General features: G+C 42.8%; 2 protein-coding genes across 4 annotated transcripts; one reads left to right on the top strand and one right to left on the bottom strand.

Annotated features, from left to right (window-relative positions):
• Positions 1-12,141: 12,141 nt before the first annotated feature.
• LOC129697608 (zinc finger CCCH domain-containing protein 6) lies at positions 12,142-53,366 on the bottom strand. Of its 2 annotated transcripts, none has more exons than XM_055636308.1 (13): positions 53,110-53,366; positions 52,835-52,990; positions 37,752-37,938; positions 33,429-33,545; positions 31,938-32,196; positions 28,352-28,479; positions 25,970-26,098; positions 25,155-25,266; positions 24,586-24,695; positions 23,520-23,860; positions 21,600-22,210; positions 20,687-20,929; positions 12,142-14,648 (listed from the first exon to the last, which is right to left on the bottom strand). In XM_055636308.1, exons 2-13 carry the CDS (start codon positions 52,927-52,929, stop codon positions 13,153-13,155), a joined length of 3,828 nt encoding a protein of 1,275 aa, XP_055492283.1. In that variant the 5' UTR covers positions 52,930-52,990; positions 53,110-53,366; the 3' UTR covers positions 12,142-13,152. The 2 variants fall into 2 exon arrangements, with proteins under 2 accessions (XP_055492283.1, XP_055492284.1); XM_055636309.1 differs by having other exon boundaries at positions 53,115-53,366.
• A 100-nt stretch (positions 53,367-53,466) lies between these two features.
• LOC129697621 (ADP-ribose glycohydrolase OARD1-like) lies at positions 53,467-71,720 on the top strand. Of its 2 annotated transcripts, none has more exons than XM_055636330.1 (6): positions 53,467-53,595; positions 60,452-60,517; positions 62,058-62,211; positions 66,429-66,487; positions 67,341-67,453; positions 71,180-71,720. In XM_055636330.1, exons 2-6 carry the CDS (start codon positions 60,482-60,484, stop codon positions 71,280-71,282), a joined length of 465 nt encoding a protein of 154 aa, XP_055492305.1. In that variant the 5' UTR covers positions 53,467-53,595; positions 60,452-60,481; the 3' UTR covers positions 71,283-71,720. The 2 variants fall into 2 exon arrangements, with proteins under 2 accessions (XP_055492305.1, XP_055492304.1); XM_055636329.1 differs by lacking the exon at positions 53,467-53,595 and adding an exon at positions 57,814-57,912.
• Positions 71,721-72,089: the final 369 nt, after the last annotated feature.

The following is a 72,089-nucleotide window of genomic DNA, read 5'->3' as shown; positions in this document are numbered from 1 at the left end:
TCTCTGTCCTGGGTCTCCTCCATGGCCACAGCGAGCAGCACCGGAAATTGGAGGAACAGCACCTCATATTCCGTTTGGGGAGTCTGCACCCCGGGGGCATGAACATCGAATTCTCCCAATTCTGTTAGTCCTTGCTGTCTCCACCCCTTCCTCAGCTCCCCTGCTGTCTCCTCCCACCCTCCAGCCTTCTGGCTACTCCTCCTTTCCCTTTCTTGTCCCCACCCACCCCCACCCCCCATCAGTCTGAAGAAGGGTTTTGGCCCGAAACGTTGCCTAATTCCTTCGCTCCATAGATGCTGCTGCACCCGCTGAGTTTCTCCAGCTTTTCTGTGTAACCTTCGATTCTCCAGCATCTGCAGTTCCCTCTTAAAAACCGGGTGTGTGTGTGTGTCCACAGGGCGGAGCTGGGACCGGGGAGCAGCAGGACCAGTGCTCTTTGTCCGCCTGCCGCTCCCTCCTCGGGCCTAATGACGTCAACACCCACCCACAAACCCCCACACTCACACACACACACACACACTAGGCCGCGGCTTCACCACATTGACCCCACAACCGGGGGAGGAGGCATTCTGGTCATTGTAGTTTCATCTCATCGATACGGCCCACTAGGGGGGGCGCAGTGCGCATGCGTGTAGTCCCACACCCAAAACCTTCTGGTCATTGTAGTTTGAACTCGGGTTGACTGCGCGCAGTGCGCATGCGTGCGCCTGATGAGGTTGGAGGAGGTTTGAGGCAAAGATCTTATAGCGGAGCAAGATGGGTCACTCTCACGCAAACGTGTTGTCCACGCATGGGCGGCTATAGCGGCCATTTTAGCAACCAGTCCCCGGGGTCTGGGGCCCGGGGAGAGGGGGTGTGGGGCCCGGGGAGAGGGAGTGTGGGGCCCGGGGAGTGGGAGTGTGGGGCCCGGGGAGAGGGGGGTGTGTGTGGGGCCCGGGGAGAGGGAGTGTGGGGCAGGGGGTGTGTGTGGGGCCCGGGGAGTGTGGGGCAGTGGGGAGAGGCTCTAAGATATTTGGTTTGAGGTACAAGGAGACTCTGCCTCACCTGAAAGGAATGTCTGTCGGGGTCAAGGACACAGTGTGCACCCGTGGGCTGGGCTTCCACACAAAGGCTACTGGTTTTGTAGTGCAAACAAGGGTCTGGATTCCCAAGTAGGAATGTGGAAGGTTTTAAAGTGTAGGAAGGAACTGCAGATGCTGGTTTAAACCAAACATGGGCACAATACAATACAAGTTCAAGTGAGTTTATTGTCATGTGTCCCTGTATAGGACAATGAAATTCTTGCTTTGCTTAAGCACACAGTAAATAGTAGGCATTTACTACAAAATAGATAAATGTGTCCATATACCATGATATAAATATATACACACATGAATAAATAAACTGGTAAAGTGCAAATAGCAGAAAGTGGTTATTAATAATCAGAGTTTTGTCCGAGCCAGGTTTGATAGCCTGATGACTGTGGGGAAGTAGCTATTCCTGAACCTGGTTGTTGCAGTCTTCAGGCTCCTGTACCTTCTACCTGAAGGCAGCAGGGAGATGAGTGTGTGGCCAGGATGGTGTGGGTCTTTGATGATACTGCCAGCCTTTTTGAGGCAGCGACTGCAATAAATCCCCTCGATGGAAGGAAGGTCAGAGCCGATGATGGACTGGGCAGTGTTTACTACTTTTTGTAGTCTTTTCTTCTCCAGGGCTCTCAAATTGCCGAACCAAGCCACAATGCCACCGGTCAGTATGCTCTCGACTGTGCACCTGTAGAAGTTAGAGAGAGTCCTCCTTGACAAACCGACTCTCCGTAATCTCAGGAAGTAGAGGCGCTGATGAGCTTTTTTGATAATTGCGTTAGTGTTCTCGGACCAGGAAAGATCAATACAATACAATACCAAGATGAGCAGGGAGAGACAAGACTTTGCCTTTCATCACAGCGAGGAGGAGACTCACTGTGATGGATGTCTGTGTGAATTGAGTTGGTTGTGTGTCTTGTATAATTGTTTCTTTTTGCTGCCAAAGGGACTAAAGATGGAAATTAGCTACTGGCTATAATCTTGCATATTTACATGTAAATGTTTATCAATATGCATTGTCTCTGTTTAAATGTTTAAAAATGCAAAAACAAATTTTTCAAAAAGTTGGAGCAACTCAGCGGGTCATCTCTGGAGAGAAGGAATGGGTGACGTTTCAGGTGGAGACCCTTCTTCAGAGTAGTCAGGGATAAGAGAGGGGTCAAGGAAAGAGCGATCAATTCGCTACCCTGGTTTCACCAATGTTTCCACCACCACGCACATGAAGCGCAAGACAGACACCATTGTATACTGATGCCGAGAAGTGTGTTCAGCTCTGGCTGAACAACTTCTAATCTTGTATGTGGACACGATAAGAATATGGGATAAGGGAAACGACAGAGATAGACAGTGATGTGGAGAGATAAAGACCAATGATTGAAAGAGATGCAAAAAAGTAACGATGACAAAGGGAACAGGCCATTGTTAGCTGTTTGGTGAAAACGAGAATCTGCTGCAACTTGGGTGGGGGAGGAATGGAGGGAGAGGGAATGCCAGGGTTACTTGAAATGAGAGAAATCAATATTCATACCACTGAGCTGTGAGCTGCCCAAGCGAAATACGAGAGATGTTCCTCCAATTTGCGTTTACCCTCAGTCAGACAATGGAGGAGACCTAGGACAGAAAGGTCAGTGTGGGAATGGGAAGGGGAATTAAAGGGTTTCGCAACCGGGAGATCAGGTAGGTTCAGGCAGACTGGGGGTTTTATGTTCGGACAGGCAGCTCCACTTGTAGAGATGTTGCGTTGTGGCATTTGCAGATTTCATGCAGTTGCATGAGAAACTGTGCGGGCTTGTGCATAAGGATTTCCATCTGACACAATGCAAATGCACATTGTTCTTGATGAACATATTGCACAAATTGGTTCTGGCACCTCTGCCCAAAGTTGTCAACTCTGCAATGGTGACCTCTCATCATTCGTCAGCAAAGTACTGAGAACCTTTCTATTTGTTGATGTTCTATGTTCTAACGTACATGTTTCTGATCTGGGCTGCAACTGAGGAACACAAAAAAGACCGCATCTCTGGACAAAAGATAGACACAAAAAGCTGGTGGGTCAGACAGTGTAGAGTTATATTTTGATACAGTGTGGAAATAGGCCCTTCGGCCCAACTCCTCCACACCAGCCAACAATGTCTCAGCTACACTAGTCCCACTTGCCTGCGCTTGGTACATTTCCCTCCAAACCTGTCCTATCCATGTACCTGTCCAACTGTTTCTTAAACGATAGGATAGTTCCAGCCTCAACTACCTCCTCTGGCAGCTTGTTCCTGCTTCTTGTGTATGGCGTACACAGCCTACAGTTGTGGTACGTTGTTCTATTTGATTGTGCATGCCAGGTTGATTGCATTTGTCGAAACAGGGCGGACCACGTGAAGGTTGCAATCTCCCACCGCGCAGCTTGTTCCATGCACCCATCACCCTTTGTGTGAAAAAGTCACCCCTCAGATTCCTATTCAATCTTTCCACCTTCACCTTAAACCCATGTCCTCTGGTACTCGATTTCCCCTACTCTGGGCAAAAGACTGCATCTACCCGATCTATTCCTCTATTGCAGTTGTATTGGGCTCTGGTGAGACTACATCTGGAGTATTGTGTACAGTTTTGGTCTCCTAATTTGAGGAAGGACATCCTTGTGATTGAGGCAGCGCAGCTTAGGTTCACGTGATTGATCCCTGGGATGGCGGGACTGTCATATGAGGAAAGATTGAAAAGACTAGGCTTGTATTCACTGGAGTTTAGAAGGATGAGGGGATATCTTATAGAAACATAAAATTATAAAAGGACTGGACAAGCTCGATGAAGGAAAAATGTTCCCAATGTCGGGCAAGTCCAAAACAAGGGGCCAGTCTTAGAATAAAGGGGAGGCCATTTTAAGACTGAGATGAGAAAAAAATGTTCACCCAGAGAGTTGTGAATTTGTGGAATTCCCTGCCACAGAGGGCAGTGGAGGCCAAATCACTGGATGGATTTAAGAGAGAGTTAGATAGAGCTCTAGGGGCTAGTGGCCCGCCAAATATTCCAGCGTTTTGTGCGATCTTCTGATTAAACCAGCATCTGCAGTTCCTTCCAACAGAATCGCTGGACTATATGGATAGGTGAGATGTGCTAACAATAGGGATACAAGGACTGGACAAGCTAGATGCAGGATGCGAACAGTGCAACTAGTAGGATGACTAAGGTGGGAGAGGGCGGAGAAGGGGAGGAAGTTTTTATTATTAGGTCATGCGTTACTCTCTACCCTGAACGACTGTCTATACTCATCTACTTCTTGCATATGGCGTGCACAGCCTAAAGTTGTAGGTCAAGGGTAGACATCCAGGCCAGGACAGCATCAGTTAGTGTGGATGGCTTTGATGCCCCCAGGGAAAAGTCTCAGTGGGCAATCATTCACGATGTGTTGGATGGTGTGGTCTGGATGTCCGCAGTTGCAAGCAGGGCTGTTTGTCATCCCCCACTTATGCAGGTGATGGCTGTTCTTGCATGAAGGGTGCGGATTCTGTTCAGGGTTAGTCATTGCTTGCGATGGAGGTCAAAACCCGGTGGTTTCACTGTGGGGTGTGTGATCACCTCTCCGTTGTTGACATTGGCATCTTTCCAGGCTCTGCGCCACTCAGTCTTGGAGTCAAGGTCTTCCAGGGATTTAACGGAAGACCAGAAGGGTTTGCGGGACTTCAGACGCATGTTGGGCAGATTATTCAAGTTAGAATGGATGGGAAGGTCAGGGTTAGCCTCGATGGTGCACCAATCTTTCAACATCCTCTCCCTTCTGCGTATGCTGGGAGGGGCGATATGAGAGAGGACAGGGAGCCACTGCAAAGGTGTTGACATGCCCCTGTCCCACTTAGGAAACCTGAACGGAAACCTCTGGAGACTTTGCACCCTACCCAAGGTTTCCGTGCGGTTCCCGGAGGTTGCAGGTGGCTGCCGGAGGTTGCAGGTAGTGGAAGCAGGTAGGGAGACTGACAAAAACCTCCGGGAACCGCACGGAAACCTTGGGTGGGGCGCAAAGTCTCCAGAGGTTTCCGTTCAGGACCCTAAAGGGGACAGGGGCATTAAGCGTCCCTGTGATGACCCGCATCGCAGAGTTAAGGACAGTGTCACGTCGATACTCATAACCATGTACAACTCCAACGCCATCTTTACATTCGCCGATAGCACCACCGTTGGACGAATAATAGGTAGTGACGAGTCGGAGTACAGGATGGAGATCGACACAAAGAATTCCAGATGCTGGGATTTTGAGCGAAACACTAAGTGCAGGAGTAACTCAGCGGGTCAGGAAACATCTATGGAGGAATTGGACAGACGACGTTTCAGTTTGAAGAAGGGGTCTGACCAGAAATATCACCTAAGATAGGCACAAAAAGCTGGAGTAACTCACCGTGTCAGATAATATCTCTGGAGAAAAGGTTTAGAACCTTCTTCAGACTGAGAGTCAGGGGAAAGGGAAATGAGAAATATAGACGGTGATGTAGAGAGAGATATAGAACAAATGATAGAAAGATGTGCAAAAAAGCCATGATGATAAAGGAAACAGGTCATTGTTCGCCTAGGTGAAAACGAGTTACAATGAGACTCAACAAGACGACTGAAGCTGGTACGATTTGGGTGAGGGTCGGATGGATGGGGGGGGGGGGGGGGGGGGGGGGGGAAGATGTAGGGATTATTTGAATTTAAATAAATCAATATTCATACCACTGGGTTGTAAGCTGCCCAAGTGAAATATGAGATGCTCTTGCATTTGGCCTCACTCTGACAATGGAGGAGGTCCAGGACAGAAAGGTCAGTGTGGGTATGAGACGGGGAATTAAAGTGTTTGGGAACCAGGAGATCTTCTTCTTGCGTATGGCGTGCACACCCTAAAGTTGTAGGACAACTTGTTTTATTTGATTGTGCACGCCGGGTTGATTGCATTCGTCGAAACAGGGCAGACCACGTGAAGGTTGCAATCTTCCACCCAGGTAGGTCCAGGCAGACTGAGCAAGGAAGGGTTTCGGCCCGAAACGTTGCCTATTTCCTTCGCTCCATAGATGCTGCTGCACCCGCTGAGTTTCTGCAGCATTTTTGTCTACCTACTATTGCACTTTGTGTTTTGCTCAAGCATCAGCATCTGGAATTCCTTGTGTCGATCTGCATTGTCAGAACAACAATCTTACTCTCAATGTTGGCAAGTTGAAGGAGATGATTATTGACTTTAGGAAGAGAAAACCGAGGCTCTAAGCACCTACCGTCATTGGCAAGACCAACCTATTAAAGAAACAGAATTGCAGATGCTGGTTTATACCACAGGTAGACACAAAGTGCTGGACTAACTCAGCGGGGCAGGCAGCATCTCTGGAGAAAAAGAATAGGAGTCTGAAGAAGGGCACCAACCTGAAACATTAGCTGTGCTTGTTTTCCAGAGATGCTGCCTGACCCGCTGAATTACTCCAGCACTTTGTGTTTATCTTAAGTATTGTAGAAACCGAGAAACATAGAAAATAGGTGCAGGAGTAGGGCATTCGGCCCTTCAAGCCTGCACCGCCATTCAATATGATCATGGCTGATCATCCAACTCAGTATCCTGTACCTGCCTTCTCTCCATACCCCTTGATCTCTTTAGCCACAAGGGGCATATCTAACTCCCTCTTAAATATAGCCAATTAATTGGCCTCAACTACCTTCTGTGGCAGAGAATTCCACAGATTCAACACTCTCTGTGTGAAAACATGTTCTCATCTCGGTCCTAAAAGACTTCCCCCTTATCCTTAAACTGTGACCCCTTGTTCTGGACTTCCCCAACATCGGGAACAATCTTCCTGCATCTAGCCTGTCCAACCCCTTAAGAGTTTTGTAAGTTTCTATAAGATACCCCCTCAATCTTCTAAATGCTAGCGAGTACAAGCCGAGTCTACCAGTCTTCATATGAAAGTCCTGACATCCCAGGAATCAGTCTGCTGAACCTTCTTTGTACTCCCTCTATGGCAAGAATGTCTTTCCTCAGATTAGGAGACCAAAACTGTACACAATACTCCAGGTGTGGTCTCACCAAGGCCCTGTACAACTGCAGTAGAACCTCCCTGCTCCTGCACTCAAATCCTTTTGCTACAAATGCTAACATAACATTCACTTTCATCACTGCCTGCTGCACCTGGATGCCTACTTTTAATGACTGGTGTACCATGATACTCAGGTCTCATTGCATCTCCCCTTTTCCTAATCGGCCACCATTCAGATAATTAAGCCCTTTGTCCTCCTCTGCTGGACTCCGAATTTCTCCCAGTCCTCTGGTTGGCTGCTTTTTCTGGCTAATTTGTATGCTTCATCTTTTGTTTTGATACTATCCCTGATATCCCTTGTTATCCACGGATGCACTACCTTACCCGATTTATTCTTTTGCCAAACTGGGATGAACAATTGTTGTAGTTCATCCATGCAGTCTTTAAATGCCTTCCATTGCATACCCACCGTCAACCCTTTAAGAATCAATTGCCAGTCTATCTTGGCCAATTCACGTCTCATACCCTCAAAGTTACCTTGCCTGGGTAAGGCCAACTTTGAGGGTATGAGAGAAAATCTTGCTCAAGTTGATTGGTGCAGGTTGTTTGAGGAGAAAGGAACATCAACCAAGTGGGATGTTTTTAAAAAGTGTGCTGACAAAAGTTCAGAATATGAACGTCCCTGTTAGAGTGAAGGGCAAGGCAGGCAAACGTAAGTAAGCTTGGCTGAGAAATCAATGCAGAGGCTCTTACCCAGAGTAGGAGAATCGAGGACCAGAGGACATAGGTTTAAGGTGAAAATATTGAATAGGAATCTGAGGGGTAACTTTTTCACACAAAGGGTGGTGGGTGTATGGAACAAGCTGCCAGAGGAGGTAGTTGAGGCAGGGACCATCCCAACATTTAAGAAACAGTTAGACAGGTACATGGCTATGGCAAACCAAAATTCCTCGTATGTTGCAAAACATACTTGGCTAATAAATTACAATTATGATTATTATGTAACTATAATGGAATGAAACACCAAGCCACCGCACATGATCAGATCCCAGATTCAGATTCAGATTCAGATCAACGATGAGCTGGCCTACAGGGAGGAGGTCCAGCACTTAGCAGCATGGTGCGCTGACAACAACCTGGCCCTTAACTCCAAGAAGACCAAGGAGCTCATTGTAGACTTCAGGAAGTCCAGAGGCGGCACGCACACCCCCATCCACATTAACGGGACGGAGGTGGAACGTGTTTCTAGCTTCAGGTTCCTGGGAGTCAACATCTCCGATGACCTCTCTTGGACCCACAATACCTCTACTCTGATCAAGAAGGCTCATCAGCGTCTCTTCTTCCTGAGGAGACTGAAGAAGGTCCATCTGTCTCCTCAGATCCTGGTGAACTTCTACCGCTGCACCATCGAGAGCATCCTTACCAACTGCATCACAGTATGGTATGGCAACTGCTCTGTCTCCGACCGGAAGGCATTGCAGAGGGTGGTGAAAATTGCCCAACGCATCACCGGTTCCACGCTCCCCTCCATTGAGTCTGCCCAAAGCAAGCGCTGTCTGCGGAGGGCGCTCAGCATCGCCAAGGACTGCTCTCACCCCAACCATGGACTGTTTACCCTCCTACCATCCGGGAGGCGCTACAGGTCTCTCCGTTGCTGAACCAGCAGGTCGAGGAACAGCTTCTTTCCGGCGGCTGTCACTCTACTCAACAACGTAACTCGGTGACTGCCAATCACCACCCCCCCCCCCGGACACTTATTATTATTTATTCAAATCGTTTGCTATGTCGCTCTTCAAGGGAGATGCTAAATGCATTTCGTTGTCTCTGTACTGTACACTGACAATGACAATTAAATTGAATCTGAATCTGAATCGGATAGGACAGGTTTCGTGGAGTTTGGTCCAATTGCAGGCAGGTGGGACTAGTGTAGTTGAGACATTTTGGGCCGAAGTGATGGTGTTTCCACACTATGATTCTAAGTGCCAAATATTTAAAAGTCTAAAATGTGTAGAGGTTCTAATGGTTAGACTATTCGGTTTCAGTTTAGTTTATTGTCACATGTATTGAGGTACAGTGAAAAGCTTTTGTTGCGTGCTAACCAGTCAGCCAAAAGACAACACAATTCCTCTAATTTTCAATGTCATGCGTTTTTGGTATAACTATGGCAAACCAAAATTCCTCGTATGTTGCAAAACATACTTGGCTAATAAATTACAATTATGATTATTATGTAACTATAATGGAATGAAACACCAAGCCACCGCACATGATCAGATCAATAGGTTCCTCGAGATTGATTGAAATCCAATTAACATAGCCCTATGTCTCAGCTATAGGCACATAGCCCGTATTCCAACCATTCCAGAATGTCCCATGGTAATGCCAGTTGCTGCTGCAGTATTGATTACCTATATGCATGCATATAAATCCAGGAACCATTCATTTCTGAATAAGGTAACTTTTCCAGATCACTAATGTCAAGCAAGTACCTGCCATGTAATTTCACAGCTGCTGTTCTCAAAGACAGAGTTGTTGCTTATGCAGAAGTTAGACACAAAAAGCTGGAGTAACTCGGCAGGTTCGACAGCTCTGGAGAAAAGGAATAAGTGACATTTCAGGTCGAGACTGAGTCTCGACCCGAAATGTCACCTGTTCCTTTTCCCCCAGAGGTGCTGCCTGTCCAGCTGTTATTCCAGCTTTTTGTGTCAATCTTCAGTTTAAATCAGCATCTGCAGTTCCTTCCTACACATCTCTTTGTTTATGCAGTTACATAGAGATTTCAAAGTCACACTGCTTGGATCAGTAAATCAATTAGTTTGAACACTGGTTCTGAAGCGACATACCTTAGTTTAGTTGATACAGAGCGGAAATAGGCCCTTCAGCCCACCGGGTCCGCGCTGACCAGCGATCTCCGCACATTAACACTATCCTACACCCACTAGAGACAATTTACACATTTACCAAGCCAATTAACCTACAAACCTATATGTCTTTGGAGTGTGGGAGGAAACCGAAGATCTCGGAGAAAACCCACGCAGGTCACGTGGAGAACGTACAGACTCCATACAGACAGCACCGTAGTCAGGATCGAACCCCGGTCTCCAGCGATGTATTCGATGTAAGGCCGCAACTCTACTGCTGTGCCACCATGACTGCCCATGACCTAAACAAACTACCGGTATATATCCTTTTGACTATTTCCCAGTTACTAAGTATTAAACATCAGATTCAAAGAATCAGTGCAACACTGAATAGCACATTTTTTGACAAAAATGTTGGTTGCCAAAGAGTTTGCTCTTACAAGTAGAAACTTAATGTGCAGATCAATTGCCCACAGCAACATTAAACAATAACTTTTGTTGACAAAGCTTAAATCCCAAAAGAACTGATTCAATAGGGAATACTGCTACACATTTAAGGATTTCTGGATTAATTTGAAATTATGTAAAATAAAAACTGGAATTACCTGATTTTAAACAGAGTAGGACTATATTTAATATTTTGTTTTCAAGCACAAGTAAATTGAATAGTCAAATATACATTCACTCGATAAGAATTATATTGGAAAAGCACAATAGCTAATTGGGAGTTAAAACTTATTATAAATTAAAAAGTCTTACATCAACGGTGAAAATAGTGATCCCAAGGATTTGGACCTCCTGACCCATAGACCACACTATGTATGGTGACGATATCATCGTCCACAATAATTCTCAATACAAGAATGCATTCTTGGCACCTTCCTGTGCTCTCTATACACTCATGACTGTGCACTCAAATTCTGCTCTGAATTTGCACCACCATGGAGAGCCGAATTCCAAATAATGATGAGATAGTGTACATGTAGGAGACATGGTGTCAAGCAACAACCTCGCCGTCAAAGCCAGCAAAGTTAAGGAGCTAGTCATCGACTTCAGGAAGTGGGATGGTATACATACGCCAGTCAGAATCAATGTCTTACAAACATAGAAAATAGGTGGAGCAGGCCATCCGGCCCTTCGAGCCATTCAATATGATCATGATTGTTCATCCAAAATCAGTACCCCATTCCTGCTTTTTCCCCATACCCATTAATTCCATTAGCCATGAGAGCCAAATCAAACGCTCTCTTGAAAAAATCCAGTGAATTGGCCTCCACTGCCTTATGTAGCAGAGAATTCCACATATTCACAAGTCCCTGGGTGAAAAAGGTTTTCCTCATCCCAGTCCTAAATGGTCTACCCCTTATTCTTAAACTATGACCCCTGGTTCTGGACTCCCCCAACATGGGGAACATGTTTCCTGCATCTAGCCTGTCCAATCCCTTAAGAATTTTACATGTTTCTATAAGATCCCCCTCTCATCATCCTAAATTCCAGTGAGCTTCAGGTTCCTAGGCATAAATATCACTGTGCCTATCATTTCCCAGTGGACAAAGGAAATTCAGCATGTCTCTCGTGATTCTTACCCATTTCTACATTGCACTGTAGAAAGTATCACATTGGGATGTATCCCAACTTAGTTGGCAACTTCTTTAACCAAGACTAAGAAAAATCAGAGAATTGCGAATGCAACCCAGATATCATAAAAACCAGCCTCCCCTCCCCATTAACTTCACAGTGCCTCAGGAAAGCAGCCAACATAATCAAGGACCATTTTCACTTCTCTGCTGGCCCATCGGGCAGAAGATACAAAGGCTGGAAAGCACGTATCACCAGATTCAGAAAGTTCCTTCACCAAAGACATCAGACTGTTGAATAGGTCTCACATAAGTTAAAGGCTAGACTTGCCTTCTCAACTACCTCTTAGCTTATCCACACTTTCTGTATCAGTAACACATTCGATATTACCTTTTTTTCTCTTGTGCTACATGGTTTGGTTGTACTCACATGGTATGAGATTTCACGGGGCACCACACAAATCTAAGCTATTTCACCATCTCAGCGCATGTAACCAGAATAAACTTATCGACTAGCCTCCCCATTTGAGGCTACTACTATAATTTTCAGCACATTGTGCATTTTTCTTACACCTTAGTATTTGGATACAGACAAGTTAAAATGACCAGGGCAATTTAAAATGTGTGACATTGCCTAATTAAATCTGATGCAAACAACCGATACGTTAAAAGGTTTTAATACATTTGTACAAAAATCTTTTACATTAGGCTTTGTTTATAAAGCTCTCAGTAGCTCAATATGAAAATACGGTGTCATACATAACAAACAACAAGTTCAGAAACTTATTAATACACAATAATCCACCACTAGCTCCTTGCACGGATGAGTAGTTGTTCACCAAATTTCAGACTTATTCTAGGCCAAATAAAAGAGTTCTCACAATAAATGCCTTATAGATTGTTTACATTGATCTTTAGGAAATCATGACATGATCCAGGTTGATTTTCCAATTTAAAAACAGATGATCAGCTCTTACATTTGCTAAACAAAAATAAATTGAAATACTTAAGATGTACAGTGCAATATCTGAACAGTGTAACTGTTAATGGTTCCACACTTGATTGTGACAAAACTTCAAAGCAATTTAAACAAAACTGCAGTACGCGCATTACAGCGTCAATAAACAATGAAACACAAATCGGTTAGGATCTTGACTAAATATACCATCACCAGAGTGGTACTATTGAAACTGTACAATATAAAAGTGGCAGTCATTTTTCTCTTTTAAGATTAACAAAAAAGTAATTACTTAAGGTACTAAAAACAATACACGTTCTTTTTCAGTGTACTACTTCTATAATACATAATCACACAATACCCAAGCAGGAAATAACTTAGAACGCCAGAACTGTACAATAGGTTTTAAGCAATTTCAGTACACGGAAAAACAGTTACTTCACCGGGAAGAAGTTTAAATGTGGTCACAGGTATATTCTCTCTATACATATATATATCATAAAAAATAATTCATTCAAAATGTAGTTCTTACGTACTCAGACCAAAAGAAAATTAGCACAGTCTGGCATGTGCCATTGCATGCATTTCTTTGAACAGTTAAACAGACTGTACATGGTAAAAAAATAAATAAAACACTATCAACAAGCCAAATAAGTTAAAGAACCAGGACAAGCTACAATATACACACTGAACATCAGTCTTTCAAAATGGGTGCTAACAGAAAGGTGATGCTGTTGGATCAAAAGTCTTGAACATTTCTTTCAGTGGTTTTTTACCCTTTTTACTGTTTAAGTCGTCTTCCTCCACCTGGTTGGAAGGTGCAGAATGTTTAGTTTGTCTTGGGTCATTGTACTGTGGTCTGATTAGGCTGGCTAAAGCCTGGATTGGTAGGTTATGCACAGCAGGAGCAGACGTTGTAGCTGCTTGGACAACAGTCTTTGACTGTGCTTTGTACACGTCTGATTTCTCTGGACCAAGATCACTCACCTCTTCCGCACTTGTACTTTCCTGCGCCACTGAAGACTTGTACATTGTTGATGAATCACACTGTGTGTTTTCTGATTTGATGGGATCTTTTGGTACGCTAAGCTTTTTTAGTTGCTCCCCTTCCTTGGAGGAATCGGCTTGTGTCGTTAAAACCGAAGTCACTAAACTTTGAGAAGTCTGGGTCCGTGGATCATAGAGACTAATGCCACTGAGCAGCGTGCTCGGGGATCCAATTCCCATGCCACTTGCAGATAGTTTGGGAGCGTATGGAGGAAGTGCGGTCGGATCTGCCTTAACGGTAACTTGCGTCGAACCACCACTTGCTTTTGATAAGCGAGGATCCACTCGTGTGACATGGGACTCCCTTGTAGAAGTATCAGTGCTGTTTTTCTGCAACCTGGGATCCGACGACTTCTGCAATCGTGGGTCTAAAGGTCTTTCAGAAGGAGCCCTTGGGTCTACGTTCTTTTCTGCACTTTTTATTGCGCTGCTCTCCTTCAAGCGCACAGACAGCCGTGGGTCAGCGATCTGACGGATGTCATTTGTAACACTCAGAGCTCTATTCAGGCGCTGGTTGGCTATCAGTGGAGGGAGAGGCAAATTTATTGAAGACACCGGATCTGGTTTTGGCAGAGGCAAGGGAAGGAGGTCTTCCGGTGTCCAAACAATAAGTTTTGCAAAGTTGGGTTTAGAAAGAGTTATGTCCATCTTGATGTGGCTAAACTGCTTTAACTGACTGCGTGGATCCCGCAAAGCTGCACCAGGTACAGTCTCCAAAGGTATTATGGCTGCTTTCTCCCTCAGTTCTCGTTCAGTATCTTCATCGTCATCCAGTCCTTGCTGCTTATTTGATATAGGATGAGTATCAAGTTTAGGGCTCTCGCTGACAGAGGGAGCTGCAGGGGGATTCTCATGTGCTTTCATCTTTCTGGGATCTCGTGCTAATCTTGGATCAGCAGAGACGACTTCTGAAGATTTCTTGACTTCTCTGGCTGTACCCTGACGCAGGTCAGATCTCGTTCGAAGATCAGAATGCTTATTTTCAGTGGACTTCTCTTTCACAAGTCTGGGGTCGGTGTACGTGTTGTAGGTCGACGCTTGTTCTGTTGTAGGAAGTTTCTGGTTCTTCATGGTCTCACTTTGTTTCTTGAGTGTTTTCAGTATCGATTTTACACTGCTACCATCTTCCTCCTCGTCACTTGAATACCAATTAACAGTCTCATCTGAAATGATTTAGGAAAAGAAACATACGTATTTTCATTAACACGCCAAGTAAAATACAAGCATGTAGCAACTGGAATAATCCTGCCACTTCTAGACTTACCGTACGTTAGAGAATGCTGCTCTAGATATAGCCACGGGGATCATGAAATGGGCAACAGTTGAACGTTCAGTTGTTGAACAGACAGAAATGCTCGCCATGTCAATGGATTCAAAATGAATGAAAGGTTCCAGTACAGCAAGTTCAGATGGCCTTAAACCAATTGCAGCTGAACAAGACTTCAGAACATAAATACAACTTATTGCTGAAGCTATTTTATTAGACACCACAAAGCTGATTGTGACTGAGAGTTTAACCCAAATGTTTGAACTTTTGTTTCTGCCTGTAGAGGCAAAAGATACACACCAGATATGATGTGCTGATATAAGACAGTGTTACCGATCACTGAAGTTACCATTAGGATTGCCCCTGGTTTTCAAAAAGATGATAAACTGAGTACACACACAATTATCCAAATGATTCTGCACAAGGTCAAATTCATCCTTAAAAAAAGGTCCAAAATAATTAAAATATAAAGAGTTTGTTAACATTCTATTCATATCGTATTCATTAAATGCACAAGATCCGTCCATAAAATGCATGAATATTAATTACATTCTTTGGAGCACTGTATATAGTTATGATACAAAATCATACTTCCAGTTGATAATTTTTATTTATGTCTTTAAATTTTGGATTCAATTTTGCAACTTAATTGGTGGTTGTGAGCAGTGGCCACTGGGGGGCATTATAAAACAGGTTTTGAAGTTGCGTGCAAACCTACGCACCATCTTGCTTAAAATCTAAATGACACCAAATCACATCGTCAACTAGGTTTTGCATTCGATTCAACCGCCAAAGTTTTCTATTCTTCTCTCCTTTGTATACATGAAGCATGCGAGTTGCCTCAACTACTTTCTATGATAGCGGCTTCCACATTTCAACTGTTTCATGTAAAATCAAAGTCACTTTTTGAAGTTGTTTTGCCTCTTGGTCTGTTAGAAAACGAACATAGATGGAAATGTATTCACCTTCCATCATGCCTCTACACATTTCTGTCATACTGGATCATAACCATACACAGTGCACCAAATAATGTAGTGAAGGTTCTTTGCATTTTTTGGCCTTTATGTTAAAATATGTAGCATTTTCCTTCACAATGCAATGTTTCAGTTTTCTAATGGCATGTTGTAATTAGCAGAGCAGATGAAGAGATAACTGGCAGTATTAATAATGTGCCCTATGGAATATTGTTTCACAAATCAAGACTCCATGGGGTGGGATAAGATATTAGAAGGTACAAACGATTTACTGAAAGACTGAACTTCATGGAATACATAATTATTTTTTTAGGTTGGCAAACTTTTAGTCCTGGGTAGGTATAGAGCATAACAATATTGTTAAGAACCAAGTATCTTCATGACACAAAGATGGAAAGTAGGAGGCCGGTATATTAAGCAAGTTGTAAAAAGGCAGATTAAGTATAGGGGGGGTAAACATTAAATGGCGGGATATTATTAATCCATGTGCAGAGTGATTTAGGTGCGTTGGTACAGGAAACAGTTGAAATTCAAGTGGAGAAGGAATCAAATCAACTAATACACCGACACTCTTTGCAAGATCCTGTTTTTACATCTATATATATATATATATATATATGTTCTGACATGCCCTAGTCAACAATGTACATGGAATTGTGATATGGTTGCAATGCAGGAAACTGTTAAGCCTGCAAGTAGTTAGTTGATTATCGCCGGGACAAATGAAAGAGCTGTCTTTGTCTTGTGCAATAGCACGTTGGGATCTTGGTATCACGGTGCATCCCTAAATCAACACTTTTGACAGTGCAAAGCATTTACAATACTGCACTCAAATGTCCACCCAGATTATTGCACAAAGGGTTCCAGCCTCAAAATGACGACTATCCATTCAGGAGCAAGAATACTACCCATAATATGACAGCTAATAACAGAGGGAACTCTTGTTTAATTGTACAGTTCTTTATGATCTCCTTAACCAAGGTAGGCAACACTGATACAGATACACCGAAACATTGGATTGATTCACAAGAAGAGACTAAGGACGTACCTATATTCTCTACTACTCAGCAAAATATGACGCTCAATGAATCAAATGACAGTCGACTAAATGCTAAGAGGTAATTTCCCCTGGTTTGAGATTCCAGAACAAGGGCTATAAAACTTGCAAGAAAAGGTGGCTATTAGAAATTACACTATATCAGACAAATGAGACATTTCATCAGAGCTGTGAATCTTGGAAACTGTGATAGAGTTGGAGAGTTCCACTTTGTTCAAGGCGGAGATACAAGTTAATGAAACAAATTTCTTGGATAAAATGGTTATTTAACCATATAACAATTACAGCACAGAAACATGCCATCTCGGCCCTACAAGTCCGTGCCGAACAACTTTTTTCCCTTAGTCCCACCTGCCTGCACTCATACCATAACCCTCCATTCCCTTCTCATCCATATGCTTATCCGGAAGTATTGTACTTCCGGAGGCGTTGGTGCCAGCAGCCTCCACCTACAGCCCGGTATCTTTTTGTTTTTTTGTTTTTTTAGTTATGTAAAAGTGTGTTTTTTTGTGTTTTTTTGGTGTTTTTATGTGGGGGAAGAGGGCACGGTGCGGGGGATACCGTCCTTCAGCCGCTTCCTGGTGAGGACGCAACTATTATTCAAGTCGCGCCCTCGCAACCCCCCCCCCCCACAGCGGCCTACCTACCTGGATTGGCGCGGCCTTTCCTGCTGGGATCGACCAGAGCTCCAGCAGCGGCGGGACAGCGCTGGAACATCGCGGGGCTGGCGATGCCTTACCGGTGGTCGCCGTCTGGAGCCTGGAGTGCTGGACCTGCTGCACCGACATCCTGGAGCTGCGGTTTGCGGAGCTCCCAACGCGGGCGGCGCTGATGGACAGCGCGGGGTCCTGCGACTCTGCCCGGCTCGGCCTGTGGACTCAGGAGCTGCAGACTCCAGCAGCGGGAGACGGCTAATCAGGAGGTCCGGGCCGCTGAGGAGGATGCTCACCGTCGGGGTTCGGCGTTGGCGTTCCACCAGCCCGGCGTGAGGGCCTGAACATCGGGCCACCCGGGGCGGCGACTGCGGGTGCTCTGAAGACCCCGACCACGGATGAACACGGAGGGGAGGCTGGCTGGACTATGGTGCCATCCTCACCTTGGTGCCATTTATGTTATGTTTGTCGTGGACTTTCTGTGTTTGTGCTTTTTTATAAATTCAATTTCAATTTTATTTTTAATATGTTTTATTTATTTATTATCTATTTATTTATTTTTTATGATACTGCCTGTAAGGGAAATTCATTTTGTTGTCTCAAATTGAGACAATGACAATAAATTTGAATACAATACAATAAATGATACCAACGAACCTGCCTCTACCACTTCCACTGTAAGCTCATTCCACACCGCTACCACTCTCTGAGTAAAGAAGTTCCCCCTCATGTTACCCCTAAACTTCTGTCCCTTAATTCTCAAGTCATGTCCTCTTGTTTGAATCTTCCCTATTCTCAAAGGGAAAAGCTGATCCACATCAACTCTGTCTATCCCTCTCATCATTTTAAAGACCTCTATCAAGTCCTCCCTTAACCTTCTGCGCTCCAGAGAATAAAGACCTAACTTATTCAACCTTTCTCTGTAACTTAGTTGTTGAAACCCAGGCAACATTCTAGTAAATCTCCTCTGTACTCTCTCTATTTTGTTGACATCCTTCCTATAATTGGGCGACCAAAATTGTACACCATACTCCAGATTTGGTCTCACCAATGCCTTGTACAATTTTATCATTACATCCCAGCTTCTATACTCAATGCTCTGATTTATAAAGGCTAGCATACCAAAAGCTTTCTTTACCACCCTATCTATATGAGATTCCACCTTCAAGGAACTATGCACGGTTATTCCCAGATCCCTCTGTTCAACTATATTCTTCAATTCCCTACCATTTACCATGTACGTCCTATTTTGATTTGTCTTGCCAAGGTGTAGCACCTCACATTTATCAGCATTAAACTCCATCTGCTATCTTTCAGCCCATTCTTCCAAATGGCCTAAATCACTCTGTAGACTTTGGAAATCCTCTTCATTATCCACAACTTGGTATCCCCCTATCTTGGTATCATCTGCATACTTACTAATCCAATTTACCACACCTTCATCCAGATCATTGATGTACATGACAAACAACAAAGGACCCAACACCGATCCCTGAGGCACCCCATTAGTCACCTGCCTCCAACCCGACAAACAGCCATCCCACCATTACCCTCTGGCTTCTCCCATTCAGCCACTGTTGAATCCATCTTGCTACTCCTGCATTTATACCCAACAGTTGAACCTTCTTAACCAACCTTCCATGAGGAACCTTGTCAAGGGCCTTACTAAAGTCCATATAGACAACATCCACTGCTTTACCCTCGTCAATTTCCCTAGTAACCTCATTCAAGATTAGTCAAACATGACCTTCCAGGCACAAATCCATGCTGACTGTTCCTAATCAGATCCTGTTTATCCAGATGCTTATATATATTATCTCTAAGTATCTTTTCCATTAATTTGCCCACCACTGAAGTCAAACTAACAGGCCTATAATTGCTAGTTTTACTCTTAGAACCCTTCTTAAACAATGGAACAACATGCGCAGTACGCCAATCCTCGGGGACTATTCCCGTTTCTAATGACATTTGAAATATTTCTGTCATAGCCCTGGCTATTTCTACACTTCTCTCAATGTCCTAGGGAATATCCTGTCAGGACCTGGAGACTTATCCACTTTTATATTTTTCAAAAGTGTCAGTACTTCTTTTACTTTGAAACTCATAGTATCCATAGCTACTCTACTAGTTTCCCTTACCTCACATAATTCAATATCCTTCTCCTTGGTGAATACCGAAGAAAATAAATTGTTCAATATCTCCCCCATCTCTTTTGGCTCAGCAGATAGCTGTCCACTCTGTCTCTCCAATGGACCAATTTTATCCCTCGTTATCCTTTTGCTATTAATATAGCTGTAGAAACCCTTTGGATTTACTTTCACCTTACTTGCCAAAGCAACCTCATGTCTTCTTTTAGCTTTTCTAATTTCTTTAAGATTCTTTTTACATTCCTTATACTCCTCAAGCAACTCATTTACTTCATGCTGCCTATAATTATTGTAGATCTCCCTCTTTTTCCGAACAAGATGTCTAATTTCCCTTGAAAACCATGGCTCTTTCCAATTTTTACTGTTTCCTTTGAACCGAACAGGGACATAAAGATTCTGTACTCTTAAAATTTCCCCTTTAAATGTCCTCCATTTCTCTTCTACATCCTTCCCATAAAACAAAATGTCCCAGTTCACTCCTTTTAAATCATTTCTCATCTCATCAAAGTTAGCCTTTCTCCAATCAAAAATTTCAACCCTAGGTCCAGTTCTGACCCTCTCCATAATTATATTGAAACTAATGGTATTGTGATCACTGGACCCGAAGTGCTCCCCAAGGCATACCCCCACCACCTGTCCCGTCTCATTTCCTAACAGGAGGTCCAACACTGCCCCTCCTCTAGTAGTTACCTCTATGTATTGCTGCAAAAAACTATCCTGCACACATTTTAAAAACTCCAAACCATCCAGCCCATTTACCGAATGTGTTTCCCAGTCTATGTGTGGAAAGTTGAAATCTCCCACAATCACTACTTTGTGCTTACTACTAATATCTGCTATCTCCTTACATATTTGCTCTTCCAATTCTCGGATGTAAATGTTGCTTGCAAGGCCAACATTTATTGTCCACCCATAAATGGGTTTGGAACGGAGTCTCTTGCTGGGTCATTTCAAGGGGTAAGAGTCAATAGCTCTTCGATCGGTCTGGACGCACATAGGCCAGATAGGGTAGCAGTGGATTTCTTCCCTTATGTACATTAGTAAATCAGAATGAAGACATGTGACCATAAAGCCTTAAATTAACAGCATATTTTAAGACTAACCTTCATCTCTGCTCTGTTGCAAATGTGACTGTTTACTGTCAGACCCTCCCTCTTCCTGCTGCTTCTGCTTAATTCTGAGAAACAGGGCTTTTTGTTTGGCTGGGAGGAAGTCTGGAACATTAACAGTAGGCTTACGACCTGTTGAACTGCTGGCATCTGATTCAGTGTCACTTTCTCTTGAATCATCTGTGCCCAAGAAAGACTGATGATCTCTCTGCTCAGATGCTGAATTTGATACTCCATCTGCATATTTAAAAAACAAAACAAAGCTTTCTTCATAAGTCAGTAAAACATTGCCCGTAGATCACTGACTAGCTGCATTTATATTTTTCATCTTTTCCAGTTAAATTGTGTTGCACCTTTAAGTAGTTCAGATTTATCTCTACTCTACATCTTCCTGTCCCAGTTAACCAGCGAGGAATCATTAACCATGCCTTCATATGATGCAACATTAAAACGTTAAATTGCTTGCAAGGCAGTGAAGGTACCGAGACAATTACAAACAGGGTTTTTCTATTATGGTGGTGCAGCACACCACCACAATGCCAAATTAGAAAGCAATTAAATCTGTATTATCTTCCCACTAAAACAGCTGTATCAAACTGCAGGTTACAAAGTACAAAATCTAAGCTACTTAACACATCTAAGTTGTTCATGCTCCACCGGAACTTGCTCTTACTGTTAGACCTCTAAGCACAACCTTTCATTCCTTTTTCTCCTTCATGACAGCATTTTCAAACAAAAAATAATTTGATTCTCATTTGAAACTCTTGCTTGAGCAGCTATTCCAGTGGTAAATTCTGTTCCAACTGTAGTAGAGTCGAAGGTGAATTTTGCTCTCCCAATTCCATCTGGAAAAAAAAACATTTCATACAATTTTCCAATCTTCAATTAAGAAACGATCATGCCGTACCTCCCAGATGATTTTCTGGCTCCAAATTATGCACGGCTTGCTGCGAATAGTAAGAGCTGTAGAAGTCCACCGGGTTTTGGATCTGCTGGTATGGGATGTCTTGTTGGTATGCCATATCTTGTTGGTATGCCATGTCTTGCTGGTATGCAACGTCTTGTTGCATTGTTTGAGGTCCATCAGGTGGAAACTGTGGGCGAGTTTGATTTTGTGATGGCGGTGGTACCTGATGCTCCATGGTCATGTTCATCATAGGTCCTTGAAATCCCATCTGACCTGGAGCTCCATTTGGTCTTTGATTTATCATTGGACCTGGAAATCCGGGTGGGGGAGGTGGACCTAGATGTCCTGGGGGAACTGGTGCTTCAGCTTGGTCCTGTCCCGGTAAGCTTGGTGGCATGATGGGCCCAGACATGCCTTGTGGAACTGACATATTATGTGGAGCCCCAGGGCCTGGAGGACCAAAACCACCTGGTGAACCTGGAGGCCCGTTGGATCCTGGAGGCATCATGTTTTGATCAGGACCAGGACCTGATCCAAACATCTGAGGGGGAGGTGGTTGGTCTTCATCAAATGGAGGATGTTGGGGTGATGTGCTGTTATAAAACTGGGGCCTAGAAGAAAATAATTGAACAATTGGAACAATTTTTTCTCAGAAGCAAATAATAAAAATTCAAATTACTGCTGAATATCATTATTGCCAACCATTTTTAGCAACACAGGCTAATTTTATTTTACTATTTTTTATTCTTGAATATGGAAACCAATTAAATCATCCTCAATATACACCTAAGTAACAGAGTGATGCACATTATCACAGGGTTCCCTGCCACTTTGCTCCAAAGTTTGGCTAGAACTCAATTCCAGTTCCAACATGAATGCATCAAATCTTGGCAATAAACTGGATAACATGCTTATGTTAAATAGGAATAGCTTTGACAGGTCAACTTGGTTGGCATGGATAAGTTGTGCCAAAGGACTTGTTTTCTTGTGTATGGTGAACTACTAGAATTAGGATACTTTTAAGTAAATAAACATCTGTAAATGAAAAATATGCAGTTTTATACACATCATTATCTATCCAATGATGTATATAGGATGTATATTTAATGTTCATGTTATAGGAGCAGAATTAGGCCATTCACCCCATCAAGTGATGGAGTGAACAAAATAGAGAGTACAGAGGAGATTTACTAGAATGTTGCCTGGGTTTCAGCAACTAAGTTACAGAGAAAGGTTGAAAAAGTTAGGGCTTTATTCTTTGGAGCGCAGAAGGTTAAGGGGGGGACTTGATAGAAGTCTTTAAAATGATGAGAGGGATAGACATAGTTGACGTGGATAAGCTTTTCCCACTGAGCGTAGGGAAGATTCAAACAAGGGGACATGACTTGAGAATTAAGGGGCAGAAGTTTAGGGGTAACATGAGGGGGAACTTCTTTACTCAGGGTGTGGAGTCTGTGTGGGATGAGCTTCCAGTGAAGGTGGTGGAGGCAGGTTCGTTTTTATCATTTAAAAATAAATTGGAGTTATATGGACGGGAAAGGAATGGAGGGCCTGTTTCCGTGCTGTAATTGTTATATGGTTATAAGTCTACTCCACCATGCAATCATGGCTGATCTATATTTCCCTCTCAACCCCATTCTCCTGCCTTCTCCTCATAACCCGAAACATTTACTAATCAAAAATCTCTGCCTGAAAATCTCCATCAACTTGGACTCCACAAGCAATGAATTCCAGGTTCACCACCCGCTGTCTAAAGAAAGTTCTTTAAATTGAATACAGCATCGTTCCAACAATGGAACATTTGAGTACCATTTGCTGAGCACATTTTAGTCTATTTTAAACTCAGCTTGCATTGAATGATGCAACTCGTGTATCCAGTCACTGACTTTTAAGTCAACCGTAGACATAAAATCTACGTACCGTAGTCCCATCTTGTGAGCAAAGACATCTGTCGGTTGTACAACAATATCAAAGATGGAAGGAATCTTCCTCCCTGGGGAAGAGGGGCACTGTGGCTGGTCGTTCGGTGGACCCATTGGTGGACCAGAAAAGTTTGGGGGTTGCGGAGGAGTTGGTAATAACCCAATCCCAGGTGGCGGTTTTGGGAGAGGACTTATGCCTTGTCTCCTCAGATCTTCTATTTCGAGTTTATCATCATCTTCATGATACACATAGTCATAATCATATTCATAATTATCAAAGTCATTGAAATTGCCGTAGTCTTTGTTGTCATCATAATTTACATTTTCATTATTCAGCACCTGACAAAATGAAATTAATATTAGCCATGCAAACATAGGTTTAATAAACAATTTTGCAAGATTTACAAAAGCAGGCATTCAGTTAACCTAGCTAAAGCTTGTAACTACATTTAACAAAAATGTCCTTCTAACGGAATGTATTATTCTACCAACAATGGAAAATTCAAGCACTATAATAATTCCTTGCTGGGTACATACATAATCAACAATCATGAAAACATTAAAATGGCCACTTGTCTAGTAAGAATCATTGAATTTGTTTTCAGCTTTGCAAGATCCAGCTAAAGGTGACGCATATGTACCAGTAATTCAAATTTAATCTTAAATCTATTTGAAACATTTTGTTCCATTGGAAAATTGTTGATTTGTTGCCAATGGAACAAAATGTTTCAATTAGATTAAATTTGAATTTACTGGTACATATGTGTTTTGTTTAATAACTTAAACACAGAAGCAATATGGTGATTTTAAATACTTGATCATTCCAGATAATCACTCATATTCAAGAAAATGTCCAGCCGGAGAAATAAAAAGGGTGCTGAAACTAGCAATGCTGTTATTACCATTTTGATTAAGATCACATAACTGTAATTTGTGATCTATACCACAATGGCATATCAGATGGTGCATTTACACACTATAGCCATTGAAAGAGCAACTTCTGAAATAATCTTTTTTTTGTTTAAAAAAATAAAAAAAAATCAGACATTAATTGACATACAAACCTTGTCTAACAATTCCCTCGTTTCGTCAGTGAGTGGAGCATGCGAGAACTTGCAATTATCACCTTGATAGCACATTGCTCCTGTATGATAGAATTTACACGGGTATTCACGTACATTAAAATCGTTAAGGAACATTAAAAAAAAACAAGATCAAGGACATCTTAGAAGTTTTTGACCTTGAAGACTAAATTTGCTTATTATTTAAAACCTAATTAAGAAATTCATGTTATGGAACAAGTTCATACAAATTATTTTTTTATATTTAATGTATTCAAAAAGTCTGTAAACCACTTTAGATGTGGAGATCATTCTGAATGTAATTACATTTGCTGAGAAGCAGGATTTCAGAGCCAAAGAACTTTAGATTCCAAAAATGGATTGGAGAATGGCAAAAAGTGCACAAATAAAATGTGAGTACATGTTGTACGATGAATGATAATCTGCTTTATTCAGTATCAGCTATATTTATTTTATTTATAGGGTTATTTAAAGCAGCTATTAGAGTAGGAACTTAAGAACAAATCCAAATGTTTACATGTTATTCAAACAGTAAAGAGATAAAAGGATATCATGCATGAAAATGCAGTTGTCTCCTTTGGTACAATATCCGTTAAGGTAGAATTTGCAGATATCCTTCTTCTTTTGTATGACTACGTCATGACTGTATCTGCATTGGTCCCCCTGTTTAACAAAATCAAATAAAAACATACATCATGGTTGGAAATCATTGCGTCAAGTTTTCAGTCTTTTTGCTGTCAGAAAAATGACAGGCTTGAAGTGTGCACAAAGTGCAAATTTGAGACAAATCCGTTCCAGCAGGATAAAATCATTATTATGTATCTTGTGCATCATCTATGGCAGGCCTTCCCAATTGTGTGTAAGAGTCAACATCTACAGCCCATGGTGCCATTAGTGAAAGATGCTCTGAATGACTTGCGACTGCTGCTAAGATATAAACTAATGAACTTATCCAACATGAAGTTATCATTCAAAAAAAAATGCTAAGGACATTATTGCCCAGGCTATATGGTATAAAACTCCTCATTTTAGTTTGAATTATAAAGTTGAGTTTTGAATTTTCAGCAACATTTAATGGAGATTGCAATTTATACTATTAACTAAACTAACTAACCAATTCAGCATATTGTTAATTGTACAGCAAGCCATGTGTTTCCAATGAATATTTTAAATCATGCTCTCCATTAATAACGATGTGGGAATTCTGTCACGAGCAAAGAGTTGGGGAAAAAACAAAATGTAATGACACAAGGCTAACCACAGTAACATTTACATTGTCAAGAGAAATAAGCTCCTCAATACTTTTAATTTTTTTTTAACCATAGCCATCTCCAATTAAAAATATCATAAACTATGAGAAACATACCCTTGTACAGCGACCCTCCAGAAAATACTTGCATATGCCTCCTTTCCTATTCTTTTCAATTGGGCCATGGTATGGATAATCTTGATTTTTCTTCTTTTTTCGGGCAAAATTTGGACCTCCATAACCATCCTGGAATATCAACAAAACTGCTTAAAACAATTTCTCCCCCACACTGTTTTATTACTTGCAAATCAAAGGAATCAAATTCATAGGCAATTAGAATTATTATTTACAAATATCAAAGAATCAAAGTTGTTACTATTGAAAATATGCACCACAGTAAAAAAAAATATCGATATTAATGCCTTGCCTTAAAACCAATGAAATGTCTATGCAATCTAGGATAATTTTATTAACACTTGAAGAATAGGCAGAAAAACCAACAGCAACAAAAAGTACATTGAACGCCTCAAACATTTAGAAGGGTAGCATAATTGATTTCCAAAAGGTGTTTGATCACACAACGCATTTGCTAGTAAAATTAAAGCATATATTAAAGGGACAGTGTTACGTGGATAAAGAAAAAAATGAAGAAATAAAAGGATGAGAACAGTGGTTTAATCAGACCAAAGGATGATATACAATTTGGATTCTGAGACTTTGTTCCAAGGACTACTGCTTAGTCCTTCGTAGTGACGATTTACAAATTGAATCAGTTTGTGTCATTTGGTTGGTAATGAAAATAACAAGATTTCAAAATATCAGAAAGAGCAGATGGAATTTAATTTAATTTTAAGATTGTTTTTTAAAAGTAGCAAAGTGGGGTGTCGCAAGGCTCGGTGCTGGGACCGCAGCTATTTACCATATACATTAATGATCTAGATGAAGGGATTAAGAGCAACATTAGCAAATTAACAGATGATACAAAGCTGGGTGGCAGCGTGAACTGTGAGGAGGATGCTATGAGGATACAGGGTGACTTAGACAGGTTGGATGAGTGGGCAGATGTATGGCAGATGCAGTTTAATGTGGATAAATGTGAGGTTATCCACTTTGGTGGCAAAAACAGGAAGGCAGATTATGATCTGAATGGCGTCAAATTAGGAAAAGGACAAGTACAACGAGATCGAGGTGTCCTTGTTCATCAGTCAATGAAAGTAAGCAAGCAGGTACAGCAGGCAGTGAAGAAAGCTAATGGCATGTTGGCCTTCATAACAAAAGTGGAGTATAGGAGCAAAGAGGTCAGTTGTACAGAGCCCTAGTGAGGCCACACCTGGGGTATTGTGTGCAATCATGGTCTCCAGATTTGAGAAAGGACATTCTTGCTATTGAGGGAGTGCAGCAAAGGTTTACAAGGTTAATTCCCAGGATGGCTGGACGGGCATATGTTGAAAGAATGGAGCAACTGGGTTTGTACACACTGGAGTTTAGAAGGATGAGAGGGTAGCGTATTGAATCGTATAAGATTATTGGATTGGACATGCTAGAGGCAGGAAACGTGTTCCCGATGTTGGGGGAGTCCAGAACCAGGGGCCACTGTTTAAGAATAAGGGGTAGGCCATATAGAACAGAGATGAGAAAAAACCTTTTCACCCAGAGAGTTGTAAACGTGGAATTCTCTGCATCAGAAGGCAGTGGAGGCCAATTCTCTGGATGCTTCCATGAGAGTTAGGTAGCGCTCTTAAAGATAGCCGAGTCAAGGGATATGGGGAGAAGGCAGGAAAGGGGTACTGATTGTGGATAATCAGCCATGATCACAGTGAATGGCGGTGCTGGCTCGAAGGGCCTGCTCCTGCACCTTCTGTCTATTGATCATCAAACACCAAGCATTTTAAGGCATTGGTTGGTTGCAGTGTATTTGTGAACCAGTTTTAGATTAAGCAATAGAGCCAATACAACCAAACTTGAATACGAAGAATTTAAGAAGGAACTGCAGATGCTGGAAATTGGAAGGTAGACAAAAGTGCTGGAGAAACTCAGCCGGTGCAGCAACATCTAAGGAGCGAAGGAAATAGGCAACGTTTCGGGCCAAAACCCTTCTTCATCAGTCCGAAGAAGGCATCGTTTCGGCCCAAAACGTTGCCTATTCCCTTCGCTCCATAGATGCTGCTGCACCCGCTGACCTTCTCCAGCACTTTTGTCTACCTTTGAATACAAAGAAGTTTAATGTTCGAGTTGCAGTGGCTGCAGAAGATTTATGCAAATATATGTCAATGTTCTCCAGAGATGCTGCCTGATCTGCTAGTTTTCTCCAGCACTTTGTGTCCTTTTGTATATTAACAAGCATCTGCAGTTCTTTGTTTCTACTGCTTATACAATCATACTATTACTTGGCAAACCCGTGCTCGGTTATAGAGGACAATCGGCAATAAAATAAACCATTCTCTCCCCATTGTTTGTTGTAACAAGGGTTTAACTGTATTAAATCACTTAAAATTTTACCTCATCACAGCCATCCATCATACCATCAGATCCTCTTCCAGGTCCCCAGGTTTTGCGTTTCTGTTTTGGTTGACCTCGTATAGCACGGCCACGGCCAATTCCTCGACCTCTACCCCTTTGCACGACACCTAGAAAAATCCACAACTTATTACATTACTCAGTTAAAAAAACTCTGCCAGACAAAGTCCCACATTAGATTCAGATTCAATTTTAATTGTCATTGTCAGTGTACAGTACAGAGACAACGAAATGCATTTAGCATCTCCCTTGAAGAGCGACATAGCAAACGATTTGAATAAAAAAAAATAATAAGTGTCCGGGGGGGGGGGGGGGGGGGGGGGGATTGGCAGTCACCGAGGTACGTTGTTGAGTAGAGTGACAGCCGCCGGAAAGAAGCTGTTCCTCGACCTGCTGGTTCGGCAACTGAGAGACCTGTAGCGCCTCCCGGATGGTAGGAGGGTAAACAGTCCATGGTTGGGGTGAGAGCAGTCCTTGGCGATGCTGAGCGCCCTCCGCAGACAGCGCTTGCTTTGGACAGACTCAATGGAGGGGAGCGTGGAACCGGTGATGCGTTGGGCAATTTTCACCACCCTCTGCAATGCCTTCCGGTCGGAGACAGAGCAGTTGCCATACCATACTGTGATGCAGTTGGTAAGGATGCTCTCGATGGTGCAGCGGTAGAAGTTCACCAGGATCTGAGGAGACAGATGGACCTTCTTCAGTCTCCTCAGGAAGAAGAGACGCTGATGAGCCTTCTTGATCAGAGTAGAGGTATTGTGGGTCCAAGAGAGGTCATCGGAGATGTTGACTCCCAGGAACCTGAAGCTAGAAACACGTTCCACCTCCGTCCCGTTAATGTGGATGGGGGTGTGCGTGCCGCCTCTGGACTTCCTGAAGTCTACAATGAGCTCCTTGGTCTTCTTGGAGTTAAGGGCCAGGTTGTTGTCAGCGCACCATGCTGCTAAGTGCTGGACCTCCTCCCTGTAGGCCAGCTCATCGTTGTTGCTGATGAGGCCAATCACCGTTGTATCATCTGCATACTTGATGATGGTGTTAGTACCATGTACAGGTGTGCAGTCATAGGTGAAGAGGGAGTAGAGGAGGGGGCTCAGCACACAGCCCTGAGGAACGCCGGTGTTCAGGGTGAGGGTTGAAGAGGTGTGCTTGTCTAACCTCACAGACTGGGGTCTGTTGGTTAGAAAGTCCAGTATCCAGTTGCAGAGGGAGGGGTCGATGCCCAGGTTACCGAGTTTGGTGATCAGTTTTGATGGAATAATGGTGTTGAATGCTGAGCTGTAATCGATGAACAGCATTCTTACATAAGTGTCTCTGTTGTCGAGGTGGGAGAGGGCGGAGTGAAGTGCCGTTGAGATGGCATCCTCCGTACTCCTGTTGTAATCTATGTAACTATGTAATCTTTACATAGTAAATCTTTTCATTTAGTCAAACTAATTAAGTTTTCTTCTAAATAACTAAATAAGACTCGAGTGTCCCTTTTTATGGGGACGTCTGGGTAGATTCTTATTTACGTAACGGAAGAAATGAGAAATAACAAGCCTGACAGTTTTTCAGTTCAGTAATCAAATAAAAAGTCTTAATTTATGGAGTTACTTAGTTCAGTATTTATATTTGGGTTAAAATTCATCCAAGAAAAAGTCTCTTCTGTCTCCTGCGTCATTAAAAAGTTAAAAAAAAATTAGCCTAATCAGCATGCTAATGGACTTCAGATGTTGCTGCCTGTCCCGCTGAGTTACTCCAACATTTTGTGTCTACCTTCAGATGATACAATCGGGATTATGAAGAAGAAAAAACAAATTCAATGGACGTAACTACAGAGAAGTCTGTAGAAAACTAGGAATTGCAGATGCAGGTTTTAAAAAAACGAGTTTGAGTAACTCAGCGGACCAGGAAATATCTCTGGAGAATATGGATAGGGGACGTTTCGTGTCAGGACCCTTCCTCAGACTGTCTTGTTCCATGCCTGATTGAATCATTTGCAAATTCAATTAAGAATTATTTCTACTCTATGCTTCTAGACTATTAAAAATATCCAGATTTAGTGAGGTTTCAAATAAGTCATGAAGAATTGAGGAGCTTGCGTATCAACAGTTGACTTGGAGCAAATTATATAATCACTAGAGATTTAGGGCGCAGCGGTAGAGGTGCTGCCTTACACCGCTGGTTACCCGGGTCACATCCCGACTACGGGTGCTGTCTGTCCGGAGTTTGTACGTTCTCTCCGTGACTTGCGTGGGATCTTCGGTTTCCTCCCACAGTCCAAAGATGTACAGGTTTGTAGGTTAATTGGCTTGGTATAAATGTAAATTATCCCTAGTGTGTGTAGGATATGTGCGGGGCCCCAGGTCGGCGTGGACCCGGTGGGCCAAAAAGCCTATAATGTGTTTGAGGGGGAAAAGGACTTAAACTTTGTAGCTGTCATAGAATACAAGTTCTTACAGCCCATTCACAAATGGCCACCTAAATTTAAATGTAACTTAAATAGCAAGATGGATTCAACAGTGGCTGTATGGGAGATTCCAGAGAGTAATGATGGATGGCTGTTTGTCAGGTTGGAGGCTGGGGACTAGTGGGGTGCCTCAGGGATCTGTGTTGGGTCCACTGTTGTTTGTCATATACATCAATGATCTGGATGATTGGATTAGTAAGTATGCAGATGATACTAAGATAGGTGGTGTTGTGGATAATGAAGTAGATTTTCAAAGTCTACAGAGAGATTTAGGCCATTTGGAAGAGTGGGCTGAAAGATGGCAGATGGAGTTTAATGCTGATAAGTGTGAGGTGCTACATCTTGGCAGGACAAATCAAAATAGGACATACATCGTAAATGGTAGCAAATTGAGGAATGCAGTTGAACAGAGGGATCTGGGAATAACTGTGCACAGTTCCCTGAAAGTGGAATCTCATGTAGATAGGGTGGTAAAGAAAGCTTTTGGTGTGCTGGCCTTTATAAATCTGAGCATTGAGTATAGAAGTTGGGATGTAATGTTAAAATTGTACAAGGCATTGGTGAGCCCAATTCTGGAATATGGTGTACAATTTTGGTTGCCAAATTATAGGAAAGATGTCAACAAAATAGAGAGACTACAGAGGAGATTTACTAGAATGTTGCCTGGGTTTCAGCACCTAAGTTACAGAGAAAGGTTAAACAAGATAGGTCTTTATTCTTTGGAGCGCAGAAGGTTAAGGGGGGACTTGATAGAGGTCATTAAAATTATGAGAGGGATAGACAGAGTTGACGTGGATAAGCTTTTTCCATTGAGAGTAGGGAAGATTCAAAGAAGAGGACATGATTTGAGAATTAAGGGACAAAAGTTTAGGGGTTACATGAGGGGGAACTTCTTTACTCAAAGAGTGGTAGCTGTGTGGAATGAGCTTCCAGTGGAAGTGGTGGAGGCAGGTTCGATTTTAGCATTTAAAAATAAATTGGATAGGTATATGGATGGGAAAGGAATGGAGGGTTATGGTCTGAGTGCAGGTAGTTTGGACTAGGCGAGAGTAAGTGTTCAGCCATGTACACCATTAAACTTCCGGAATACAAAGTTTTAAAGAAACAAACACAACTCACCCATCTGGATATCCTTCATACCAGGTTTCCGCATCTGTCCCATTGATGGCCCTTTTGGAGACATAACATTTGAGGCTTCCTTTGCCTGCTTGTATTGTTTCAGTTCATTCGCAAAGTCATCACACTCTTCCTCTTCATATGTATCATATTTCTCCTCACTATAGTCGCTATAATCAGCATAGTCACGGTTATCAGCATTGTTGTTATTGTACGGTTTCTGTGCAGGGGATTTCATGTAATTTCCAGGTCCTTGTGCATGCTAAAACCAAAATGAGGCTAAGTTAAGTCCAAACACACAGTTTCATATCAATTTCAGATTCACATTTTAAACATTATCAATACGTATTATAAAGAAACATATCAAACCAGGATTGTTTAACATCAGGAGCTTTCTTCAAATGTTTAGTTTAGTTTAGAGATACAGCATGGAAAATGGTCCTTTAACCCACCAAGTCAATGCTGGCCGCTGATCACCCGTTCACATCAGTTCTACGTTTATCCCATTTTCTCATCCACTCCTTTCACAACAGAGGCCAATTAACCTACAGGCCCACACATTGTGGGATGTCAGAGGAAACCAGAGCACCTGGAGGAAACCCAATACGATCACAGGGATAATGTGCAAACTCCAAACAGACAGCACCCAAGGTCAGGACCGATCCCAAGTCCCTCATGCTGTGAGGCAGCAGCTCTACCAGCAGCGCTATTGAGCCACGCCCTAAATGTGTTCCACATTTTATCATTCAAGCCACAGTAGATAAACTCATACATATTATTGTATCATGGAACACATGACCATCTAATTCTATATTTGCCAACTTCACCTTTAAATGTGGCAGAATGCAAAAAATGGAATACACAAAAGACAATATAGTTTTCTGAATATATTGTTGACCAACTTATTAAAGCTATTTAGTTGGGAGTTACGTACTGCACAACAACAAACAAGGCAACATCTCTGGATAGAAGGAATGGGTGGAGACCCTTCTTCAGACTGTTTTACATAGGGTTGGATCCTCATCGTTACAGGTATGTCTACATGGACATACCATGCACAATGTCATTCATGCACAACAAGCAAGTGTGCTGGAACAGAGTAAATATCACCAAACAGTACATTGGGCATGGGAGTAGTTGAAAAGAAAGTAGTGTGGGCAGAAGAAAGTGCTTAAAACTGCTATTATGCAATTGCATGCAAAGCAAATCAGTTTCCCATAATTTATGTTTTTAAAATAAAATTGTACTTTGAAATAAAAAAACGGCTCTAATATTCATCGTATTCGAGTTCCCGGTCAGCAAATTAAAAAGATCCACATTCATGTTTTAGTTTCAAAGCATGTTTTATCTACTACACAGAAATTACTTACAGCAGCATAGTTGAAGTAACTATGTTGTAAAAAATCAATTATTGCATTAAAAAAAAAAATATATATATTAACTGACCAGAAAAAGAGCGCTTTGAAAATATCTTAGCTATTCTTGGTTACCTACCGCAGGGAACGGAGCATCATATTCCCTGTAGGGTGCAGGAGCTTTCTTGTATGATCTTTCAGTATCAATATCAGAATCATAGCTGAAGTCTGAATCACCACTGGAAGGAGAATGCCGCTGTAAAGGAATTAAACATTTATTCAGTACAATATGGCCCTATATATAAAAAATGTGAATGCTTATTCGGTTCTAAAGTGGGTTGGCTGCCAGTGACCAGTGGAGTTCCACAAGGATCGGTGTTGGGCCTGCTACTCTTCACATTGCATATTAATGATTTGGATGAGGGGATTGAAGGCTTTGTGGCAAAGTGTGCGAATGATACAAAAATTGGAGGGGCAGAAAGCTGGGTCACAGTTAGGAAGGGCAATGGGCAGAGGCAGCGACTGGTGAGTACCCCAGTGGCTGTACACCTTGAAAATAAGTACTCGTGTTTGAGTAAAAGTGGGGGAGACAGCCTACCTGGGGGCAGCGACAGCGGCCGGGCCTCTGGCACAAAGACCGGTCCTGTTGCTCAGAAGGGTAAGGAAAAGAAGAGGAGGGCAATTGTAATAGGGGACTCTATAGTCAGGGGGTCTGATAGGCGATTCTGTGGACGCAGACAGGACACCCGGATGGTAGTTTGCCTCCCTGGTACCAGGGTCAGGGATGTGTCTGAACGTGTCCAAGAAATCCTGAAATGGGAGAGAGAGGAGCCTGAGGTTGTGGTACATATAGGTACCAACGACATAGGTAAAAAAAAAGAGAAAAGGTCCTGAAAGAAGAATTTAGGGAGTTAATTAGAGAGTTAAGGAGAAGGACTGCAAAGGTAACAATCTGAGGATTACTGCCTGTGCCACGCGACAGTGAGAGTAGGAATGGAGCGAGGTGGAGGATAAATGCGTGGATGAGGGACTGGTGCAGTGGGTATGGATTCAACTTTCCGGATCATTGGGACCTCTTTTGGGGAAGGTGCGACCTGTACAGAAAGGACGGGTTGCACTTGAACTCGAGGGGGACCAATATCCTGGCGGGGAGATTTGCAAAGGCTACTGGGGAGACTTTAAACTCCCTGTCACAGTGAGACTCTTGGCCAAAACAAAATGAACTGATGTCCTGACCTACCTCATAGCACATCATATTATATTATATTATATTGTCTCCTGGGCCTGTGCAATTTACAATGCAATCGACACTTTTTATATAGGGTTTGTGTCATTTACAATGCTCTCACTTTCCCCTTTATATAGGGTTTTAGGCATTTTCTTTATTTTTTAGTTCTAGAGAAGTATATGTTTTTATAGATTATGTGTCTTCTGTGTGTCTTTTTAACTTGACTTGACTCTCTGAACAACCGCACAAGAGTTCCTGTGTAAGCACAAATGGCAAATAAAGTTTTTGACCTTGACCTAAACTAGTATGGTTGGGGGTAGGGACTCAAAGTGGGAAAGCTAGCAGTCAGTGTGTGAGGCAGGAGGCAGAGAATGGTAGCACTCCAACCCAAAATGTAGGGGAGAGAGAAAAAAAAGACAACAAACAGAGAATAAGAGGGTGGGTTTCTTACCCTCTCTTATTCTCGGTTTGTTGTTTTTTTTTCCTCTCTCCCCTACATTTTGGGTCAGAGTGCTACCATTCTCTGCCTCCTGCCTCACACATTGACTGCTAGCTTTCCCTATTTGAGTCCCTCCCCCCCAACCATACTAGTTTAAAGTCTCCCCAGTAGAAACATAGAAATTAGGTGCAGGAGTAGGCCATTCGGCCCTTCGAGCCTGCACCGCCATACAATATGATCATGGCTGATCATCCAACTCAGTATCCCGTACCTGCCTTCCCTCCATACCGCCTGATCCCCTTAGCCACAAGGGCCACATCTAACTCCCTCTTAAATATAGCCAATGAACTGGCCTCAACTACCCTCTGTGGCAGAGAGTTCCAGAGATTCACCACTCTCTGTGTGAAAAAAGTTCTTCTCATCTCGGTTTTAAAGGATTTCCCCGTTATACTTAAGCTGTGAATTACATTTACACACAGGCAAAGGTGGGTGAAGTGTCTTGCCCCAAGGATACAACGACAGTATGCACTCCAAGCGGGATTCGAACCGGCTACCTACCGGTCGCCAGCCGAACACTTAGCCCATTGCTCCATCTGTCGTCCCCTGCAAATCACCCCGCCAGAATATTGGTCCCCCTCGAATTAGAAAAGCTAAAGGAGATATGAGGTTGCTTTGGCAAGTACGGTGAAAGTCAATCCAAAGGGTTTCTACAGCTATATTAATAGCAAAAGGATAACGAGGGATAACATTGGTCCATTAGAGAGTCAGAGTGGACAGCTATCTGCAGAGCCAATAGAGATGGGGGAGATATTGAACAATTTATTTTCTTCGGTATTCACCAAGGAGAAGGATATTGAATTATGTGAGGTAAGGGAAACAAGTAGAGTAGCTATGGAAACTATGAGATGCAAAGAAGGGGAAGTACTGACACTTTTGAGAAAGATAAAAGTGGATAAGTCTCCAGGTCCGGACAGGATATTCCCTAGGACATTGAGGGAAGTTAATGTAGAAATAGCCGGGGCTATGACAGAAATATTTCAAATGTCATTAGAAACGGGAATAGTACCGGAGGATTGGCGTACTGCGCATGTTGTTCCATTGTTTAAAAAGGGATCTAAGAGTAAACCAAGCAATTATAGACCTATTGTGATTTGACGTCAGTGGTGGGCAAATTAATGGAAAGGATACTTAGAGATAATATATATAAGTATCTGGATAAACAGGGTCTGATTAGGAACAGTCAACATAGATTTGTGCCTGGAAGGTCATGTTTGACTAATCTTGAATTTTTTGAAGACGTTACTCGGGAAATTGATGAGGGTAAAGCAGTGGATGTTGTATATATGAACTTCAGTAAGGCTTTTGACAAGGTTCCTCACGGAAGGTTGGTTAAGAAGGTTCAATGGTTGGGTATTAATGGTGGAGTAGCAAGATGGATTCAACAGTGGCTGAATGGGAGATGCCAGAGAGTAATGGTGGATGGTTGTTTGTCAGGTTGGAGGCCAGTGACTAGTGGGGTACCACAGGGATCTGTGTTGGGTCCACTGTTGTTTGTCATGTACATCAATGATCTGGATGATGGTGTGGTAAATTGGATTAGTAAGTATGCAGATGATACTAAGATAGGTGGGGTTGCGGATAATGAAGTAGATTTTCAAAGTCTACAGAGATTTATGCCAGTTGGAAGAGTGGGCAGAAAGATGGCAGATGGAGTTTAATGCTGATAAGTGTGAGGTGCTACATCTTGGCAGGACAAATCAAAATAGGACGTACATGGTAAATGGTAGGGAATTGAAGAATGCAGGTGAACAGAGGGATCTGGGAATAACTGAGCACAGTTCCCTGAAAGTGGAATCTCATGTAGAAAGCAGGACTCTGCAGAAGGACTTGGACAGGTTGGGAGAGTGGGCAGTGAAGTGGCAAATGGAATATAGTGTGGCAAAGTGTGGACTCATGCATTTTGATAAGAGGAATAAAGGCGTAGACTATTTTCTAAATGGGGTGAGAATCCTGAAATCGGAGGTGCAAAGGGACTTGGGAGTGCTGGTGCAGGATTCCCAAAAAGTTAATCTGCAAGTCGAATCGGTAGCAAAGAAAGCAAACTCAATGCTAGCATTTATTTCAAGAGGACTTGTGTACAAAAACAGGGATGTAATGCTAAGGCTCTACAAGGCGCTGGTCAAGCCGCATTTGAAATATTGTGAGCAATTTTGGGCACCATATCTGAGGGAAATTGTGCTTGCTCTGGAGAGGGTCCAGAGGGGGTTTACAAGAGTGATCCCAGGAATTAATAGGTTAACCTATGATGAGCATTTGTCGGCACTGGGCCTGTACTCACTGGAATTTAGAAGAATGAGGGGGGACCTCATTGAAACTTACAGAATAGTGAAAGGCTTGGTTATTGTGGATTTGGAGAGGATGTTTCCACCAGCGGGAGCGTCTAGGACCAGAGGTCATAGCCTCAGAATTAAAGGACGTTCTTTGAGGAAGGAGATGAGGAGAAATGTATTTAGTCAGAGGGTGGAGAATCTGTGGAATTCTTTGCCATAGAAGGCTGTGGAGGGCGAAGTCAGTGGATATTTTTTAAGGCAGAGATAGATATTCTTAATTGGTTCGGTTTTCGGAGGTTATGGGGAGAAGGCAGGAGAATGGAGTTAGGAGGGTGAGATAGATCAGCCATGATCGAATGGCAGAGCAGACGATGGGCCAAATGGCCTAATTCTACTATTCCTTATAGTAACCAAATGACATGGGTAAAACAGTCAATAAAGACACTAGTAATACAATTACTGTACCTTGTGCTTCTCTTTCTTTCTCTTTTTTGTCTTTTTCTTTTCTCTTTCTTTCTCACGTTTTCTCTTCTTCTTGGATCTTCTATGGGACGATTTGTCCTCTTTCTCATTTTCTTTTGTCTCCTTCTTTACTTCATTTCCTTCAGCTCCATCATCATCGATTTCCCCATCTTCAAGTTCCCCATCCTCCCTGTAGAAACGATTATCAGCAGCATAGAAAAGTCACGTCATACTCAAGTTTACACATTCATCATTGAAGTTTTAGCTGGGTAGTTTTTTTTTTGTTGTTTTAAGGTTGGCTTTAAAAAAAAAATCTGTCGAACTTTCTTCCAAAAAATCCCACAGAAAATGGTCCATTGTACAAAATTCTAAACTAAACATGTGCTTAATGCTGACTAATGAATTACAACAATCAGAAATTGTGCAAAACCATGCCTCAAGACAAAATTGTTACAATGAAAGAAATATAATAAAATAAAAAAGAGCAAACTGTACCAGATCCACAAATTACCTGAGAATGCCCATAGCCAGCACAAGACGACAAGCAAAGAGTAAGCTAGTAGACGCACCAAGCTCACCCTGCTATTCCATAGGTTTATGCTCATATATGCAAGCATCAATTTCTCTTGTGTCAGTTTCCCATAACCCCCAATTCATTGTCCCTTCAACTATTTACCCATCACTGTAAATATTTCCAATAATCTTAGCCTCCACCACTTTCTGCAACAGCATTCTAGAGTCACTCTTCTGATAAAACATTGCTATGCAACTCAGTATTAATCACCAGCCTCTCGCTTGTAGTTATGTCCCTTTATTCAACTCTCCCACTTGCGAAACATCTCAATGTCCATCTTCAGACAGACTGAATGGGGGGGGGGGGGGGGAGGGAGTTTAAGAAAGCTGGAAGGGAGGGGGGTGTCATCTATCCATGTTGTCCAGAGATGCTGCCTGGAATGCTGAGTTTCTCCAGCATTTTGTGTCTTTCTTTAGTAAACCAGCATCTGCAGTTCCTTGTTATTTCAATATCTACCTTGCCAGGCTCTTGAGACTTTATAATGTTTGAATAAGGTTATATTTCATTCTTATACACACAAAGGAATATAGACCCAAACTGCTCTGTCTCTCTTGTTCAACCAGATAACCCTCTCATATCTGGAATTAGCCAGGTGAACCTCATTTGAACTGCATTCGTAAAAGTATCACATAATTAATGTATCCAACTCTACAATCTACTGGAGGCACTTTTGGCAACCCAGTAACTTTCTATTTACCCATGTACCAAGGTCTATTAAAAGCAGTACAATTCCATCATACGTGCAGAGCAGCTCATTGGTAGAAACACTTGACAGCAGAAGACAGAACCAGACAGTCTATTTTGTTCTGTCAAGGAGTTAGACATCATATTTGTTAAGACAATATTTGCAGTGACCAAAGTTCAACTGGAAACAGAACCTGCTGATTATACTTGTAGCAATCATAGTAACACGTTCAAAAAAATGAGCAGAGATGGATTTAGGTTAATTTAGGATTTATGTGGTGGTGTTGAAAACATAAAGCCAATTTGGGATAGCATGGAATTCCATTCATCATTTAGAAGTTGATTATGAAAGCATGCTTCAGTAAAAGATGCATACAAAACCTTACATGACATTACAAGTAGTCTGAAGAAGGGTCTCGACCCGAAATGTTGCCCATTCCTTCTCTCCAGAGATGCTGCCTTACCCGCTGAGATACTCCAGCATTTTGTGTCTATCTTACAAAATATCAGCCAGTTGTCAAAGATCATAACTCTACCAATGTATCAGGAACAAAGTTTATTTGCATCTTTTAACAACCAGTCAAGATATATGGATACATTTCTGAAACTTACTATATGGATGTTGAGTAGCAAAAACACTCAAAATGAAAAAGTCAGAACACTCTTCTGATTAAAGAGATAATTCAGGTAAACTAGCCCACATACATTGTGTCCTCGCTATTCTCAAGGGATTATGGGCATGGATATAACCAAAAATAAAAAAAATAGTGATAAAGATACTAAGAATGCACCTGTTAATACATCCACAGATATAACTTATGTTACGTTTCAGCTTGTCCATAAATCTACCTTGTTCGTGGCCATACGAGTACATAGATGGCAAATGAGCAGAAAATGGGGATATGTGTACTTTTTGAAAATAGAAGATGCAACAGTATCGCTACCACTGCTCTACATGCTCTTGCGCGTGTCATAGCCAGAACAGCTATACAGAGCGGAGAATACAAACGCAATTTGGGAGCTATCTTGTTAATTTAACCATATAATTATTCCTTTACAGTCATTGGGACATAATTGGAGGCCTTGCAGCAATTGCTGAAATGTTTTAATATAAAGGCTGGAGCAATGATTGCTTACTGCCAACCTCAAGGGATAAGGATGCACAATAAATAATGCCAGCTATGCCAGCATGCAAATGAATAATCCACTTACTTTTAACTGTTTTGTTACTCAAATTGTAGCACACTTTCTGTTAATGTTCTGTGTCGTAAGGAGTTCACAAAGGTTAAATGAACATCAACCTTGTTGCTGTCAATGATTTACACTGATTTCAGAGCACCATTTCCCTCGCTCAACCACAAAATGTGTTTCCCCCATAGATGTCAATGTTGGTCTTAGACTCAACTGCCTCTTGCCATCTGTTTCCTTGCCAGTGAAACAAACCTTAAGTTCTAACAGCATATGCTAACCAAAATGAACACAAGAACAGGGAGAGGGGTGGGAATAGGCCAGTTGCCAGGGATCATTGAAACCCAGCTAGAACTATTATTACCCAAATTACCCACTGATTTAGAAATAACAGTAGCATTTCTCTACCACTATAAAGTTCCATATACCATAGCATTTGACTCAATGATTTGCTGGATAGGTTGGTGCCAATTTGCCAAAGTCTAAACACAAAATGAACACATTTAATTCCATTTATTTTGATAAATACCCATGATCTGGTTTAGTTTAGAGATACAGCATGGAAACAGACCCTTCAGCCCATCAAGTCCATGCCGATCATCAATCTCCCTACACTAGTTCTGGATTTTTGATGACACGAATACCTAGTTACAGACTTCTGCATAACCTTCTAATTTTCTTTCTATCTTGTAACAGCCAGGTTTTCTCCAGTCAATGCTATTATCTCCAGTATCCAACAGAAAGCCCTGGTCCTCTCCTTCATTTTTCATGAACTTGCCCAAGTACTAATATCCAAAACAAAGCAGTAATTTATACAAAAGCATCACTGTCACCTTGCCGTAACCCATGACCAAAGTTCCAAAGGTACCCCTGTTTTACCCTTAAACACTTCATTTTCATCATTTACAAATATCATTAGGTATACATAATGAGATGCCAATCTAATGTACCACACACAACTCCATGCCTGCTAAACTTGAAAGTAGTTTGCCATAGACAGAGCTAAGAAATCCCACACTAAGGTTTAAATGAAGTTCAGCAACCCTACAGCTAATTATGATCTACTGATTACCTAATGGAAGAAGCAAGCTCCAAGAAAATACTCAAAATCAATAATAACCTGGTACATGGATACTAATGATACAACTAAAACACTCATAACCACCTTCAGTCAGAGGTGCTCAAGGGATAACCCATCTCAAGATTCCTCCTGACAAAAGTCAGTCTTCAGCCAATTCTATTCACTTCATTGTTTAAGAGGGAACTGCAGATGCTGGAGAATCGAAGGTTACACAAAAAAGCTGGAGAAACTCAGCGGGTGCAGCAGCATCTATGGAGCGAAGGAAATAGGCAAGGTTTCGGCCCGAAACCTTGCCTATTCTATTCACTTCATGTTGTATGAAGTCATGAATCAGCTGGCAGTGATAGATAGTGCAAAGACAATAACATCCCAGGTGTAATATATCGAATTATGCTCCAAAATTAGATCCACCTCATCTGTTCCAGTGCAGCTGCACAATGAGTCAACCTAAGAACATAGAAAATTGGCCTGGTACATCCATTCCCAAAAAGTAGGACAAATACACTTCAGCCAATCCTGTGTAGTTCATTCTGGAAAAACTGTTTATACCCTGATTTTAGCAACATGAAATCCTATCATCTGCACATGCAACACAATATGAAAGTTGTAAAATAAATATTTACTTGTTCTCACTAATTTTGTGAGTGAATTTCCATTATCCCTGAACTAGCATAACATTGGGGATCTTCTATACTGGAAGGTTTTGTCGACAGTGTAACCAAGCAGCGTTTATTCTTCAAGAACCTCCTTATCAATGTCCAATTTAAGATTGAGTATAGATATGCAGCTTCAGTCCTCATCACAGACTTGGTCCAAACATTGGCCAAAGAACTGAATGTTCCACATTTGCCCATAACACCAAAGGATTATTTGTCCAAGTAAGGCATTCTCCTTGATGTTAGTTTAACAATCTTTGGAGAAACAAGTGACTGCAGGATGGTACAATCTTGAGTAAAATACAAAGTCCTACAGTAACTCAATGAGTCAGGTAGCATCTCTGGAGGGAGCGGAGGGACATTTTGGTTTGGTACCTTTCTACAGATTCCAATTTTTGGTGTTACAGTCTGCACAGAGAAAGCTAGATATTCATTTGAAGGTTAAACTTCCAACTGCTGGATGATTGCTACAATAGCTCCTCAGTGTTGTCCTAGGCTCAACCTTTTTCAGCTGCCACATTAGTGAACTTTCTTCCAACACAAAGTCAGAAATGAGGATGTTTTTCCTATTCAAAACTCTTCTACAAATGAAGCAGTGCCTTGACAATATGTAGGTGTGGTTGAGAAGTGGCAATGGATACTTGTACTACAGAAGCCATGATCATAGCCATGATCATCTCGAAGAGTTACATCTCCTACTCTTGGTAAATCAATAAAATTACCATTGTTAAATCATTCACCACCATCTTCAAGTGTCACCTTTCACCAAAAACGCAATGAGAAAAATACTGTGACTATCGGTTGAGTGGGTATCTAATGCTGAGCCGTTCATCTCCTGACACCCTAAAGCCTCTGCTATCTACAAGGTACAAATAAAAAACACAAATAGCAAACTAGTTTCTAAACCATGTAAGAAGGGAAATATTACAAACCAGGACAGGAGAAATATTTGAGAATAGGGAAATAAAGTTTCCACAACACAAAAAAGTGCCTGAAAATAGTGGTGTAAAGTGAACAAAATTAGGTAGACACAAAATGCTGGAGTAACTCAGCGGGACATGCAGCATCTCTCGAGAGAAGGATGGGTGACATTTCGGGTCAAGACCCTTCTTCAGACTGATGTCAGAGGAGTGAGTGGGACAGAAATCTTTTCTGGACCCTTTCTGATCACAGAAATTAGTATTAGCCAAAAAATGTACATAGTTAGAATATTGGTCATTATTGCATGAGGATTTGAGTACAAAAGTAGACTGTGTTGATACAGTTATATTTAGCCTTAGTGAGAGCACATCTGAAATATTGTGCATGTCTAGCCAGCTAAATGATACACGCAATATAGACAATGTAGTGAAGATTCACTAGATTGATTCCTCTGATGGCAGATTTGCTGTATTGGTAGACTGACCTCTATTTTAGAGGAGGGGCCTCCAAATTTTTCAGCATGAGGGCAACATTATATATTTGGCACATTTTAGCGGGGGAGAGAGGGGGGGGGGGAGAGGAGAGAGAGAAGGGGGGGGGGAGAGAGAGAGGGGGGGGGGGAGAGAGAGAGGAGGGGGGGGGGGAGAGGGGAGAGAGAGAGAGGGGGGGGGGGGAGAGAGAGGGGAGAGAGAGGGAGGGAGAGAGAGGGGGAGGGGGAGAGAGAGGGAGAGAGACAGAGGGAGAGAGACAGAGGGAGAGAGACAGAGGGAGAGAGACAGAGGGAGAGAGGAGAGGGAGAGGGGGGGGAGGGGGAGAGAGAAGAGGGAGGGGGGAGGGAGGGGAGGGGGAGAGGGGAACCGAGGGAGAGGGGGGGGGGAGAGAGAGGGGGGAGGGAAAGAGAGAGAGGGAGGGGAGAGAGAGAGGAGGGAGGGGGGAGGGGGAGAGAGAGAGAGAGGGGGGAGAGAGAGGGGGAGGGGGAGAGAGAGGAGAGGGGGAGGAGGGGGGGGAGGGGAGAGGGAGAGGGGGAGGGGGAGGAGAGAGAGGGGAGGGGGGAGGGAGAGAGGGGGGAGGGGGAGAGAGAGGGGGGAGGGGGGAGAGAGAGAGGGGGGGGGGGAGAGAGAGAGAGAGAGAGAGGGGGAGAGGGGGGGGGGGGGGGGGGGGAGAGAGAGGGGGGGGGGGGGGGGAGAGAGAGGAGGGGGAGGGGGAGAGAGAGAGGGAGGGGGGAGAGAGGGAGAGGGAGGGGGGAGAGGGAGGAGGAGAAGGGGGGGAGAGGAGAGAGGGGGGAGAGGGGGGGAGAGGGGGGAGGGAGAGGGAGAGGGGGGAGGGAGGGGGAGGGGAGGGAGGGGGAGAGAGGGGGGGGAGGGGGGGAGGGGAGAGGGGAGAGGGGGAGAGAGAGGGGGGGGGGGAGAGAGAGGGGGGGGGAGGAGGAGAGAGAGGGGGGAGGAGGGGGAGAGAGGGAGGGGGGGGAGGGAGGGGGGGGAGGGGGGGGGGGAGGGGGAGGGGGGGGGGGGGGGGAGGAGAGAGGGGGAGGGGGAGAGAGGGGGAGGGGGGGAGAGAGGGGGGGAGGGGGAGAGAGAGAGGGGGAGGGGGAGGGAGAGAGAGGGGGGGGGGGAGAGAGAGGGGGAGGGAGGGGGAGAGAGGGAGAGGGGGAGGGGGAGAGAGAGAGGGGGAGGGGGGGAGAGAGAGGGGGGGAGGGGGAGAGAGGGGGGGGGGGGGAGAGAGAGGGGGGGGGGGGAGGGAGGGGGAGAGAGGGGGAGGGAGGGGGAGGGGGAGAGGAGGGGGAGGGGGAGAGAGAGGGGGAGGGAGAGAGAGAGAGGGAGAGAGAGAGAGAGGGGGAGGGGGAGGAGAGAGGGAGAGGGGGAGGGGGAGAGGGGGGGGGGGAGGGGGAGAGGGGGGGGGGGAGGGAGAGAGAGGGGGGGGAGAGAGGGGAGTGATGGGAGGGAGAGGGGGGGGGAGGGAGGGGGGAGGGGGAGAGAGAGGGAGGGGGGGGGGAGAGGGGGAGGGGGGGGGAGAGAGAGAGGGGGAGGGGGGAGAGAGGGGGGGAGGGGGGGAGAGAGGGGGGGAGAGAGAGAGAGAGGGGGGAGGGGGAGAGAGAGGGGGAGGGGGGAGAGAGAGGGGGAGGGGGAGAGAGAGGGGGGAGGGGGAGGGAGAGGGGGAGAGAGGGGGAGGGAGGGGGAGAGAGAGGGGGGAGAGGGAGAGAGAGAGGGGGGGAGAGGGGGAGAGAGAGAGGGGGAGGGGGAGAGAGAGGGGGGGAGAGGGGAGAGAGGGGGAGGGGGGGGAGGAGGGGGAGGGAGGGAGAGAGGGGGGGAGGGGAGAGAGAGGGGGGAGGGGGGGGGGAGGGAGAGGGGGGGAGGGGGAGAGAGAGAGGGGGGAGGGGGGGAAGGCGGGGGAGAGAGGGGGGGAGGGGGAGAGAGAGGGGGGGGGGGGGAGAGGGGAGGGGGAGGGGGAGAGGGGGGGGGAGGGGGAGAGGGAGGGGGAGGGGGGAGGGAGGAGAGGGGAGGGGGGAGGGGGAGAGAGGGGGGGAGGGGGGAGAGAGGGAGGGAGGGAGGGGGAGAGAGAGGGGGGAGAGGGGGGAGAGAGAGGGGAGAGAGAGGAGGGGGGAGAGAGAGGGGGGAGAGAGAGAGGGGAGAGAGAGAGAGGGAGAGAGGGAGAGAGAGGAGGGAGAGAGGGGGGAGAGAGAGGGGGGGAGGGGGAGGGGGAGGGAGGGAGAGAGACAGAGAGAGAGGGAAGCGAGAGAGAGAGGGAGGGAGATAGAGAGAGAGAGGGGGGGGCAGGGGAGAAGGGTAGGGAAGGGCAGGGGAGGATTCCCCTAGCCGCGCCGGCGGAGACCCTGTCAAAGGGTCCAGGTCAGTGTGGCACCCTGCAGCGGGAGCTGTTCACGGGTCACCCTCACGGGGGGAGTCCGCTACACACCGACCCTGCCGCACAACTTGCCCCCTCCTTCACCCCCTCCCCCTCGCTCCTCCTCGCTTCACTCCCCACGCTACCAACACGCAGCGGCACAATGGTAGTCTCTGCCTCACAGCGCCAGAGACCCGGGTTCCATCCTGACTACGGGTTCTGACTGTACGGAGTTTGTACCTGCATGGGTTTTCTCCAGGTGCTCTGGTTTCCTCACACACTTCACGTTTGCAGGTTAATTGAATCTGTCCCAAGTGTGTGTAGGATATCGCTAGTGCATCGCTTCAATGGGCCGAAGAGCCCGTTTCCGCGCTGTAACTCCAAAGCTGCGCTACCACAAAACCCGCTAAATAGCCCGCCGCACGGTACGTGTTAAGAGCTTGTTGTGGGCTGGATAAAGTCTCATGGTGGGCCGGATGTGGCCCGCGGGCCATAGTTTGGAGACCCCCGCTTTAAAGCTTAAAATAATATAAATTGTATGATTGAAATATTGTTCAACAGGGAACATGGAGGGATGTTGTTTCCTTGGTTAAGGATCCAAGAACTAGGTGCCATAGCTTCAAAACAAACATCAGCCAATCAGGACAGATGAGAAGAAGCGTCATCACCGAGAAGTGCAACTTTAAAAATTCTCTAACGAACATGGCTGTAGAAGGTCAATGGCAAAATTGGCTTTAGGACTTGAAAAGCTTATTCCTACTCCACCTTATGCAACTATGTGATGCAATGCTCTTCAATTACTTGATCAAGTATAGCGATGAGATCAACATCATCCAGGACAAAGCACTTCTCTTGCTTGGAACCCTACTCACCATTGCAAATATTAATTCTTCCACCATCAATGCATTGTGACAGCATAATATGTATCATTCACAAATGTTCTGCAGTTACTAGTCTAGGCTGTCCCAAAAGCAGTATCACCTAAACAAGGGAACATCACCACTTGCTAACTGTGTGCATGGCACACCATTCTTACTGAGAAATCTATCACTCTTTTTAAATTATTGTATTAATCGCTAGCATAACATCCCCAATTGTATTGACTGTCACAAGCATGACCTCAGCTGTTCAAAAATAGCTCAATCATTTACAAGGATAATTAGTTAAGCAATAAATGCCGGCCTTGCCTATGATGCTCGCATCTAAAACATTAAACAAAATTATGAATGTTAAACAAAATTATTAAAAACCCTCATACTACAAGATCTACTTTACTGCTTTTGAAACTGAATGAGTTAAATGGATCCCATAACACCAGGAACTGGAACACTTTATGGTGACCGCTATAATCTACACAGCAAATTTTTTCTTGTATCCAGTTTGTCAACATGCCTCAAAGATTCCTTGCACCTTAATCTTCTGGACCAGACTACTTTGTTGGACTTTGTCAAATGCCTTACCGATGTTCAAATGAACACCTACTGCCCTATTGATCAAGAATTTTCAATGTATTCCCCATAATCCTCAATCCTTAATTTCCACCTTAAATACATTTAATGATCTGGCTTTCGTCAGCCTTAGAAACAACGAATTCCTGTTATTCACAATCATCAGAGGAAATTTCACCTCACATCAATTTTAAATGATAGGTGCCTTATTTTATAAATATGTCCCTGTATTGGTGATTTTGCTACTAGAGAAAACATATCAACACCTGTCTGTCAAACCTTCTCATTATCTTGCATGTTTGAAAAAGGTTTTCCTCACTTTTCTAAATTTCAAGAAATATACTCGTACAGTAAAAACACATGAAATAAATAAAATGAGAATTGGAAGTACAAGAAATAATTGACTAGAGTAAAAAGGACTGATGAGGTCAGATGGAAAATCATTGAACAGTCTTAATCTTTAAAAAAATACATCAGCCCAATTTCATGTCTGCGATAATTCTCAAAAAAGTGAAATTACTTATAAATGGGCAAAAAAGTCTAGTGTTATTCAAAAATTCTTCAAAATTCAAGATTGCAAAATGTAAAAAACTAGCATTTCTCCGAAGTTTTCATGCTAATAGTATTTCAAGAAGCAAATATCCAAAAAATATGTTCTCATAAGGTGACTTGATTGGTTACTTATAATTGGAAACTAACTTTATTTATTTAACACAGTACAACGTGGACAAAAAAAAGTGGAAAACAATGAAGAAGCTCCAAGCATTTTATAACTGTTATAACGCTGTGTACACAGTACATTCGAATGATTCAGATGATTGATGAAACAAGTAAGTTTCAGTTTCAACATAGGTTGTAATGCTTAATGTAGACTATGCAAATGTGTGTACCAATTTATTCATACACAGGACATTTAATAACTTTGAACTTTGCATTGTAGGCTTTGTCTGAAAATGGGTGTGATGTTAAATAATACATGGCAAAAAAAAGCTATTCTGGAGGCTATTAATTCAAATGACTAAAACATTTTCAATTTTACTTTGGAGTTTAAATCTTCAATTTTGCTGCAAATCACAGGAAAATTAACCCGCAAAACTATACAAGCTAACAACATTCCTACATTTTACAAAAAGGTGCACCCCAACCAAAAATGTTTGCGGCACATGAAGGCTAAATCATAATGGGAAAGGTTAAAAATAAACAATGATTATTAATAGCCCAGATACCATTACTCACTTGCACTCAATTCAAGAATCAAGGGAACAAGGAGATTGCACAAGCTACTAGATCAGTTGCATCTCAGTTCAGTCAACCTTTCTATTCAACCAGTCAACAAATTCGCTATAATTTGTAACTGTTATTATAGAAATCAAATCTATGAATAAAATTCACTTAATATTTTTGGTAGTCGTACATTTATAGCAGTATTAGTTTAAACCATAGTGGGTCTTTGTGAAGTTCAACTACTTGAGTTAAGAGAAGTGCCAATCTGAATCAGCATATTTTCTTCTTGCAATCCCATCATAATTTCCACTGTAAGATATACTTATCTCACCAAAATATAGCAAGGAACTAACCCTTCAACCCATTGAGCCAACATCAACCACCACGTATCTATTTTTACACTTATCCTGATCTAATCTATCTATATTCCCATAAATCTCCCCAGATTTAATCATGCATTTCAATTTCCACCACTCATGAAAGTAGATTCATGTTACTTCCAAACTGGCCACTTACCAGTATCTATTCAACTGGTTGCCCATAAAACAACTGACAGATCAGTCAATGCAGCTACCAAGTCCACCAAATCCAGTTCTACCCTCAGAAGGTGCAAATATTCTAATTACCGAGGATTACGGTTACAGTAATCAGAAGCAGAAACTCTGCTCCATGCTGAGAATAACTGTACTTGCTCAAGACATGCAAATAGAGTTCAATCAACAATCACTGAAATTGAATTCAGCAGTTTAGTGAAGTGATTTATTAATGAAAACAAATGGAAACATGGAATGCAACTGAATGGTGCTTGCATTTTGCATTGAATTAAGCTGAATAAAGTTTACTTGCAATTCAAGACTATTATTACCGTTCTATATTGCTCAACAATTAAAACACAGAAGCACATCTGTGATCAGCTATTTTCCACATGGGCAGTCAAGGCAATGGAGGCAAGTGCTCCTGGGAATTAGCATCAATTCCACTGCCAGCAGCAAATTATACAAAAGCAGGTGGAGCCACCTTATTACTTCATTGTTATACTTTGAGTATAGAAACAACAGGTTTTGGGCTGGTAGGTAAAGTATTAAGTTTAATCAAGACAATGCCAATACTGCTAGATTACACATTTCTCACTTGTGTGTAACTTGGACATGAGTGGAAAAGCCCAAATTGGAATGGAGTGACATTATTAAGAAGGGAAACTAACAAACAAAATATCTCAGTATCAGTGGACCTGCACTTCATTGGCATGCTTTGACAATACACAAATAATTTGGTGTAATGTCACGCACTAAAACCTACATCTAAATTTCACAGAATTGTTAAGGTCTACTATAATGAAAAGTGGTAGGGGCCTCGTATCTGCAAATATCAAAAATGAACACACTGACGACTACGGCCATTTAATTTTACATTAAGCATTAGAATCCCCCCCCCCCCCCCCCCCCTCCCCCCATAAATTCTACTCCTACCAAAGCATTGGGGACATTTGTAAATGTATAAATGGTGTCTGAAAGGAAGTATCCTATTTTAATGTTTTGCTGCATTCTACATCCACCAGATCATTCTGAACATCCACATTTTTGGTTAGAATTAAGCAAATGTTTCTGGCCTCAAGTATACCACATGATGGTCTAATATCATTACTAGCTTGGTTTAATAATAATGTTTAATATTAATAAAAGCAAATGTCTTTAATTTCCTAATTGCTCCAAGCCATGATGATCTCACTGTTGGTAATATTCTATTACAGAAAATAGGTTAAAAATCTGTTCCCCATTGGTTTTTGTAATTGTTTTTTTTTAAAGGAGGCACGCATTCATGCAAGGCTGCCTCAGATAATTAGAGTGTTGCACTTAAAAACAATTATGTACAAAGATCAGCAACAGTCAAGTCTTAAACCCAAGGTGGAGAACATGGCACAATTTGGAATGAAGGACACCATCATAGAAAATGCAATCTTTATGAACAAAGAGGTAGATGGAGAAGTACCCAGGAAAAGAAAAATAGTCTTCAGTAGAGCAGCAAATTTTTGGGAACCTATATTTTTTGTACATCTTAAATGACCTGAACAACATGGACACACTGACAAGGCTCTTCATTTCTCAACAAACTACTCTGCACTTGTTGATATCCAAAGAGAATTATGTAAAGGTAACCACAATGTATAAGTGATAACCAGTCTTATGTCCACTCCATCACTAATTGCCAATAACAGGATTCCATTGTAATATTAATGTTTTGAAAATGTAAGCATAAACATATTTTAAAAATTCTTGCATCTTTAAAAAATGAACTCTTATGGATATGACCATAAATAAAATGGGAATTTCTGCAGGTGATTCTGGACTTAATTGAAATGGCCAACTTCTGTTCCATAATATGCCCCATCTCTAATCTAAAAATATTATGAGCTAATAACCAAGGACTTTATGCAGATCCAACAATTGAGGAAAGATTGAGGGAAAAATTATTTCCTAAATTAGTATTACTCCCACCTAACTTTGCAGAAGGGACCAGAATGATACCAACTACATTAAATTTGATGGGCATGTCTTTCCCACCATTAACAGAAATGTTGGTAGAACAACTGTTATATTTAGTAAATAAAAAAAGTACAAAGTGAACAATAGTCTTTTGGGATGTTTCATCAAATTACATTTCCCATTTAACAACTAGCTGGTTAAGTCATCTCAGCGGGCATTAAGATTCAAATCTTTAATGTGTGACACTGGAACCATGTGAAAGCCAAACAGATTATCTCTCCTTTTGGGTGTAAATCATTTGCATGTTTAATAATGATCTGGCAGTTTGTGCTCTATGGCTGGACAATTATCAGATTTTCTGAAACATTCTGACCGGATAGGAAATTGACTTTTGGTTAAAGGTTTAAATCCCACCATGGCAAATCGTAGATTGAATTACTGAGTGCAACTTTTGAGGGAACTGAATCAAAGGGTAATCAAATTTAAAGCACATTTACTATTGTATTCTGTCCCTCGCAACAGTATCATCTCCAAGCTCTCAACCTGGTTGAGCTCACCGTTTGTGTTTTTTATTTTAATAACTGATGTTTACTGAGACTACCTGTTGATGATGAATGATAGCATATTGTTGTAGTTTTGAAATGGAAAACAAACATTAAGATCAACTATCCTTCCGCAGAATAAATGCCTATAATCAAAAATGCTGCATGAATCTCGTTTAAGTCAATTTACTTTTTGTCAAGACTAAAATTAAGCTATCTACTACACTAGTCCATTGGGAAAACAGTTCACATTTGAAACCGCTGTCTGAATTGAGAAGTTGTCACGGAACCTCATTTGTTTTTTTACAAGGGAGGGAGGTGAGAAGGGTGAGAGTTGAGAACCCACGTTAATTGACTACGCTACGGGGGTCCCAGAAGTCCACAATGTGTAGTACAAAAACAAGAGTCAACTCAAGTACCTGTATCAAACTGTCAATTATCGACAGTACGGGGGGAGGGGGTGCAACAGCAAAATGATCTGCATATACCAAAGCGGCACGCGTTATTTAACGCGAGATCCATTCTTTAAAAAGTTATAGATTTTGTTTCTCGGGTATGTTTGTTTGTTAAGTGTTTCCCTTCTGCAATAAGCAAAGGAAAAGAAGAAACGAACAATACCAAATGTTTTCGGGCATGCTATAAATAGACCCGTGGCAAATTGATGTAACAAGTCTGGGAGTAAACAATTTAAAAATAATTCAAGGTTAAAAGGAGAACACTCGAATCGTTTTCGTTTTCCAAATTATTCCATGTGATAGATAAGTGCTTGTTTTCTTTTAGAAAGGCAGTTTTTTTTTGGAGGGGGGAGGGGAGGGGAAGGACTTCTTTTCTCTGTGCTCATGGGTATATCAGTGTGGCAACATGCTGTAAGTTAACATGTCGGTCACACCATTGATTCACATAAAGGTTTCACTGCCAAAATGGAGGCTCTAATCCCATGAAGACGACATGAAACCGGATCACCCCGATTTCGAGAAGAGGTTTCGTCGACCCAGAATAGACAAAACAATTCAATCTCGTTACTACATAATAAATCAAAAATGATATCTCCCCACCACCCCCCCTCCTTCTTATTTAAAGAAAAAACTCACTTATTTTTGAAAACTTACCACAATGAGGTGTTTTTAAATGGACGAATGAATATTGTTTTAGATATTTTTTTTAAAGCCAAGCATGCACAACTGTTTATATTTTTTTCTCCATAAAAAGGACAGGAATAATAGCCCTACCCAGCATACATTTTTTTTTTAACTGTTAAAAGAGAAAGAGAAATACAAACTGTATAGTATTCACATCCCAGGAGCTGATTTTTCCCCCGGAAACAAAAGTTAAAAATTAAAGCAGGTAGAGAGAAAAGAGATAGAAGAGAAAGAGAATGGCAATGTTAAAACTTAATTTTTAAGAATAATTTCAGAATGGTTGAGATATAAGAATGTTACTCGACCTTTCGTTCCCTGCAAGCTCAGACTCTGTCATATTTAGAACATCATTTTTGTCAACTGGGTTTGGGGGGTTGGAGAAAAGGCTTTCAAAAGCCATTTCCCCCACACAAGCAGTACAAGACTGGAGAGGGTCTCAACAAGAGACGTTGCTGGTGTGACTGTTGGTTTAAAAAAATAAATAAATAAAACCAAATTAAAAAATCTCACGGCAAATTTGATGAAGAGTACAGTATTTTTTCTTTTTTACAAAAAAGAAAAAAACACAAGAGCGTTCAACCTTACGCGAGTTCTTATTTGGTTAAAACTGTTTGCGTATTGGTTCTATAGAGTTTGATACCCCTCTTTTTCCGTCGGTTTTGTTCTTGGTGATATTGGTTGGCGAGAGCAACAACAAAAAAAGAAAAGGAAAATTTTCAAACGCTGTGGTTAACTCCTCACAAACATGGCGCTCGATGCTGTCTAGCGCAGCGACGGTGACAGGGTTCTCTACCGACTTTACACGGAGGACACGAATCAGCCCCCCGCGCCCAGCCGCAACCTAACCTGCTGGGCGCTAGCTCCCGCCTCCGGCCCGCTCCCACTGGCTGCCCGCACCCACCCTCAGCGTCTGATTGGCCACAGCCGCCATCAATCCACCCGGTCCCGCCCCCCTTGACGTGCAGTTCCGCCAGCAGGTTCGGTTGACGGCGCGATTCGGAGGACTCTTCTGGAAAAGAAAATAGAGCCCCCGGGCGCGGACTGATATTGACCGGAGTGATTATAGGTATGTGGGTGGGGTTAGTGAAGCTCAGGAGGCTTGTTAATACTTTGGTGTTTCTGCTTTTTCTCTTTTTTACACGCCGTATTTTCTCGGCGACCGCCGGGTTGTGCGTTAGGTGTCAGCTCTAAAGGTTTGAATGAGGGTTAAAAATCCTGCGACGCAGATTTGACCGAAAAACCATCCGTCGTGCTGACAAAATGGCGCCGGCAGGAAGCGGCCTGTAGGCAGATTGAAGTCGACGACTTAATTTGCAGCCTTTGCCCTGAACAACTGGTGTAAAATTGTTTGGCCAAATGCAAGCAGTCTCTACATACCTCGCGATTCAAGACACAGAACAAATTTTCATGTTTTACGTCGTGTTTCTGCAAAAAATGACAAAATAAACGCGCAAAATTCACTCCAATCAATGCTCAAAAGTCACCCACCCATTCCTCAGAGAAAAAGCAGTGGGAATATTGCCTCCGTTTAAAAATGCAATGGTCACTTCTGGTTGAAAATCGTCAAGTGACTTGTTTGGCGGACCCCTCAAACAAATGGGCACAATTTGGAGGGCGAAGGGGCAGCAAATTGGCACACTCTTCGCCGTTGTTACACACATTGTCATTATACCTATTGAGCAAATAGCCAAACCATGACTTGTTTTCTCCAAGTTAAAATTTAACCAAGTCAAATATTGCTCAGTTACTTTAACCCCCCCCCCCTTAAAATGTCAGACATACTTCCTTTCACTTCTCCCCTATCTTATAACTTTCTTTGCCTCATGAAGTCCTTTCGGCTCTTTCAAGAAACCTCAAAATTATAAACAGTTGCTTATCACTTAATTTTTTTTCTTGCATTACCTTTTTGACGCCGCCTGCCATCAACCATATTTACCTTTAATGATGCAATTCTTGTTTGAGTACCAAGGTGCCTTTTTGTGTCGATGTATTAGTATTTAAACATTAGCTGAGTTAATTTTATAGCTATCATTCTGTTCTAATCCAATAAGCAGAAAAAAAGTCTTGTAGCTCTTTGTGTTATTCCTGGCTGTGGAAAACCCGTTTATTTTATGAATGCCAGGTCAGTTGTAAAATTACATAATACTACACACAAAATATACTCTTTATTTTCTCAGTACTCGGTATTCTTTACACTCCCCATTCCGAATCCGACCTTTCTGTTTTGGGCCACCTCCATTGCCAGAGTGAGTCCCACCACAAATTGGAGGAGCAGTACCTCATATTTTGCTTGGGTAGTTTACGCCCCAGCAGTATGAACACTGACTTCTCCAATTTCAGGTAGTCCTTGCTTTCACCCTTCTTCCCCTTCCCACAGCTTACTGTCTTTGTCTCTTCCTTTCTCTTTCCCCCCCCCCCCCCCTCAATCAGTCTGAAGAAGGGTCTCGACCCGAAACGTCACCTATTCCTTCACTCCAAAGATGCTGCATCACCTGCTGAGTTTCTCCGGCATTTTTGTCTAACTTTGATTTTTCCAGCATCTGCAGTTCTCTCAGAAAAAAATCCTTTTTAGCTGCTTTGATTCTATTATGTTTCAAATGCCAAATTAATTGGTAGAACTCAATCATAGATATGAGTATTGTATTATTGAACGGTTTTCTTTAAAAAAAATGCATGTTAAAATGTGCATCTGACAATTTCTCAGTTACCAAGTCCATGTTAGAAATCAAAACAAAAGTCAAGTTTATTTGTCACATACACATACGAGATGTGCAGTGAAATGAAAGTGGCAAAAACATTAGGATTTAGAATAGCGTAACAAATAAAGAACACTTGGAAGTAAAAACTGGAGAAAGTGTGTAGAATGAAGATATTGGCAAAATAACCAAAAGTGGTTTAGTTTAGAGATATAACATTGGAAACTTCAGCCCACCAATTCCAAGCCAACCATCAATCACCCGTTCACACTAGGGGAAATTTACAGAAGCTAATTAACTCGCAAACCATCTTGCTTTGGGATGTGGGAGGAAACCCACATGGTCGCAGAGTGCAAACTCCACATAGACAGTACCCAATGTCAGGATGGAAACAAACCGGGTCTCTGGTGGTTCAGAAACTGGTACCTGATTGCTTCTTGCACTGGCACAAACAGGCCAAAGGTAAAACGTTTTCCCTAATAATATTACCCAGCTACAGATTAAACATTTTGTAACTGAAGTCTTGAGAGGATTACCACATTTGTTTAAGTCATACTTTGATAGAAAGGACAAACTTGATTTTACGTAGTATCTCAAAACCATAAGTACTAAGGGACTTCACATCCACTAAAATATTTTGCAGCATAGTCACTGTTGTATATTACATTAAATATCTCTTAGCATTCTCTATGCATTCCCTATGCAGTGCCACCATACTAATATCCAGCTTTTTGTGTCTATCTTTGTAATATCTAGCTAATACCACTTATTTCCATGGCTACAGTTTTGCTTTTTCTTCTGAAGGGAATGTGAAATTGTTCCCACACTCTTAGTGAAGAGTTCATTGTGCTTTTTTAAAAATACACTGGTATTTGTGTTATCCTTCTTGTCGCTTCTCTCTTTTTATAGCAGCAAGGGGTATTTATTCAAAAGCCATCCAGTCTCTGCTGGTTTCTACTCATTAAAGAGTGGTTTAAACCTTTATGATTGTTGTAGCTGTCCACCAAGCTTCAAATACTCCACGTTCTTTGTGCAATGTTGCCCGGTGTCATTTGGACTTCCCAGCAACTCCCTGACAACCAATGTGATTCAAGGCATTCTGCATTTTTCTCCCCATTTGTGGGAATGAATGCTTCAGTAACAACCAGCAGCAAAAACAAAGAATTTGCATGGTTGATTATAAATTATGATAAAATATGCATACTGAAAGCTAAGCTAGCTGCAAAGCTGCTGTTTGTAAAGATTTTCTGACAGGTATCTTGTGCTTGGGATCTTCTTGGCAATTCAGTTGCTGTGGACAGGTATTTGCATAAACATAAATACTAAGATTTTGTTATTTTCACCCTTATCTTTACAATTTTTTAATTTCACCCTAGTACAGGATATATTTAGTGAATTTCCCTAATCATTGCTTGTAGTATGAATGAAGAAAGATTTTGAGTTTGTGTTACTGCTTTTCTTAAAACTCTTTTCTAGATTGTTAATGTTCCTCTGTAAAATCAATTATTTATTCTTGTGTTTAGCTTTCCTTTCTGTTTACAGTTCCATAGTTATATGTGGAATAATAGATTAGTAGTTGATAGATTGGAAGCCATAATTCTGGACTATTGATCCAGTGACAAGTTTGAATCCCATCATGTCAGTTGGATAATTTAAATTAATAATTTATAATTAAATAATTACACAGTAGCACAGCTAGTAGAGCTGTAACCTCACAGCTCCATTGACCTGGGTTAGCTCCACTGACCTCAGGTACAGTCTGCGTAGAGTTTGTATGTGATTGTGTCGGATTCTTCCGGTTTTCTCCCACATCCCAAAAGATGTGAGAGTTTGTTGGATAATTAGCCTCTTTAAATTGCCCCTGGTAGAAATGGAGTGAATTAGAAAGTGGGGTCACATAGTACTAGTGTAAATGGGTAATCATAGTTTGCACGCTTGGTGGGCCGAAGGGCCTGTTTCCATGCTGTATCTCTAGAACAAAAATACTAAAACTAAATAAAATAACTATTCTCAGCACAAACTCATGGATTGTAATTAAAACCTATCAGGTTCATTCAATTCTGCTGTATTTGTCTAGTCTGAGCGGAATGTGATTCCAAACCCATCTTAATAGGTTCCTCTGTTTAGGGGTAATTAGAGATGTTCAATAAATGCCAGCTTTGCTAGCAGCATCCACACCTGGCAGATGAATAAATAAAAGAAACTTGATCCAATACCCAGCTCCCTTTCATCTTGTGTGAATGTTCAGATAATTTATTGTAATGTCCTCATCACAAGAATTCTTGCTGTAAAAAGGAGTTTAAACAAAGTACAGGGGTAGTAAATCAGAGCAGAAAAGGGTGAGAGTGTTTTGTGTTCGATAGTGAGGAAGAAGGACTGCAGTTGTGATTGAGAAGAAATTGTAAACTGAGAGTCTTAGTCTGTTGGTAGGAATAAGGACAGGGTAGGGATAGATGGCAGTAAGGTGCCATTTGAAAAATGCCGAAGAAAGGCTCCAAATGCTGGAGTAACTCAGTGGGACAGGCAGGATCTCTAGATCGAAGGAATGGGTGACGTTTCGGGTCGAGACCCTTCTTCAGCCGTGAATGCTTACTTGTACAAAAATGCTGGTGATGACAGTGACTGGCTGGGAGTTGAAAGTGATGGAAGCAACAGTGCTGCTTGCTGTTCAGAGACTGCATAGCAAGGTAAATAAATTAAGCAATTTAAGCAAATTTTGAAAGAATAAATTGGGAAGGAAATAAATTTGACATTGTAACTAGTTGAGGAGTTATTAAAATTCATATATATTCAGATATTTTTTTTTTAATTCATACTATGTCATGTCTACCCTATGGGGATTACATTAGAACAATGACAACATGTCATTTTGTCATTGCAACATTATTTATGCCTGCCTGTAACATTGGATCATTTTCCTTCAACATTTTTAACCATTTACAAGCTTGTGTTGAAAGGAACTAACTGCAGATGCTGGTTTACGCCGAAGATAGACACAAATGCTGGAGTAACTCAGCGGGACAGGCAGCATCTCTGGATAGAATAAATGGGTGATGTTTCGAGTCGAGAAGGGTCTGAAGAAGGGTCTCGACCCAAAATGTTGCTTATTCGTTCTATCCAGAAATGCTGCCTGTCCCACTGAGCTACAGGGCATTTGTGTCTATCTTCGGTGTAACCTAGCATCTGCAGTTCTTCCTACACGCATTGTATAACAAATTTCAGGATGTCAGAAAGAACATGTAAACCATAGTAACCAATGTATAGAATAGAATCTCAGAGCTACACAGAACTGCAAATGCTTAAATCTTGAGCAATATACTGCGGGTAGGAGTAACTCAGCAGACCAGGCAGAATCTCCTTAATTAACTTAAAAATGACCACCTAAGAGTATGAACCCTAAAGGGCCTGTCCCACTTGGGTGAGATTTTCGGCGACAACCTGAAAAAAGGCTGTCGCCACATGGTCCTCAAGTGTCACAACATTTTTCTTGCTGCCACTGGATTTTGAAATGTTCAAAATCTCACCGCGACGCGGGGCTTGACATTGCGTGTCTTCTCATGTCGTAGGTGCTGTCGTAGGTTGCCGCCAGGATGACGCCCGGTGACGTACGATGTCGCAAGGTCATAACTTTGGCAAATTCCTTTTGTGCCAACCTGCGTCATCATACGTCAACCGGCGGCAGTGCCTGCGTCGAGATACGTCAAGGTGTATCATGTGAAAAAAAAAGCACTGCTCCACGTGATCACGCGTGTATATAAAGCGCCGACATTCAAAACTTTTTTTTGCTTGCAACGGAGACCATCAGAAAATGGCACCAAAGAGAAGCAAGGCTATCAAAAGAGCAAGGTACAACCCCCACCCCCACCAAACATGCAGGAGGAGACCCAGGTTCAACAGATTGAGATCTAGGCGGAGGAGACCATGGAGGTGAATATGGAGGTGGTTTGTGGCCACAGCACCTCCCCACTCCTCAGGGCCACATTTTCTTATGCTGCTGCTGGTGCAGATTGGGGTGCTGTTTTTGCTGAGGACACTGATGCCTCAGTTGAGAGGATGAAGAAGAGGAGAATGTTCACCAAGCCATATGATTTCAGCAGGGAACAAGAGGGGGATCTGGTAGATTGATATCAGGCCAATCCTAAGCTGTACGATAAGAACAGCAGGCACTGTCAGTCAGTCAACCTTCCTCAGTCAGCAGCACAGCCAGAGGAAGCAGACCATTGCCATTCCCACTGCAGGCTCCAGCAAAACTGCGACTGAGGGTGTCTAGACAGACAAGTCAGTGGATGATCAAAGAGGTAGGTGCTTTTGGGTGAATTATCAGAAGATTTCTCTTTTCATGCACCCGTCCATCCATTTTTCTCCATCGTTTCCCAAAAAATACTTACCTGTATCGTACTCGTTTTGTTGCCGTTCATGCAACAAGCTAAAGCGACCACGGATATCATGAACACCATGGCACAGCCCGAGACACAACATGAGAGGTTGGTTGAAACCTTCTCAGCCGTCTTATAAAGAAGAGATGATGTTGATTCCAGAAACCCAATGGAATAGCTACTCCATGGAGGCCTTTGCCTTGGTAAGGGCCCACCAATTCTCTCAGTTGGTATATTTCTTAATCAAAGTTTGTGGAATTTATTAATGTTTTTGTATGAATTACTATGAATTCTGAGACCCTAATTACTATGAAGTCTGAGACCCTAAATTTCAACTGATAGAACATTTCACAACAAGTGCAGAGTTGGCTCAGTACAACACTGAAATAACAGTCCAGATTTAAGCACAATTGCTTAACCCTCAGATATAATTTTGACTTCTGACTGAAATACTCAGCTGTGATTATTTCAGTCAGAGTTGCAACTATCAGTAGAATGTGAAAAATATACATCTTCTAGATGCGCTGGGCGCATCCTCAGTGATGTGACCCGGTGTCATCGGGTGTTTCGGGTCTCACAACATCAGACACCCTCGCCCAGACGACCCAGCTGGATTTTTAGGCCACGGTGGTTCATTAGGCCTATCCGTAGCTTTGTTGGGTGTCTTTCTCACGAAAGACACAGACTGGGGTGCTAACCCAGCCTGTCCCGGGTGCTGTCTTTCCGTGCCGTCAACTGTCTCCAGTAGTCACCAAACTATTCTTGGTTGTCACCCAGTCTATTCCTAGGTGCCAGAAAATTATAATGGATAATCGAGTTAATAAAATATTTATTTTGCTGTTTAATAAAGGGAGGACTAACGGAAAGAAAAGGAAACAACATGGCCAATTCTGCAGACACTCCACTGGAGGGCAATGTAAGTATGGATCCCAGTGACCAATTGCATTTCACAATATCTTCTGCCGTGTCTCTGCAAATGCTGGGAACTATCTCCTCTTGGGCATTCAAAATTATTTTGAGGTAAAGAAATACTGCGCCTTGGAATTGAAATACGTGAAAACACAGCCATGAAATAACTTCCTATTCTAAAACTGATTTATCAGAGCATTTGAAGAGAACTTTGAAGTATTTTATTGTGAAAGTTCTCATATGTTTTTGCAACTGCTTGAGATACTTTGACTATGTGCCCAATAATAATGGTCTCATAATTAGTAAGAGTTACCCAGAAGAGAATATCTATACATAACTAAAGCTCTGATCTTGTTATCTTCTGGTTTGCGCTGTCTTTCAATTTACGCAAAAACGGTACGCGACAGCGCTACGATTTTTCGCCAGCTTACTCACCGTTCTCCTGTGTTACGAGTGCACCAAGTTTAGTTCAGATAGTTTAGGTCTAGTTTAGGTTAGTTTAGGTCTAATGTAAAAGGTAGCGAGGATTAAAAATCGTGCGTGCGCAGATCGATCTGCTCTCCTGCCATTCAGCGCCGCGTGGACGGTCCCACCCCTTCCTGCGCCATTGCGTCTTCACTGGAGCTGAGGATGGCCGGGGGGGGGGGGGGGGAAGGCCGCTGTAGGCCAGGGCAGCGCTCCCCACCGTCCCCCGGCTGCAGGACGCTCCCCTCCCCCCCCCCCCCCATGACCCCCGACAGCCCCCGTCTGAAACCGTAACCCTCTCCCAGCTGTAGGCACTGCCTCCCATCGGCCCCCGACAGCCCTCGACAGCCCCCTGCCTGAAGCCCCCCCCCCCCCGCTGCAGAACGCAATAAGAAAGAAATGGACTGAATAAATCTCATCCTTAACGTTTAAATTGTTGTTATATTTTAAGTTATTCACATTTTAAGCAGTAATAAATCCTTTTCCACTTGCCTTGCCCGTCAGCTGCGCCTGCGCAGTAATGCCTTCTTGTTCTACATCACAATGGGAACCGAATGGGTGGGTATGACTGTGCCGCCGGAGAGCCGCTAGGAGTGGATGGGGGTTGAGGGGGGATGGAGTGAGTGCGACGACGAGGGGGGGGGGGGGGGGGGGGGGCAAGGGCAAGGGGCGGAGTGGTGGGGGGGGTGAGGGGAGGAGGGAGGACCAGGGGTGTCACAACGGGAATCCGTCAGCCGCTCCTGCGTAGTTAGGGGCAATGGATGAGTGGTGGAATATTATATTGGGGATGGGTTGCGTTGGAAGAACGGGTGAGTGGTGGAATATTGCATAGGGGAATGGGGTGCGTTGGGGGACCAGGCCTCCCGTGTGACTGGCACCCAACGGGTCCCACTTAGTCTAGTATAGACTAAAATTAATCGGAACAGCCTTTTTCTATTTCTATTCTTTTGCTGGTGTTATCTATTTTAAAGGCTTTGTAAACTATTGTCAAAAATTTTTAAAAAGTAATCTGAAAGTAAGGCCGAACAGCAAGTTTTCCATTATTCTAATCATCTAAAATGTCTTATCGTTGGTATATACAGAGCTTCAAGATCTGTTATGTGCAAGGTGATCTGTTTTCATGCCCAGAAAAGGATGCGCTGGCACATTGCATCGGCGAAGATTGTAACATGGAGGCTGGAATAGCAGGCTTGTTCAAAAGAAAATATGGATGTGTCGAGGAACTACAGAATCAGAGTAAGAAAATTGATATTATTAAAAATAACCTTTCACCAGAAGAATGTTTTTCTTAGATCCACCTGAAACTTTCACTATAGGAAAGAAAAATAGTGCTGGAGTAACTCAGCGGGTTTGGTAACATCTCTGAAGAACATCTCTGAAGACCATGTTCTCCAGAGATTCTGCCTGATCCACTGAGTTACTCCTACACTTTGAGTCTTTTAGGTTGTAAATCAGCATCTGTAGGTCCTTGTATCCACTATAGGAATGGATGCGTGTTTGCCATTTTCTTAAATCAAGTTAATTCTTTAGTCTTTCAAAAGCAGTTATTTCTTTCAGGTGCTCCACTTGAATGGCCAACATAATCTCCTGTTTCATTATTTATTTTATTCCCTGTTTTTTTTAAAACAACATTTTAGTATATCAAATGTTGGCATGGTTTTTACTTGTCGTTAATTGATAATGTTATTTGCATAAAACCTTTCTTTACCTGAATCTCCTTTTTGCCTATTATATATGGAATTTTGGAAACTAACTTTTATTGTCTCAAAGTTAATGCTTTGTTCAAACAAACACTATTATTGTGTGTGTGTGTGTGTGTGTGTGTGTGTGTGTGTGTGTGTGTGTGTGTGTGTGTGTGTGTGTGTGTGTGTGTGTGTGTGTGTGTGTGTGTGTGTGTGTGCGCGTGTGCGAGTGTGTGTGTGTGTGAACTTTTTTTCTCGTTTATTGTTTACAGAGTACTATGTTGACATATATTCTGTTGTGCTGCTGCTAGGAAGAATTGTATTGTTTTATCTGGGACATATGACAATAAAACATTCTTGGCACAAAGGAGGATGAACACAGCCATACAAACATATACATGAGATTACATTTATGAAGTTTATAGAAATAGGTTTTTATTTTATTGATAAATCTTTAATTGACTTTGACTAATTCAGATACATTGTAATTACACTTCTCATTGCAATGTCACTTATTTTTGTTTGAATTTGCCTGAATATGAATTAAATATGTAACTGATTGATTTAATAGTCAAGTTAAGAGAGTTTATTGTCATGTGTCCCAGATAGGACAATGAAATTCTTGCTTGCTGCAGCACAACAGAATATAATAGGAATAAATATAGAACAGATCAGTGTGTATATATCAAAGACCATATATATACACATAAATAAACAGATAAAGTGCATTAGGCTGTTATAGTCCAGAGTTTGTTTGATGGCGAGTTTAATAGCCTGATGGAAGTGGGGAAGAAGCTGTTCATGAACCTGGATGTATCAGATTTCAGGCCCCTGTACCTTCTACCTGATGGCAGCGGAGAGATGAGTCTGTGGCCAGGATGGTGTGGGTCCTTGATGTTGCTGGCAGCCTTTTTGAGGCAGCGACTGCGATAGATGCCCTCGATGGTAGGGAGGTCAGAGCCGATGATGGACTGGGCAGTGGTCACGGCTTTCTGCAATCTTTTATGCTCCTGGACGCTCGAACCAATCCACGATGCAACCAGTCAGCATGCTCTCTACTGTGCACCTGTAGACGTTTTGCTGGTGTTGCGAGCCAGGTTATTGTGCTGACACCATTTGATCAATCGGTCGATCTCACGTCCCCATCAGTGATTCGTCCTACAACAATGGTGTCGTCGGTGAACTTGATGATGGAGTTCGCACTATGTCTGGCTATGCAGTCATGAGTATAGAGTGAGTATAGCAGGGGGCTGAGCACACAGCCTTGAGGTGCTCCCGTGCTGATTGTTATCGCGGATGATACATTTCCACCAATACGGACAGACTGTGGTCTGTGGATGAGGAAGTTGAGGATACAATTGCAGAGGGATGTGCAGAGATTGTATTAAATGCCGAGCTGTAGTCAATGAATAACAGCCTGACATATGAGTTTTTGTTGTCCAAGTGGTCCAGAGCTGAGTGGAGAGCCAGCGAGATCGCATCAGTGAGAAGCCTGTAGTGAGTTCGTTTATAAAGGCCACTGGTTGCTCATGGGGTTTCAATATAGTACACGGATATAGAAAACATAGAAAATAGGTGCAGGAGTAGGCCTTTCGGCCCTTCGAGCCTGCACCGCCTATCAATCACTATCAATGATTAACAGTTTAGTGGAAAAAATCTTCTCATATATTCTGATGATATATTATTGATAAAATCATTAAATCTGCATTCATCTGTACAACCTGATCTGAGCAATTTCAACATTTTTATTTCAATACAAATTTCCAGCATTCACAGTTTACTTTAATCATATTTCTGATCTGCACATTAAATACACCTTTGAAACTTTTAGTGCAATGCTATGTCGATTTGCTTTGTGGCCGTGTTTAGATATCATTGTAATCTAATGGGTTAGACCCTGATCTTATTGTAAATGGACCTCGTTATTATTATGTATGGGAGTCAAACATACCTGCTTATGTGATAGAAACATTGGTGCAGGAGTAGGCCATTCGGCCCTTCGAGCCTGCACTGCCATTCTATATGATCATGGCTGATCATCCAACTCAGTATCCTGTTCCTGCCTTCTCTCCATATCCCCTGATCCCTTTAGCCACAAGGGCCACATCTAACTCCCTCTTAAATATAGCCAATGAACTGGCCTCAACTATCTTCCTTGGCAGAGAATTCCAGAGATTCACCACTCTCTGTGTGAAAAATGTTTTCCTCATCTCGGTCCGTCTGCGCCGAGGCCTAATGGCGGAGCTGGCGGCCTCGGAGCTCGGAGCTGGGGCAGCGTTTCAGCGGCAACAACGGAGCTGTGGCGTTCCGGCGGCAGCAGCGACCCGACAACGGAGCTGTGGCGTTCCGGCGGCAGCAGCGACCCGACAACGGAGCTGTGGCGTTCCGGCAGCAGCAGCGGCAACATCGGAGCTGTGGCGTTCCGGCACAAGCAGCGACCCGACAACGGAGCTGTGGCGTTCCCGGCAGCAGCAGCTACCTGACAACGGAGCTGTGTCGTTCCAGCAGCAGCGGCAACATCGGAGCTGTGGCGTTCCGGCGCAAGCAGCGACCCGACAACGGAGCTGTGGCGTTCCGGCAGCAGCGGCAACAACGGAGCTGTGGCGTTCCGGCGGCAGCAGCGACCCGACAACGGAGCTGTGGCGTTCCGGCAGCGGCGACCTGCTCCTATACTCAAATCCTTTTAATATGAATGCTAACTTTACATTCGCCTTCTTCACTGCCTGCTGCACCTGCATGCCTACTTTTAATGACTGGTGTACCATGACACCCAGGTCTCGTTGCATCTCCTCCTTTCCCAATCTGCAGCCATTCAGATAATACTACTTTCCTGTTTTTGCCACCAAAGTGGATAACCTCACATTTATCCACATTATACTGCATCTGCCATGCATTTGCCCACTCACCCAGCCTATTCAAGTCACCTTGCAGCCTCCTAGCATCCTCCACACAGCTAACACTGCCCCCCAGCTTTGTGTCATCCGCAAACTTGGAGATGTTGCATTCAATTCCCTCGTCCAAATCATTAATATATATCGTAAATAGCTGGGGTCCCAGCACTGAGCCTTGCGGTACCCCACTAGTCACTACCTGCCACTGTGAAAAGGACCCGTTTACTCCTACTCTTTGCTTCCTGTCTGCCAGCCAGTTCTCTATCCACATCAATACTGAACCCCCAATACCGTGTGCTTTAAGTTTGTATACTAATCTCTTAATATTATTTGATATTATTAACAAACTTATTCACATTGAAGATAGACACAATAAGCTGGAGTAACTCAATGGGTCAGACAGCATCTCAGGAGAAAAGGAATAGGTGATGTTTTGAGTCGACTCAAGCAGGAGGAATCACAGAGGGGGAGCAGCGAGAGAGGATGATGCAGAACTCTCTTCGGCAAGAGGAGAACTTCTTCAAAGTAGGCTTACCTTGAGATTTCACAGTTGGGTAGATGAAATGTGTAGGAAGGAACTGCAGATGCCAGCAGACGAAAAGTGTAGGAAGGAACGGCAGATGCTTGCAGACAAAATGTGTAGAACGGAACTGCAGATGCTGTTCTTATCCTGCTTCCTCTCTCGCTGCTCCCCCTCTGATTCCTGCTGAGCCTGAAGAAGGGTCTCGACCTGAAACATCACCGATTCCTTTACTCCAGTGATGCTGTGTGACTCGCTGAGTTACTCCTGCTTTTTGTCTTATTCACATTCACTTGTCATCGGGGCATTGTATTTTCATGTTAGCTAAAAGGATTTTTAATTGGTATTTTGTTTTTACAGAAAAAGAAGTTGGGAGTTTTGCAGTGCTTCAGAAAGATCAGAGACACATCTATTATTTGGTAATTGAGCCGACATTTTAATAATTAATTATGAAATTAGATCATAATTTGTTTCTTTAATTTATTTAAACATTTTGGAAAAATATACCGTTATTTATAAATCTAAATACTTTTGTAATGTGTTCTTTTGATAATCAATTTGCTTTGTAGTTTGTAATATACCTGCAGGTTTCAATGGTTTTTCACTATATTTGTTAATCAGATGGAAATCTCCTCAATGCCTCATAAAAATCACTGTCTTGCTGTTAAGCTAACCTTGAATCAATTCCACATTTCAATTTATATCCTCAAAGGCCAAACTCCCAAGTTATGGATATGACATTCAAAGGCTATATAAAAAATAGAAACAGGAATAGGTGATTCACAACCCTCTTGCTATGCAATACGATTTTGACTAACCCTTTTACCTAAGTGGCACTTCCCTATATTGACTGTATGTCTTTTGATTCATTTAATATCTATAAATCTATTTCTTGAATATATTAATTGTCTGTAGCTTTCAAGACCTTGGTTAAGAATTAAAAAAAAAAAAATCACCATCCTCTTGGTGAAGATTTTCTTCTCATTGCAGTGCATAATGGCCAGTTTTTTATTCTGAAACTGTGACCTCTAGTTGGAGTTAACTGGGGCGGGGGAAGCAACAAAGCAACCAACCACTGCAGTAATTCTGTATGATTCAATTAGAGTTTACTTGTCGACTTCAATTTTGTAAGGGGGTACTTGATTGGTAATGATCCATTGCATTTGGACTATAATCTTAGAAAATCTTTATTTGTTATGCTTCTTGATCATAATTACCAGCCTAGACAGTTATCAGAACATGCCCAAAATTAAATTATATATTTCTCTATAGATAACCAAAAAGCTGGCATCAGACAAGCCTACGTATGATGATCTGCAGAACAGCCTCAAGGCCATGAAGGACCACTGCGTGGATAATGGAATTCTGAGGATCTCAATGCCCAAGTAAAAATAATAGACGCATTTATTTATTGATAATACACTGTTTATATATTTGTAGATATACTTGGTAACTGTCCTTCCTCCCAGCTTGTTGTTCTCTGCTGTCCCAGCTTGTTGTTCTCTGCTGTCCCAGCTTGTTGTTGTCTACCCTCCACAGCGTTGGGAGAGTGGGATGTCTTGAAGGCCAGTGTGCGGAACACAAGGTTGTAGAACTGCCAGGACTCAGTGGGGGGGGGGGGGGGGGGGGGGGGAGGAAGGAGGGGGGGAGAAGAGGCTGAGCTATAGAGAGACGTTGAGCAGGCTGGGACTCTATTCCTTAGAGTGCAGGAGGATGAGGGATGTGTATAAAATCATGAGAGGAATAGATCGGGTATATCTTGCCCAGAGTAGGGGAATCAAGGACCAGAGGACAGTTTTAAGGTGAAGGGGAAAATATTTAATAGGAATCTGAGGGGTAACTTTTTCATATCAAGGGTGGTGGGTGTATGGAACAAGGTGTCAGAGGAGGTAGTTGAGGCAGGGACTATCCCAACATTTCAGGAACAGTTAGACAGGTACATGGATAGTACAGGTCTGGAGGGATATGGGCCAAACACAGGCAGGTGGGACTAGTGTAGCTGGGGCATGTTAGCCGGTGTGGACAAGTTGGGCCGAAGGGCCTGTTTCCAAACTCTATGACTCTATGAACTGTTCATAGTTCTGGAGAAAGTAAGAGAAGTAGAGAAAGAGCTGCAACAGTTGAGCATATCAAATTAGAGGCATCAGTGATACAAATGTTCATTAGGTTTAGAGGGCGCCACACTGGTGCAGCTTGTAGAGCTGTTGCTTCACAGTGCCACAGACCCAGATTCAATCCTGACCTTGCATGGGGTTGGTGTGGATTCTGTGGGCCCAAGTGCCTGTTTCCAACGCTGTACCTGTAAACTAAAAATAAAACTAAATGTATTTCACTGGAGAACCCCTGAATTGATGCATAAGCATGAATATGGCGAAGAAAGACCACCCTCACTACAAACCAAGTGTTGACTGCATGAAAAGTCTTCAGATGCAGCAATGTTGTCCCAGTCACAGGAAGTTGATAATGTAGAATGCAAGGACATTATCTTGCTTTGAAATAACACTGTTGAAACAACACAGCTTGTTGAGAGCTGACAGGTGCTCTTTTCATCAAGACTGAGCACAATTGATATGAGTGATCTCTGAAATCTGCTCAGTCTAATTTTGGAACTTTAGCTGGCACGTTGTTTAGACAGCTAGTTGGGAGTTTTGGAGTTTCAAAGGAAGTCAGATGAAATAAATGTTAAAATGAGTAGATAAAACTACCAGGAGTTGTTTTGGTTCTCTTATTTCTTGTTTTCACTGAAGATATAGCTCTGTTTATAGATATATTGATAGCCTCATTGTATGCAGCGACACACCTTGAACTAGAAGCCAACATGAAGTTGTTTGTCAAATCAGACTTGTGTTCTGAGGGAATTGTCAGGAGTTTGTTGGCATTTTTGTATTAATTTATTCTTATTGTTATTACTGCAGCACAGTACTTTTCCAATATCAGCTGAGCACATGAATAATATCATTCACTAGAGGGCTTTAAGACAGGGGTCAGCAACCTTGCTCTGCATAGGGGCCAGGACACATGTCTGTGAGCAGATTGCGGGTCACATCTATCACGTGTACACATGGATCCCGCCCCGGATGGCAGGCATCACATCTCGTGTACACATGGGTCCCGCCCCTTCCAGGCACTGGCCCCTAGTTAATCACTCATCCCCGGCCTATTGACAATCCGATCCCGACAGTGAAGCCTAGACACAGAAGGTGCGGGGCCGTGCCGGCGGCTTTGCGCAGGATGCGGTACGGCCAGAGCTCGCCGCTTGCCGTTCAGCGCTGCTCGGTGCTCGGCGGCTCCGCCATTGCGGCCGTCAAGCCACCTTTCGGCACCGGGCCTGGGCGCTGCGGCCTCGGGCCCGGTAGGTACCGGAGATGATGGAAGTCTGCGGGCCGGATGATTACAGGGAAAAAAATACGCCTGCAGTCCGGATGATTTCGGGTTACGAGCTGCATTCAGCCCGGGGGCCTTAAGTTGCCGACCCCTGCTTTAAGAGGAGAATGGTGAATAACGTATTTGAAGGACAATGACAGATTGACAGACAATGAAAGATGGTGCAAATATGCTAGCATCTGAGTCATTGCCTGACCATCCTTATGCAGTGCTTGGGTTGTGGTGGGCATTCCGGAATCCCAACATCATACAACTCAACAAGGGAGTGATGTTTGAGTTCCGGCATAATTGAGTTTGCATAATTTATCTTTTTTTAGCCTTTGTATGGCTGGAAAGCTAAAGAAATCTTTCAGGTGTTGTTTTTTTTTCTTCCTGTTCACTGACTCCCACTCCTTAAGCCTGATTCTGTGGAAATCCTTCCTGGTTCCATTCCATTGAGACGCAACGTTCCAAAGTGCATCATACAATCACAAAAATTGATGGCAACATTATTTGAGGTGTCATGCCTATCAGAAATGAAGCCAATAACATTACTCTGCTTCCCAGCTGTCACTCTGTTGCCTGTAAACTACAATTCCTCAAGTATTGTAGTGTTGAGGATTTCTGCCTCCACCACTCTCCAGCCAGTGCTATCTCAGCCATTTGGGTGAAGATGGCAACACCTCCCTCAATTAACAAATCTACGCCTCCAAGTTATTGACCATTATGTCCTAGTTCATCGTGTATAAACTACATACTTCAATTAAGTCTTCTTTCAATCCTCATAGTGGTCTGTACAACACATTTTATATCCTCTGAAAAAGGATCCTGACCTGAAATGTTGCCCATCCATTCTTTCCACAACTGCTGCTTATCTTGCTGAGTTTCTTCAGCACTTCAAGATTCCAGCATCTTGCTGCAAGTTATTATGTCTCCAAATATTATGTCCTTATTCTTTCTGTGCATTTACTTTCAGTTTTTCTATCATTCTAGTGATTTCCTGCATCAAACCTGGGAAGGTTACCTCTGCCCTCAGACATAATCTTCCCAAACTCAGGAAGTTATCCAAGGTTGAAGCAGACTACTTGCACCCTCTTCGATATTGTGCAGTTCCGATTTTAACGCAGGTTCACCATTGAATTTCCAGCAACTGATCGCATGGCGCCTCCTTTAATCTGGACACGAAAGCGCACTTGAAATTCCCCCCGGATGTCCCCCAAAAATGTGGCGCCCAAGCTGGCTGGGGCGGGTGATCGCGACCTCATTGGGACTTCGGCGGCCATGGCTCTGGAATTGCAGACCGGCCGGAGGCGGCAGATCTGTTCCCACAGCTGACTTACGTGGCCAATGAGTGGGTCGAATTTGCACCTGTGGCTCTGGAAATCCAACCCGACTGGAGCCGGCCAGATTTCAGCTCCCCCAAAGCCGTGACCTCTGTTGGTTCAGCCAAATGGATAATATGTCAAAGCTCTGGAACCAACGTGGGCAGAAAATTGGTGGTGGACCTGTAGCTCTATTATTGGTCATTATTGTAGTCACCTTAGCCCCGAGTGGTGGAATTCTTTTCCTACACCTTCACCTGGCTGCCCATATTACATCCTTTGAAATGCTCCTCTGTTATCTGGCTTGATATTCCTTTCTGTGTCAATCTGCAGATGTTATTTTGTATGTTTACTGCTTTTCACTTCATTAGAAGTCTAATTCAGTATCTGGGTCAATTACAACAAACATTGCTATTTTCACTGCAGGATCGGATGTGGACTAGACGACCTGAAGTGGGACAAAGTTTCTGCGATAATTCAAGAGGCCTTTAAAAGCACAAATATTATAATCACGGTGTACTCTCTGTGAGAATATCATTGTTATATGTGTAAAACTAATCAGTATTCTTTACGAATATTTCTGGGTACAGATAAGCATGAAATGTTGGCAGGTATTTTTTTTGGTTACCTGTTTGATTCCTATTGTTTGGTAGTTTGTGTTTTCTGCCTCTGTTGGCAGGACTGAATATCTTAGTGTTTAATCATCTACCAAATCACCATATTTGCAATCACTAATTTCAATGCTGCATATTCCACAATTCCTATAATGCTCCCACAGTTTGGGAGAAACACAAGCAATTCATTTTTGTTAGAATCATTTTGCCTGAAATCTTTGAGAATTCCAGAATTATTTCAGTCTGAGATCGATCAATGAGAAGCAATCCAGCACTGTCAAACACAACATGAATGATGTTGTTCTCATGTCCTTGCCGTATGAATTGTTAAAAATTAAAACCTTTTGTTGAAACTGCTGTTGTCATGGAATTATTGTTCAATCATTTAAAAAAAATGTTATTTGCATTCAATTGTATTAGACATAAACAGACCATTATACACAAGAATGTTTTCACTCCATCCTGTCAACATTGATTTTGGTTCCTTTCTTCATTGTGTTTCTCTTCATGTTTAATTATTGGAGTTTTTCATCTCAACCTTGTTCCACATTCACAACAATGAATAAAGAAGTTCCACTTGAATGTATTGTTGGACTTGTTAGGAGCTGTCTTGTATTTATTTGTTCATATTTTATGCTCCTTCCACTATGGAAACATCAAGGCAAGGCAATACAAAACAAGGCAAGGTAAGGCAAGCATTAAAGGCAAGGAAAGGCATGGAA

This window comes from Leucoraja erinacea, chromosome 5, assembly GCF_028641065.1.
Source record: "Leucoraja erinacea ecotype New England chromosome 5, Leri_hhj_1, whole genome shotgun sequence".
Lineage (NCBI taxonomy): Eukaryota > Metazoa > Chordata > Chondrichthyes > Rajiformes > Rajidae > Leucoraja > Leucoraja erinaceus.
The sequence above is the reverse complement of the archived record's forward strand: the minus strand, read 5'-3'. Positions and strand labels throughout refer to the sequence as shown.

What these genes read in the sequence shown, in the direction of transcription:
- LOC129697621 (XM_055636329.1), top strand. Translation starts at nt 57,829, where the DNA reads ATGCTGGTGATGACAGTGACTGGCTGGGAGTTGAAAGTGATGGAAGCA. An exon ending in TTCAGAGACTGCATAGCAAG is followed by an intron (nt 57,913 to 60,451) that starts GTAAATAAATTA and finishes TGTTTAATAAAG; the next exon opens with GGAGGACTAACGGAAAGAAA. An exon ending in CGAGGAACTACAGAATCAGA is followed by an intron (nt 62,212 to 66,428) that starts GTAAGAAAATTG and finishes TTGTTTTTACAG; the next exon opens with AAAAAGAAGTTGGGAGTTTT.
- LOC129697608 (XM_055636308.1), bottom strand. Translation starts at nt 52,929, where the DNA reads ATGGCTTTTGAAAGCCTTTTCTCCAACCCCCCAAACCCAGTTGACAAA. An exon ending in TATGAAGGATATCCAGATGG is followed by an intron (nt 28,480 to 31,937) that starts GTGAGTTGTGTT and finishes GGATTTTTCTAG; the next exon opens with GTGTCGTGCAAAGGGGTAGA. An exon ending in TGATGGATGGCTGTGATGAG is followed by an intron (nt 26,099 to 28,351) that starts GTAAAATTTTAA and finishes TTGATATTCCAG; the next exon opens with GATGGTTATGGAGGTCCAAA.